Source organism: Coregonus lavaretus (assembly GCF_964263955.1).
Source record: "Coregonus lavaretus genome assembly, chromosome: 5".
NCBI lineage: Eukaryota > Metazoa > Chordata > Actinopteri > Salmoniformes > Salmonidae > Coregonus > Coregonus lavaretus.
In genome coordinates this window covers 31,478,070-31,548,156 of record NC_139992.1, presented here as the reverse complement: position 1 = coordinate 31,548,156, position 70,087 = coordinate 31,478,070, and the positions used below count along the sequence as shown (strand labels likewise).

At 42.8% G+C, this 70,087-nt stretch overlaps 1 protein-coding gene across 1 annotated transcript; it reads left to right on the top strand.

The window, feature by feature from the left end:
- The first annotated feature begins 26,213 nt into the window (after positions 1-26,213).
- Positions 26,214-61,211, top strand: LOC311129778 (bromodomain-containing protein 1-like). The gene is made up of 14 exons (XM_084162216.1): positions 26,214-26,278; positions 29,279-29,853; positions 31,111-31,934; positions 33,477-33,642; positions 33,950-34,081; positions 35,811-35,939; positions 36,653-36,965; positions 37,255-37,557; positions 48,489-49,040; positions 49,331-49,469; positions 49,790-49,923; positions 50,932-51,041; positions 59,150-59,304; positions 59,574-61,211. The coding sequence occupies exons 2-14, from the start codon at positions 29,296-29,298 to the stop codon at positions 59,755-59,757; spliced, it is 3,699 nt and encodes a 1,232-aa protein (XP_084018342.1). The 5' UTR covers positions 26,214-26,278; positions 29,279-29,295; the 3' UTR covers positions 59,758-61,211.
- Positions 61,212-70,087: the final 8,876 nt, after the last annotated feature.

Below are 70,087 nucleotides of genomic sequence, written 5' to 3'. Positions count from 1 at the left end.
ACATTCTGTCAAAAAATAAAGGTTTTTTGTCAATTAGTATATTTGAATTTAACCACAATATTTGTTGTATTATTTGTTCTGTCGTTTCTGGAGGATTAAATTGAAATTGCAACCAACTTTCTATGGCTTGTTTTAGAAATAGTGATATTTGGGAGATGATTTCCTTTTTAAATAACTGAAAATGAGTTGTTGTAATCTGAATAAAGGGAAAAGGCCTTTCTTGAACATTGGGTGAGACAATCTTACTAATTTGCTTGAGAACCAGTTCGGATTTAAGTATAACTTTTGTATGACTGAAGCTTTTAGTGATAGGTCTAATGCTTTAATATTTAATAATTTCTGTCCTCCAAATTCATATTCATTATATAAATAGGCCCTTTTAATTTTGTCTGGCTTGCCGTTCCAAATAAAATTGAATATTTTTTTCTCATATAATTTAAAAAACTGTTCGCTAGGCGTAGGCAAGACCATAAGCAAATAGGTAAACTGGGATAATACTAAAGATTTAATCAGGGTGATTTTTCCACAAATTGACAGGTATTTTCCTTTCCATGGTAGTAAGATCTTATCTATTTTTGCTGACTTTCTATTAAAATGTATTGAAGTGAGATCATTTATTTCCTTTGGGATATGTATTCCGAGTATATCCACATCACCATCAGACCATTTTATTGGTAAACTACATGGTAATGTACATTTTATTTTTTTGGTGATCCAATACGTAATATAGTACATTTGTCATAATTTGGTTGTAATCCAGAGAGGTTAGAAAATGTATCTAGATCCTCTATGAGGCTGTGGAGGGATTCTAGTTTTGGATTTAAAAGAAAACAATTTTTAAGCCCTGGATTTCTAATCCTCTGATATTATTATTGGATCTGATTTTAATAGCTAACATCTCGATGGCCACAATAAATAGATATGCCGATAGTCGTACTTTATCAAATGCCTTTTCGAAGTCTGCTATGAATAGCAGGCCTGGTTTCCCATATTTTCCATAGTGTTCTATTGTTTCCAATACTTGCCTTATATTATCTCCAATGTATCTTCCATGTAAAAAACCTGTCTGATTAGAATGAATAATATCCGACAATACCTTTTTAATTATATGCGCTATACATTTAGCTAGAATTTTTCCATCACAACACTGAAGTGTAAGGGGCCTCCAATTTTGTAAATGGACTGGATCTTTATATTTTCCACTTGTATCCTGTTTCAGTAATAATGAGATCAGACCTTCTTCTTAAGTGTCAGCTAATCTACCATTTACATAGGAGTGGTTAAAACATGCTAATAACGGTCCTCTTAGTATATCAAAAAAGGTTTGGTATACCTCGACTGGTATGCCATCCAACCCTGGAGTTTTCCCAGACTTAAAGTCTTTAATTGCATCTAGAAGTTCCTCCTCTGTAATTTCACCTTCACATGAGTCTTTCTGTATGGCCGTTAATTTGACATTATCAATAGAAAAAAAATCTCTACAATTACCTTCAGTTAGAGGAGATGGAGGCGACTGAAAAGAAAACATATGCTTAAAGTACTTTGTTTCCTCCTTCAAAATATAATTTGGTGAATCATGGGTGACTCCGTCAATTGTAACCAGTTTCATTAAGTTCTTTTTGGTAGCATTCCTATGTTGAAGATTAAAAAATAATTTTGTGCATTTTTCCCCATTTTCCATCCAGTTTGCTTTATTTTTATAATATATTACACTTGATCTTTCTTGAATAAGTTTCTCCATTTCTTTTTGTTTTTCCTCTAATTTAGTCTGATCCTCTATGTTACAGTTTTTATTGCCATCTATCTGTTCTGTTAGACTTTCTATTTCCATTGTTAGTATAAACTCTTTTGACCTAAATTGCTTTTGTTTTCGAGATGATTACTAAATTGCATGGCCTCTAAAGGCACATTTAAAGGTGTCCCATACAATAAGGGGATTTTCTGTACCTATGTTATGTTGGAAAAAGTCAGTTATAAATTCCTTTGTTCTAATTATAAATAAATTATCATCCAATAGGCTTTGATTAAATTTCCAATATCCTCGCCCACATGGAAATTCAGTAAGAGTAATGTATATGCCTATTATATGATGGTCCGACCGCATTCTGTCCCCTATCAACACTTTTTTTTACTTTTGGTGCCAATGAGAATGAGATAAGAAAGAAGTCAAGACGACTAGCTTGATTCAGTCTCCGCCATGTATATCTCACTAGATCAGTATATTTAAGCCTCCATATATCTACTAGTTCTAATGTATCCATGACATTCACAATTTCCTTAAGAGCATGTGGGTGATTGTTTGTGGTGTGATTTCCTTTACGGTCCATTGAGCTATTTAAAACAGTATTATAATCCCCCACCATAATAATATTATCTTGAATTGCTTGCAGGGTTGATCATTTATTATATATATTGTCAAAGAATTGTGGATCATCATTATTTGGTCCGTAAAGGTTAATGACGCCATATCTGTTTATGGTCCAATAACATATTTAAAATAATCCATCTACCTTGCGTTTCTATTTGGACAATTTGCACATTCGGATCGAAATTACTATTAATTAATATCATCACCCCTTTTGAATTTCTTTGCCCATGGGAGAAGTATATTCCCCCCCCCCCCCCCCCCCCCCCCCCCATTATTTTTTCCACGCAACTTCATCTCGAATTGTTGAATGAGTTTCCTGTATACAATAGATATTATATTCCTTCTCTTTGAGCCATGTAAATATTGTTCTTCTTTTGTTATTATCAGCTAAGCCATTACAATTATAACTGGCTATACTTATTTCACCATATACCATAATGAGATACAAGTTTCAAGTCTATATATCATTATATATGTTTGTAAATTTACCAATAAAAATACTGTAATGATTGAGTGTCCATATAGCTGTACCGTGATATTTGCATTGCTACGGAGTAACCCTTCAATTGTTTTCCACTAATTCCCCAGCTAAAGCCCCTCCCCATCCCAAGTTGAGCCGTCATCCCAGTGATCAGCATCCCACCCACGTCCCTCCGGATCCCTAAGGCCCCGAGAGGCCAGGACCCATCCATCGAAAACAGTACACAGTGCCACCCACAAAACAGAAGCAGATTAACCGCCAAAAGCATTTCCAATGCTGTCACCTCTCTCTCTCTCTCTCTCTCTCTCTCTCTCTCTCTCTCTCTCTCTCTCTCTCTCTCTCTCTCTCTCTCTCTCTCTCTCTCTCTCTCTCTCTCTCTCTCTCTCTCTCTCTCTCTCTCTCTCTCTCTATATATATAACTATTTTTAAAAAATTATGCATATCCTATTTTCCATCATTATCAATTAATATGCGTAATAATGTCGGCAGTTCATGCGTAGGATTTTAATATATAAGCCGGATTGCCATTGTATTACATTTAATTCATTGACAAGCAATTATTATCCTAGCAAATAATTCAAGTGGTCCATCCCATACCCGCCCCTCACCCCCAACATCCCCACCCCCCCACAACAGATGCCGGACAAACACACACGCACATACTCACATACTCCAACACACTCAACCCCCCTCCTCCACAATCCACCATAAAATCAGATACTCAACGGCTGTTATATCCCAGAGCCCAACTCAAGAAATAACCTGATTTAGAAGTGCACATACAGTTAAAGCTGATTGAGAAAGCATGCAGATTGAGCAGAAATTGACAACAATGTGAGATTTGATTAATCTACTTAATCTATGTCAAGTCCTAGGTGATGGAGATCAGATCCACCCTCTTCACCTGAGACACAAACACTCTGATCCCCTGTTGTAACCATTTTCCCAAGCATCTCCGTGCGGTCAGACCTTTGATTATTTTGTGCCACCTGGGCCACAATGATAAACCCCCTCTCTGATTGTCCGAGTGTGACCTGACCCCATGGGTTACTGCAGCCAGTGTTGCCAGCACTGCCACTACCTGGGTGGGCGTACCCCACCGGAATCCCCACCGGCTAGGTAAAAGGTCGTCAAGGTTCTCATTAGCAGCTTTGAGAATTTCCTTGTATATTATGCTCTCCCATCATGGGGCTCTGGCTTTGTAGGACCAACCCTGCCAGGCAGGCTCAGAATCTTGAGGGGGCGGTGCTGCTCAAGTAGGTCTCTGACCGCATTTATTTCTCTGTTTAGGCTGCATACTCACAGCAGGTCCATAAAAGAGATGGGAACTTCTCTTTGGTGTATGGGTCGCTCAGGTGGGTGTCCAGGTTATAGGGACCTCTTGGTAATTATTTTTATAGTCTGTAAGAAAACTATCTGGGCAGACACTCTTGAAAATCGCGTCTGCCGCTTGTAAAAAAACAAACGTCTGTGTTGCCGCCTGTGTCGGCGCCGATCTCTCAAATACTGTGCCCATCTCTCACTCTTTGAACGGTCACTGCTATCCGGATTCCTTGGGACGTCCCTACCCTGAACCCTAAACTATAACCCTTACCTAACACTAAACTTAGCCCTTACCTTAACAATTTTACATTTCTACTTGATTGAGGTAGGGAAATCCCAAGGATACTGAATAGCACAGACCCTCTGGGAAAGCCTATGAATTCCTGTATACGACTGAAAGCCACGGACACAACTCTTATTGGTTGTCTGATGTAGGCTACTGGGAACTGGTAACAACACAGTCTGTGATTGGCTAACAACATTTAGATCTGTATACAGCGAGATAAGATAACATACCATCCCATGAGGCGTTGAGGGAAAGACAGATTACTTATAGATTGGACAAAATATTTTCTAGGCAATTAGCGATAGCAGGAAATACACAAGCCGTAGGCTACACTATAGCTCAAGGTGGCTACATCGGAATGTCGGCTTGCACGGGAAAAACTGTACGTTTCTAACATTTATGAATATAAATATGAACTATGCACCTTATGACTTTCATTAACACGCAGGCGTCACGCAGACGGTAGTAAGGCATTGGGATCATGTCATGTCAGTCAGACGTTCAATGATAGGCGACAGCCACACGGTGGTACTGTTGCCTAGGCTGAATTTAGGCCTTTATCACCCCCCATAGGTGTGTTGTGCGTTGACAGAGAACTGCAGCATGCATCCAATATAGTCCTGTGAGTGAGAGGAGACAGAGCAGCACACTCACATGTGACAACTTTTTACCAGTTGTATTAACTTGTCATTATGCTCAAGTGGAAGTTTGAAATGGAAGTTATGGATCTCCCTCGTGTGCTTCTGTTATGGGGAAAAGTATGCAATGAAACTGACATTAAATGTGGAGAATGTTGGTCATCAAGGGCTCCCGAGTGGTGCAGCGGTCTAAGGCACTGCATCTCAGTGCTTGAGGCTTCACTACAGACTCCCTGGTTTGATTCCAGGCTGTATCACAACCGGCCGTGATTGGGAGTCCCATTGGGCAGCGCACAATTGGCCCAGCGTCGTCCGGGTTTTGCCGGTGTAGGCCGCCATTGTAAATAAGACTTTGATCTTAACGGACTTGCCTAGTTAAATAAAGGTAAAATAAATAAAAATAAATTTAATTTATATGCCGTTGTAGGTTACTTTAGGATACCATTTGATACAATAAATATGTTGATGTTGAAATGACTATATCACTGGAGTCATTGCAAATCAATTTGTGCCACTTGTGTAGCCTACATGGAGCTGGCAAACTGATTTAATAAATAGCCTATAACTTCAGTGTATTGTTGTTGTAGCCTTGTGTTATTATGCAATTAATAATAGCCATGTTTAGTTAATTAAATTGGAAGTTATCAAAGCTCTATGGCAATTGTCGAGCTCATTAGATTGACGGTAACAGTCGGTCAGATTAGGCTACAGATAAAACAAACTAAACACTGGCTGTTGTTGACAAGCATATTCAGTTCATATACATATTATTCATATTTAATTCAGTGATTGAAATTACGACCCCATCCTCAGTAGCCTATTCCAGCAGGCTATTGGGAAACACAAGCACTTCTTACCTTGAAATCGCCAAACTATTCATGTTGAATAAACTAGTCTGTTAATTTGAACTAAGCAAACTGTTAAATCGTTCAGTTTACATCGTACCTACATTTTGCCTAGGCTACTGTAGACTATATGTAATAAGATGTAGGCCTATCAGGGGCTATAGGCTACCTGCATCTACACTCAAGGGGTCTGAATACTTTCCGAATGCACTGTTTACAAAAGTATGTGGACACCCCCTCAAATGAGTGGGTTTGGCTATTTCAGCTGCACCCGTTGCTAACAGGTGTATAAAATCGAGCACACAGCCATGCAATCTCGAAAGACAAAGATTGGCAGTAGAATGGTCTTACAGAAGAGCTCAGTGACTTTCAACGTGGAACCGTCATAGGATGCCACCTTTCCAGTCAGTTCGTCAAATTTCTGCCCTGCTAAAGCTGTCAACTGTAAGTGCTGTTATTGTGAAGTGGAAACCTCCCCCGGTCAACTGTAAGTGCTGTTATTGTGAAGTGGAAACGTCTAGGAGCAACAACGGCTCAGCCACGAAAAGGTAGGCCACACAATCTCACAGAAATGGACCGCCGAGTGCTTAATAAAACAATTTACACATTAAAAAAGTTATCCTTTTTATATACAACTATACTGAATATATTCACGTCATCAAATAATTGATTAAAATACACTGTTTTGCAATGAAGGTCTACAGTAGCCTCAACAGCACTCTGTAGGGTAGCACCAGGGTGTAGCCAGAGGACAGCTTGTTTCTGTCCTCCTCTGGGTACATTGACTTCAATACAAAACCTAGGGGGCTCATGGTTCTCACCCCCTTCCATAGACTTACACAGTAATTATGACAATTTATGGAGGACGTCCTCCAACCTATCAGAGCTCTTGTAGCATGAACTGACATGTTGTCCACCCAATCAAACGATCAGATAATTAATCTAGTACTGAAAGCATAAACTACAGCTAGCTAGCACTGTAGTGCATAACATGTGGTGAGTAGTTGACTCAAAGAGAGAGAAAGACAATAGTTGAACAGTTTTGAACAAATAAATATATTCCAAAATGAAGGAGAAGCTAGTTTAGCCTACTCAAACACCCTGCTCAAACAGAGGGATGCTATGTTAGCTAGCTGGCTATGACTATCCAAGACAACACTGGAACTCTTCCAAGTCAAGGTAAGCTTTTGGTTTTACTCATTTATTGCCACCAGGGCCCAACGGTGTACAGTCGTGGTCAAAAGTTTTGAGAATGACACAAATACTAATTTTCACAAAGTCTGCTGCCTCAGTTTTGATGATGCCAATTTGCATATACTCCAGAATGTCATGAAGAGTGATCAGATGAATTGCAATTAATTGCAAAGTCCCTATTTGCCATGAAAATGAACTTAATCCTTTAAAAAAAAAACATTTCCACTGCATTTCAGCCCTGCCACAAAAGGACCAGCTGACATCATGTCAGTGTTCTCTCGTTAACACAGGTGAGAGTGTTGACAAGGACAAGGCTGGAGATCACTCTGTCATGCTGATTGAGTTAGAATAACAGACTGGATGCTTTAAAAGTAGGGTAGTGCTTGAAATCATTGTTCTTCCTCTGTTAACCATGGTTACCTGCAAGGAAACACGTGCCGTCATCATTGCTTTGCACAAAAAGGGCTTCATAGGCAAGGATATTGCTGCTAGTAAGATTGCACCTAAATCAACCATTTATCGGATCATCAAGAACTTCAAGGAGAGAGGTTCAATTGTTGTGAACAAGGTATCAGGGCGCCCAAGAAAGTCCAGCAAGCGCCAGGACCGTCTCCTAAAGTTGATTCAGCTGCGGGATCGGGGCACCACCAGTGCAGAGCTTGCTCAGGAATGGCAGCAGGCAGGTATAAGTGCATCTGCACGCACAGTGAGGCAAATACTTTTGGAGGATGGCCTGGTGTCAAGAAGGGCAGCAAAGAAGCCACTTCTCTCCAGGAAAAACATCAGGGACAGACTGATATTCTGCAAAAGGTACAGGGATTGGACTGCTGAGGACTGGGGTAAAGTCATTTTCTCTGATGAATCCCCTTTCCGATAGTTTGGGGCATCCGGAAAACACCTTGTCCAGAGAAGAGAAGGTGAGCGCTACCATCAGTCCTGTGTCATGCCAATAGTAAAGCATCCTGAGACCATTCATGTGTGGGGTTCCTTCTCAGCCAAGGGAGTGGGCTCACTCACAATTTTGCCTAAGAACACAGCCATGAATAAAGAATGGTACCAACACATCCATCCAAGAATAGTTTGGTGACGAACAATGCCTTTTCCAGCATGATGGAGCACCTTGCCATAAGGCAAAAGTGATAACTAAGTGGCTCGGGGAACAAAACATCGACATTTTGGGTCCATGGCCAGGAAACTACCCAGACCTTAATCCCATTGAGAACTTGTGGTCGATCCTCAAGAGGCGGGTGGGCAAACAAAAACCCACAAATTCTGACAAGCTCCAAGCATTGATTATGCAAGAATGGGCTGCCATCAGTCAGGATGTGGCCCAGAAGTTAATTGACATCATGCCAGGGCGGATTGCAGAGGTCTTGAAAAAGAAGGGTCAACACTACAAATATTGACTCTTTGCATAAACTTAATGTAATTGTCAATAAAAGCCTTTGACACTTATGGAATGCTTGTAATTATACTTCAGTATACCATAGTAACATCTGACAAAAATATCTCATAACACTGAACTAGCGAACTTTGTGAAGACCAATACTTGTGTCATTCTCAAAACTTTTGACCACGACTGTCAGTGCTAAACTGTACACTGTAACGTTACTGCATCATTGTAGCAGGTTTACTAATGCGTTAATTCTATTAGCTATGTTGACTATGACGTTACTTTAGCTAATATGGTGACAACGACGTAGGCTGTGTGTAGCGGTTTGGCTTGGAAAGTTTTTTGATATGGGGTGTATTCATTCCACCGATTCTGTTGAAAAACTTTTCTTAAACGGAAGCAAACGGAACGAAACGGTGATAAACATACTGTACATGAATTTGTCCAACATAAACTCTTGTTTGCAACTGTTGGACTAATGATTACACCCTAGATCAGATAGATGCAGGCAAGAGTGTGCAAGGCAGTATTGAATGTTTCACTGTCCGTCCATGTGTCACTGTCTGTCACCTCAAATGTTTCTCTCGACCTGTGTACACCTACAGTATGTTCTAAGCTTTCACTCATAGGCTAGGTTGTAACAACCTCATGATGGGGATAGGGAAAATGTGTGTATCATGAAGTAGCCTAAACCTATCGCTGTTACATTGAACTGGGTGAATGGAATATGAATGGCAGTCATCCAATATGCTGTAATAGAAATAAGTCCATGCTTATGAAAAACAATCTTAAACGGCACCGAGCGCCACTGGTTCCGGTGAAGGGAAATCTTAATGCTACAGCATACAATGACATTCTAGAGGATTCTGTGCTTCCAACTTTGTGGCAACCGTTTGGTGAAAGCCCTTTCCTGCTTCAGCATGACAATGCCCCCGTGCACAAAGCGAGGTCCATACAGAAATGGTTTGTCGAGATCGGTGTGGAAGAACTTAACTGGCCTGTACAGAGCCCTGACCTCAACCCCATCGAACACCTTTGGGATGAATTGGTATGTAGTCTATGCCTATTGAAATTACAAGTCAATTTCGCAAATTGGACATTTATGACTGTTTTTAGTCTTAATATCTGGCACATAATAACTGCACAATTTCCAGAAAATAGCCTAACATTCGTTTTTATAAATTTGTCCAAGTGTTTGTTTCTCAGAGCTTTCGAGATCATCTGTCCAACTTTCATCACTCAAACTCTCCTGTCAGATTTATCTATAGTTATGCACATGTGCAAAAGGGATTTATTTACAATTATAAACTGTGTTCGAGCCCTGAATGCTGATTGGCTGAAAGCCATGGTATATCAGACCGTATACAATGGGTATAACAAAAAAGTACTTTTACATTGGTAACCAGCTTATATTAGCAATAAGGCACCCTGGGGGTTTGTGGTATATGGCCAATATACCACAGCTAACAGATGTATCCAGGCACTCCACCTTGCATCATGCTTAAGAACAGCCCTTAGCACCATACCCCCTTGTCGTGCCTTATTGCTTAATCAGAGCAGTCAAACTAGTTAAATTGACATCCATTGATGGAAAATGATCTGGCGAGTTTATTAAATGCAAATTATATTTTCTTTTGTGACATATTCAAATTAGTTTATTACGTCATGTCATAGTTCGCAATAATTATTATTTTGATGAAAACCAATACGTTGCGTCTAACGTAGTTAGAATTTAGGTCGATATTCCTTCTTAATTTGCTCGATAACATTATGTAAAACATTTTTTTGTATAAATTTGGCAACTCCTCTCTTGCTGTGAAAAAAATTAATTGGGCTAGTTTTCAGGCCATTTGGTATTTTTTGTATTTTATTAGGATCCCCATTAGCTGTTGCAAAAGCAGCAGCTACTCTTCCTGGGGTCCACACAAAACATGAAACATGACATAATACAGAACAAGAACAGACAAGAACAGGTCAAGGACAGAACTACATAAAAAAACTTTAAAGGCACACATAGTACATACAGTACATACATACACACAAACTATCTAGGTCAAATAGGGGAGAGGCGTTGTGCTGTGAGGTGTTGCTTTATCTGTTTTTTTAAACCAGGTTTGCTGTTTATTTGAGCAATATGAGATGGAACGGAGTTCCATGCAATAACGGCTCTATATAATACTGTACGCTTTCTTGAATTTGTTCTGGATTTGAGGACTGTGAAAAGACCCCTGGTGGCATGTCTGGTGGGGTAAGTGCGTGTGTCAGAGCTGTGTGTAAGTTGACTATGCAAACAATTTGGGATTTCCAACACATTCATGTTTTTATAAAAAGAAGAAGTGATGCAGTCAGTCTCTCCTCAACTCTTAGCCAAGAGAGACTGGCATGCATAGTATTTATATCAGCCCTATGATTACAATGAAGAGCAAGATGTGCCGCTCTGTTTTGGGCCAGCTGCAGCTTAACTAGGTATTTCCTTGTAGCACTGGACCACACGACTGGACAATAATCAAGATTAGACAAAACTAGAGCCTGCAGAACTTGCTTTTTGGAGTGTGTTGTCAAAAAAGCAGAGCATCTCTTTATTACGGATAGACCTCTCCCCATCTTTACAACCATTGAATCTATATATTTTGACCATGATAGTTTACAATCTAAGGTAACACCAAGTAATTTAGTCTCCTCAACTTATTCAACAGCCACACCATTCATTACCAGATTCAGCTGAGGTGTAGAACTTAGGGAATGATTTGTACCAAATACAATGCTCTTAGTTTTAGAGATGTTCAGGACTAGTTTATTAGTGGCCACCCAAAACAGATTGTAACTCTTGGTTAAGGGTTTCAGTGTGTCACGATCGTTGACGAATGAGACGGACCAAAGCGCAGCGTGATATGCGTACATGTTTATTTATATAGAATAAACACCACAACGACAAAATAACAAATGAAACGAAACGTGAAGTCCAAGGTAGCATACAACCAACATACCTTACACGGAACAAGATCCCACCACTAACAGGTGCCAAAAGGCTACCTAAGTATGGTCCCCAATCAGAGACAACGAGCGACAGCTGCCTCTGATTGGGAACCACCCCGGCCAACATAGAAATAGACATACCAGATACTACACCATAGAAACAACACAACACGGAATATACACACCCTGACTCAACAAATAAACGTCCCCTGAGTCAGGGCGTGACACAGTGACTTCATTAGCTGAGGTTGCTGATGCTTAAATGGTTGAATCATCAAAATACACACATGCTTTGTTTAAAGCCAGTGGCAGGTCATTGGTAAAAATAGAAAAGAGCGGGTTGTGAGTTGTCATTGGGCTAGACATTTTAGCTAGACCTAACAACCCTGAGGCCTAATGACAATAGCAGAATGTCATTACAAACACATAGATGTTTCGTAATGTAGTATCTGAACATTCCAGAATTTGGCTCTGCTTTGCGGAGACATCTGGAAAGCATTACTATAGGGGCCCCCTAAAACAGAGGAGAGTCTGTTATGTAAAGGCCAGGGATTGGTCTATAAAAAAACACCCATATTATGTTACATATTATAAATACCATGGTTGGAACAAAGGACGGAGAGGAATAACATATTAGAGATTGGGTCAGTTGTTCTCCAGATGTCTGTAAATTGATACTGTCATCTTTGATGTAATAAACCATTATAATCAAGGACAGTATCAGCGGATTTCTTGTCATCACAGCATGTCAGCATCGTTGTCTCGACACTACATTAATGGCGACGAGGAATTTGGGACGTGTTGCGTCTGTTTCAACGTTGCATCATGGGCTCCGAGCTGACTCTCACTCCAGAGTCCGGCAGATAAGGGTGAGTTTTCTCACCACTTTGGGCGCTGGTCAGTTTGTGTGCTTGTGTGTGTGTGTGCGTTGAAGGACTGCACCGTCAAAGGACTTGTGTGTGCGCTTTGCTGTTATTTGCTGTGTGATGAGAATCCGTTCTAAATTTCTAAATTTGTTTGCGTTGGGAACAATCATTAGGATGGGCCGAAAATCCTGAAAACTCACTAGGTTGATTTTTAAGGTCAGTTCTGGGAACTGGAGTTTGTGGTAGATACATTCCATTGTAAGTTACCTCTCGACATATAGTTGACGAGGTATGTGTTCGAAGTAACCTCTCATTGAATATCTGCAACTCGAGGTAGCAGAAATTTAGGAAGGAACGATGGGAAAAAAGGAGCGACGTAAGCATGATTTAGAGTATTGTATGAATGGATGCATTCTTGTTTGAATATGTGTGTGTGTGAAAGAGAGCCTATGCGTGTGTGTACATGGGGAGGTCTCTGTTATGTTTCAGCTGTGTGTCGACTCATGTTATGATAAGATTTATGTTAGAGATATATACATATATATGTTTTGGTTGAGAACAGGGGTTTTAGTTTTTTGTAAAGAAATATGTTAGTTAAGGTTAAAATCTTATGAGTCTCTATAAAAGAGAACGTTTAATAATTGTTAAAAACTATGAGCCCCTAGGAGGAAGATTATTTGTAATGGATAAGAAAATAACTATAAATCTGCAGATTAGGATAAGTGAAGTTAAGAAACTTCGAAGTAGGATTTGTGTTCTATGTTCTGTGTTGGTTTGTGAGTTTTGTTAAGTGTTACTGTTTGTCTGTGTTGGAAATAACGGAGGGACAGCTGGTCTGTCTGCTTTCTGTTGTTTAGCTTGGAGAGAGCTGCTTGGGAGAGCTCCTTTCACTCTGAAATCGCATTGGTGAATGAGCTGCACATGCGTGGGATTTTATGAGTTTAGAGTTACGTAGAGCAAATATGCCACTCCCCTGCCTGCACTGAGCTGCTGGGAGACGCAGACTTAGAGCTGAAAAAGAAGGAGGGGGAGACTTAAACACGAATAAAGTATTCTGTTTGATAAGTGGCTGTTGCTTAACTATGAAACTATTTGATTGAGATCTATTGAATTTATAAATGAGAGATATGTTGACCGATTAAAAAATAAATAATAATAATAATAATAATTAAATAAATAAAATAAAATGTTATTGCGCTATTTATAATATTCCTGAGTTAAGCTGTTTGCTTATTTCTTAGCGCGAATGTGAACATAGGTATGTCTAAAAGGGTATTGTATGGTTGAAATAACCCAGTGAGTGCATAAAATACTAAATTCTTGTCTGTTCCTTTTGTTCTTCTGTCATGTGAGAGACGAGAAGGAGGAGACAGAGAGAGAGAGGAGGTGCTGACCAGTGCGCCACGCGACAGTGTGTGCTGACCCGGATCCAGTCCAATTGTTATGTGAATTATTTAACAAACTATTTCAGTTTCTCTGTGCGTCTCCCAAAAGGTTGTAAGTCTGCATAGTCAGAGATATTTATTCATTGAGAATTCTGCCATCACAATTTTAGAGTCCATCTTTTATACTCATACGTCATACAAAAATAAATCCCTCCCCTCTGTAGGTGGGCTGTAGTTTTCCACTCTAAAACTGCTCTACTGACCTTCAGTTCACACACACACACACATATACTCACATGCATACACACATACAGTGGGGAGAACAAGTATATGATAAAAATTACAGACCTCTACATGCTTTGTAAGTAGGAAAACCTGCAAAATCGGCAGTGTATCAAATACTTGTTCTCCCCACTGTACTTGAGAAGCTGCCTACTCTTCAAGATGGAGCATATTCTTGGATTTAAAAATTGGAAGAAATCACGGTGGGAACACAGTCTGCCACAGGAGACATTAAGATACTTTTGGCTAATCTCCTTGGGATTCCAGGTATGGAATAAATTTTTTAGAGAGCTGGACTTCATCGATATGTGGGGACTGCGGTGAATGATCCTGAATTGTTGGCTGCAAGTAGAAATTGGCTGTGGAGAGCACTGAAAGATACAGTGGGGAAAAAAAGTATTTAGTCAGCCACCAATTGTGCAAGTTCTCCCACTTAAAAAGATGAGAGAGGCCTGTAATTTTCATCATAGGTACACGTCAACTATGACAGACAAATTGAGGAAAAAAAATCCAGAAAATCACATTGTAGGATTTTTAATGAATTTATTTGCAAATTATGGTGGAAAATAAGTATTTGGTCACCTACAAACAAGCAAGATTTCTGGCTCTCACAGACCTGTAACTTCTTCTTTAAGAGGCTCCTCTGTCCTCCACTCGTTACCTGTATTAATGGCACCTGTTTGAACTTGTTATCAGTATAAAAGACACCTGTCCACAACCTCAAACAGTCACACTCCAAACTCCACTATGGCCAAGACCAAAGAGCTGTCAAAGGACACCAGAAACAAAATTGTAGACCTGCACCAGGCTGGGAAGACTGAATCTGCAATATGTAAGCAGCTTGGTTTGAAGAAATCAACTGTGGGAGCAATTATTAGGAAATGGAAGACATACAAGACCACTGATAATCTCCCTCGATCTGGGGCTCCACGCAAGATCTCACCCCGTGGGGTCAAAATGATCACAAGAACGGTGAGCAAAAATCCCAGAACCACACGGGGGGACCTAGTGAATGACCTGCAGAGAGCTGGGACCAAAGTAACAAAGCCTACAATCAGTAACACACTACGCCGCCAGGGACTCAAATCCTGCAGTGCCAGACGTGTCCCCCTGCTTAAGCCAGTACATGTCCAGGCCCATCTGAAGTTTGATAGAGTGCATTTGGATGATCCAGAAGAGGATTGGGAGAATGTCATATGGTCAGATGAAACCAAAATAGAACTTTTTGGTAAAAACTCAACTCGTCGTGTTTGGAGGACAAAGAATGCTGAGTTGCATCCAAAGAACACCATACCTACTGTGAAGCATGGGGGTGGAAACATCATGCTTTGGGGCTGTTTTTCTGCAAAGGGACCAGGACGACTGATCCGTGTAAAGGAAAGAATGAATGGGGCCATGTATCGTGAGATTTTGAGTGAAAACCTCCTTCCATCAGCAAGGGCATTGAAGATGAAACGTGGCTGGGTCTTTCAGCATGACAATGATCCCAAACACACCGCCCGGGCAATGAAGGAGTGGCTTCGTAAGAAGCATTTCAAGGTCCTGGAGTGGCCTAGCCAGTCTCCAGATCTCAACCCCATAGAAAATCTTTGGAGGGAGTTGAAAGTCCGTGTTGCCCAGCGACAGCCCCAAAACATCACTGCTCTAGAGGAGATCTGCATGGAGGAATGGGCCAAAATACCAGCAACAGTGTGTGAAAACCTTGTGAAGACTTACAGAAAACGTTTGACCTGTGTCATTGCCAACAAAGGGTATATAACAAAGTATTGAGAAACTTTTGTTATTGACCATATACTTATTTTCCACCATAATTTGCAAATAAATTCATTAAAAATCCTACAATGTGATTTTCTGGATTTTTTTTCCTCATTTTGTCTGTCATAGTTGACGTGTACCTATGATGAAAATTACAGGCCTCTCTCATCTTTTTAAGTGGGAGAACTTGCACAATTGGTGGCTGACTAAATACTTTTTTCCCCCACTGTACGTTTCCAACAAATGTGCATCCTGACAACATTCTGATTGACCCACTAGGACAACAAGAAAATCCGAGAGCCTGTGTCAAGAGTTCATCAAGTGTGGAGAAATATTACCGGAAATGATCCAGATGTGAGTCAAATTGAGCAGTCAATTTTGAGAGCTAAACTGCAGATGGGACTGCCCTCACCAGTAAGGAGCAAACTGGCAGAGGTGGTTGGACTTGGAAGCATGACAAAAGGTGTCTATACAGATCATATAGCCCATCAAGTGGATCTGTACAGGAAAAAGGAACACAACCAGAATAAACAGGACCAAGAAACTCTCAGAAAACTCAATCAAATACAACTGGTGGAGAATAAGAAGGAGAAGAAACAAGCTTTGGTTATGCAGAATCAGTGTGCACCAAATCAACAATCACTGCCACAGCTTCAACCGGACCAGTTCCAACCGCAATTGTACCAGCCACCAATAGCGGTACTAGTTGTTTCATATCCATAGACAGTTTCTGGACAGACACAGAATTGGAGAGGAAGAGGACGAGAAGGCTTAGGAAGAGGAAGAGGAGGAAGATTTAAGCCATACTTCCAGCAATCTTCAGAAGTGTGTTATAATTGTGGACAGGTTGGTAACTTTGCCCGTGAGTGTAATGGGCCAGGAGGAAACACCAGAGGGAATTTCAGAGGAAGATACAGGGGCCAGTCAAGATCATCTGGAGGACAGGTGAACCCTTATAGGGGCCCGGAGCAAGGATTCTAGAGGTGCCGAGAAGATCTGAAAGGGGGGTGTCAGCTGGTAGCATCAGGACCGGAAAAAGATCCAACAATTGAGGTGAAAGTAAACAACCGACCATTGGAAGTGATGGCAGATAGCGGAGCTGCTTTTACCTGTGTTCGGCCTGAAGATGTTACACATCTCACTATGTCCAATCAACTGATTAGGACAATCAGATTTGAGGGAGTGAAACAGCTGATTCCTCTTACGGAACCAATTGAGCTCTGCTATGAAAATCAGAAAATTACAATACCCATACTGGTATGAGAACATACATCTATTGCATTGTTGGGAAGAGATGCATTGTGTAAATTGAACTGTACCATAAAATGAACACCAGACGGCTGTCTGGTAGAAGTGCCAAAAGAAAAGGTTTACCAATTGTTGATGACGACAGAGATGGATTCGTCTTCAGTATTCTGGATTGGAAATCTCAGTGAAGATTTTTTGAAGCAGGCTAAGATATGGGACAAATTCATTGTGGCAAATATGCCAGATGAGAGGCTTCGGGAATATCCATTTCATTGTATGCTAAAGTATTTCAAGAATGCTGCCCAATCGAACTCAGAGGAATGGTTGAGTCATCAACCAAAGAAAGTTCAACTCAGCTCATGTTGCATAATTTTAGGACCACAAGGAGCAGCTATGAAGATAAACACAGACGATTATCTGGATAAAGAATTTGAGATTGAGAAGAGTGTGCCACATGTGACCTTGTTGGTTTCTGAAGGCTATGAGCAGAAGCAAATAGGAGAAATGATGACAGAAGCAGAGAAAGCTGTTTTTGTACCGATGAAAGAGAATTTGGGGATTTGGAGGAGTGAAGATCAGCGATTTCTCAAAATCATGATTTCGGCTCAAGGACAAGGAGAGCCAAAAGCTGTACAGATGACACATGAATCTATTTGCAGTGCGAAGATGGATTCAGACCCTATGAAAGAGGAGATGTTGCAACAAGTTCCAGAATGTTTGTGGTCTCAACACAGTACTGATATTGGACTTGTGAAATCAGCCCAATTGAGGTGAAAGTTGAACTTCGACCAGGAGCCAGACCTCCTTGCAAGAATCAGTATCCATTGAAAGATGAAGCAATCCAAGGGATTGAACCACAAATTGAAGGACTTTCGAAAGCAGGTGTTTTAAGGACAATAAAAAATCCTCAGAGTAACAATCCTTTGTTGTCTTTGGAGAAACCATGAGGTGTTGATAGTAGCGCCTCTAGACCTATTAGGTCTGATGATTCAGGAAGCACATGGGTTAGCTAATGTTGCAAGGGGGGAGGTTAGGAGAAAGATCACAAAGGAGTATGGTTTTTGGGAACAGTATTTGCTTTAACAGGTTGACTATGTCATAGGTAGGTGCACAATCTGTCTGAAAAATTATGTTCGCAGGGGTGTGACTGTTTTTCTTGGTTACATTCCTACACCAAGAGGTGCATAAGATGTCCAACTAAGCTAAAAGATGCTCAGTCGGTTGCAAAGTTTTTGTGTAAAGAAGTCATTAGCAGGTGGGGACTTCCCGATCGAAATGTCCTCAAATTAGTGGGAAAGAGTTTTGTGGATAAATCAGTGAAATGGTTTTTGAAAAAATTGGGGGAAAAGTCAGACAAAAAAAAGATATGAAAACTAGGGTTGAAATAACTCTAGGAAATTTTGAATATCTGATTGTGGGATAATTATATTATTGTGATATTTAGTATTTTCTTATGAATCAAAGGGGGGAAATGGAATGTGATTCATTTTATATATCATTTTATATATCATTTTTATATTATTGTTGATATTGATGTTTTAATTTGCATGTGTTGTTTTGCAAAAGATACTGGTTGGTCTTTTCTTTTCTTCCAGAAGCATATAGGGGAATGTGTAGAGGGGATTCAAATACTCAAACATGGACAATATGAATGGACTGGAGGAAGTGGAACAAGGAAGGTGTGGAAATGTTCAGATTCCATCATCGACGTTGCATTAAAGGTCGACACTGCTGAGGAGATGCAGTGTAGTGGACTGTTGTTGTTCTGTTGTTGGGTACATGTGGGGACCTCAGATGTTTTTTTTTTCGTGGATGCTTAGGGATATTGGGTCTAGGCAGGGACAGAGAGAATCTACAGGAGGGTCCGATGGGTCGACCAGCCTGAATGTGGCCATTTTTGATTGTATTTTGTTTTCTGAGGCTTTCATGTGTATTAAATTGCATCATAGTTTAAAATGCATTGATAAAGATTTATAAATTGATCTGGAGTACTTAGGTGGTCGCCTGGGGCAGAGGGGCCGTGAGAGAATTTTACTGTCTTGATTGATTGATGGATATTTGGAAAGAAAGCTGCCAGACAGGTTTTTCGCTCTTACACTCCATAATGATTTGTTTACACTTCATAAAAATTTGTTCACACTGCATACATTTTGTTTTATTGTTAAAGTTACACAAGATTTGTCATAATCCTATTCTTTTTGTTTTCGAGACTTAATTAGTCTCGAAGGGGGGAAATATGTAGTATCTGTAGTAACCTAAAAATTAAAAAAATAAACCTCCCGAGTGTCACGGTTTCGGCCGAGGCTGCTCCTCCTCCTTGTTCGGGCAGGTTTCGGTGGTCGTCGTCCCCGGAGTACTAGCTGCCACCAATCTATGTTTCATGTTCGTTTGGTTTTGTCTTGATGTTGTACACCTGTGTCTAGTTAGTCCTCATTAGTGTCCTATTTAGTTCTCGTTGTGTGTGTATGGCGTTGTGTGTGATTGCTCCTCTGTTTGGTGTTCTGAGCTACGTATCTTCCCTCCGTTGTTTGGAGAGGTTTTCGCACATGTTAGTGCGCCTTTTGTTTGACGCCTGTGTGCGCCTTTATTTCGCCTCCGGGCTTATTGTTCTCGTGTACTACGTGAATAACTCACTAAAGTCTTTTGGACTTAGCTTCTGCGTCCTGCGCTTGATTCCTGCACCACACCCACCTTCAGCACCCCTGACAGAATCACACACCTTAATGAATGGAATCAGCAGGAGCAACAGTCACGCCTGAGTCGCTAGAGGAGCATGTCCGCGGCCAGGATGACCAGATACGACAACTGGGGACCGCTCTACAGGACGTCATCAACACCCTGCACCGATGGGAGTCCAGAGGGGTACCCACACCTCCACCTACCCTGCCACCCCCATCGGCCGGTCCACCAGTCCCAGGTCCGGAACCCAGTGGGATTCGGCTCTTGCTCCCGAGGGCGTATGACGGAACAGCTGCCGGGTGTCAGGGGTTCCTCCTGCAGGTGGAACTCTACCTGGCCACTGTACACCCGGTGCCCTCGGGACACGAGAGCGTTTCCGCCCTCATCTCCTGTCTCACAGGCAAGGCGTTGGAATGGGCCAACGCCGAGTGGAGGAGGATGGACGCCACCACCATCTCCTACGCTGAGTTCTCCCGTCGCTTCAAGGCCGTGTTCGACCATCCACCTGAGGGCAAAGCGGCGGGGGAGCGTCTAGTCCACCTGAGACAGGGGAGGAGGAGCGCACAGGTGTTCGCGCTGGAGTTCCGGACTCTAGCGGCAGACGCAGGGTGGAATGAACGGGCCCTCATCGACCATTTTCGATGTAGCCTACGGGAGGACGTTCAACGTGAGTTGGCCTGCAGGGACACCAATTTAACCTTCGACCAGTTGGTCGATATGTCCATCCGTCTGGACACCCTGCTGGCCACCCGTGGACGTCCCGAGGGGGGTCCGGCCATTCCACCCTCCGGCACCTCCGAGCCGAGCCCTATGGAGCTCGGGGGTGCTGGCGCTAGAGAAAGGAGGAGGAGGAGCCCGAGGGGGCCTGTCCCCTGCACCAAGTGCGGTCGTGGAGGGCACACTGCGGCCAGGTGCTGGGGAGGGTTCCCCGAGGGAGGAGACAACAGGCCACGCACTGGGGAGCCTTCCCAGGTGAGTAGACGCCCCACTTACCCAGAGCTCTCTGTTGCGCACTTTTGTATACCTGTTTGTTTTCCACAGGTTGCACCTCGTTCCCAGCATAAGGCGCTAATAGATTCAGGCGCAGCTGGGAATTTTGTTGATCAGAAGTTTTGTTTAGATTTAGGGATCCCTCTCCTACCTGTTGACAAGCCTTTTCCCGTTCATGCTTTAGATAGCCGCCCGTTGGGGTCGGGGTTGATTAGGGAAGTCACAGCGCCACTTAGGATGTGTGCGCAGGGGGGTCATGAAGAGACTATACAGTTGTATCTGATCGACTCTCCTGCGTACCCGGTGGTGCTGGGAATTCCCTGGTTAAGCACCCATAACCCTGCTATTTCGTGGCAACAGAGGGCTCTCAATGGGTGGTCTGCTCAGTGTGAGGGGCGATGTCTGGGTGTTTCCGTAGGGGCGACTTCGGTGGAAAGTCCAAACCAAGTGCCCGCACTGCACATTCCGCCTGAATATGGGGATTTAGCTCTCGTGTTTAGTAAAGCTAGGGCGACGCAGTTGCCTCCTCATAGACAGGGGGATTGTGCGATTGATCTCCAGGAAGGAGCAGCGCTCCCACGGAGCCACGTGTATCCTTTGTCTCAAGAGGAGAGAAAAGCTATGGAAACTTACATAGCCGAATCTTTGAGACAGGGATACATACGGCCCTCCACTTCTCCCGCCTCCTCGAGCTTCTTTTTTGTGAAGAAGAAAGATGGAGGGTTGCGCCCGTGCATCGATTACCGTGGTCTCAATCAGATTACTGTGAAATACAGTTATCCACTCCCTCTGATTGCGACCATGACGGAGTCATTGCATGGAGCGCGGTTTTTCACAAAACTGGATCTCAGGAGCGCGTATAACTTGGTGCGCATTAGGGAGGGCGATGAATGGAAAACAGCGTTTAGTACCACGTCAGGTCATTTCGAGTATCTCGTCATGCCATATGGGTTGATGAATGCTCCATCAGTCTTCCAATCCTTCGTAGATGACATTTTCCGGGATATGCAGGGGCAAGGGGTGGTCGTGTACATTGATGACATTCTAGTGTACTCGTCTACCCGAGCCGAGCATATAGCCCTGGTGCGTCGTGTATTGAGGAGGCTGTTGGAGCACGACCTATATGTCAAGGCAGAGAAATGTCTGTTTTTCCAGGAGTCGGTCTCCTTTTTGGGTTATCGGTTGTCTGCGTCAGGGGTGAGAATGGAGGTGGATCGTGTGTCAGCTGTGCGTAATTGGCAAACCCCAACCACTGTCAAAGAGGTGCAGCAGTTCTTGGGCTTTGCAAATTACTACCGGAGGTTTATCCGGGGTTTTGGACAGGTGGCAGCTCCCATCACGTCCCTTCTGAAAGGGGGTCCGGTGCGCCTGCAGTGGTCAGCTGATGCGGACAGGGCCTTTAGGAGACTGAAGGACCTGTTTACGTCGGCTCTGGTGCTTGCGCATCCAGACCCCGCATTACCCTTTCAGGTCGAGGTGGACGCGTCTGAGGCCAGTATAGGGGCCGTACTCTCTCAACGGTCCGGCACACCACCTAAACTCCGCCCCTTTGTTTTTTACTCTAAAAAGCTCAGCCCGGCGGAGCGAAATTATGACGTCGGGGACAGGGAGCTGTTAGCTGTAGTTCAGGCCCTTAAGGTGTGGAGGCATTGGCTTGAGGGGGCTCAACACCCTTTCCTCATTTTGACTGACCATCGGAACCTGGAGTACATCCGGGCAGCGAGGAGACTGAACCCTCGCCAGGCTCGAAGGAGTATGTTTCTCGCCAGGTTCGTATTTAAAATCACGTACATCCCTGGGTCCCAGAATGGTAAGGCAGATGCGCTGTCCCGGCGGTATGACACGGAGGAGAGGTCCGTTGAGCCTACTCCCATACTACCGGAGTCTTGTCTTGTGGCACCGGTGGTGTGGGAGGTCGATGCCGAAATCGAGCGAGCGTTGCGCACCTACCCCAGCCCTCCACAGTGTCCTGAGGGTCGGAAGTACGTTCCGCTCGAGATTCGGGATCGACTCATTTACTGGGCTCACACGTCACCCTCCTCTGGACATCCGGGTATTGGCCGGACAGTGCATTGTCTTAGCACTAAATACTGGTGACCCACGTTAGCCAGGGACTGCTCGGTGTGCGCCCAGTGTAAGGCGCCCAGACACCTGCCCAGGGGTAAGTTACAACCCCTGCCCGTTCCACAACGACCATGGTCCCATCTCTCGGTGGATTTTGTGACAGACCTTCCCCTCTCTCAGGGGAATACCACCATCCTGGTCGTTGTGGACCGGTTCTCTAAGGCCTGTCGTCTTCTCCCTATGTCGGGTCTTCCTACTGCCCTACAAACCGCAGAGGCACTATTTACCCACGTCTTCCGGCATTACGGGGTACCCGAGGATATAGTGTCTGATCGAGGCCCCCAGTTTACCTCCCGAGTATGGAGAGCGTTCATGGAGCGTTTGGGGGTCTCGGTGAGCCTTACCTCAGGGTACCACCCGGAGAGTAACGGGCAGGTAGAACGAGTCAACCAGGATGTGGGTAGGTTTCTGAGGTCGTATTGCCAGGACCGGCCTGAGGAGTGGGCTCGGTACATTCCCTGGGCCGAGATGGCCCAGAACTCTCTCCGCCACTCCTCTACCAACCTAACCCCCTTCCAATGTGTGTTAGGTTACCAGCCGGTTCTGGCACCTTGGCAGCAGAGCCAGATCGAGGCCCCTGCGGTGGATGATTGGATGAGGCGCTCGGAGGAGACGTGGAACGCTGCACACGTCCACCTGCAGCGGGCCATCCGTCGTCACAAGGCGAGCGCCGATCTCCACCGCAGTGAGGGGCCGGTGTACGCACCCGGAGATCGAGTCTGGCTCTCTACCAGAAACCTACCCCTCCGCCTGCCCTGCCGGAAGCTGGGTCGGCGGTTTGTGGGGCCTTTTAAAGTCCTGAGAAGATTGAACGAGGTGTGTTATAGGTTACATCTGCCTGTTGAATATAAGAATATTAACCCCTCGTTCCATGTGTCTCTTCTCAGGCCGGTGGTAGCTGGTCCACTCCAGGAAGGTGAGATAGGAGAGACTCCTCAGCCCCCACTGGACATCGAGGGGGCTCCGGCGTACACCGTTCGGTCCATCTTGGACTCAAGACGCCGGATGGGGGGTCTCCAGTATCTCGTGGAGTGGGAGGGGTACGGCCCGGAGGAGCGGTGCTGGGTGCCGCGGAGGGACATCCTAGACCCATCTCTCCTGTCGGAGTTCCACCGGGACCATCCCGCGCGCCCTGCTCCGCGCCCTCCTGGTCGTCCCCGAGGCCGGGGTCGGCGCACGGCTGGGGCCGCGCGTCAAGGGGGGGGGGGTACTGTCACGGTTTCGGCCGAGGCTGTTCCTCCTCCTTGTTCGGGCAGGTTTCGGCGGTCGTCGTCCCCGGAGTACTAGCTGCCACCGATCTATGCTTCATGTTCGTTTGGTTTTGTCTTGATGTTGTACACCTGTGTCTAGTTAGTCCTCATTAGTGTCCCATTTAGTTCTCGTTGTGTGTGTATGGCGTTGTGTGTGATTGCTCCTCTGTTTGGTGTTCTGAGCTACGTATCTTCCCTCCGTTGTTTGGAGAGGTTTTCGCACATGTTAGTGAGCCTTTTGTTTGACGCCTGTGTGCGCCTTTATTTCGCCTCCGGGCTTATTGTTCTCGTGTACTACGTGAATAACTCACTAAAGTCTTTTGGACTTAGCTTCTGCGTCCTGCGCTTGATTCCTGCACCACACCCACCTTCAGCACCCCTGACACCGAGTGGCGCAGTGGTCTAAGGCACTGCAGTGCAGTGCTAGCTGTGCCACTAGAGATCCTGGTTCGAATCCAGGCTCTGTTGTAGCCGGCCGTGACTGGGAGACCCATGGGGCGGCGCACAATTGGCCCAGCGTCGTCCAGGGTAGGGGAGGGAATGGCCGGCAGGGATGTAGCTCAGTTGGTAGAGCATGGTGTTTGCAACGCCAGGGTTGTGGGTTTGATTCCCACAGGGGGACAGTATTATAAAAATAATGTATGCACTCACTAACTGTAAGTCGCTCTGGATAAGAGCGTCTGCTAAATGACTTAAATGTAAATCTGAACATTCCAGAATTTGGCTCTGCTTTGCGGCGACATCTGGAAAGCATTACTATAGGGGCCCCCTAAAACAGAGGAGAGTCTGTTATGTAAAGTCCAGGGATTGGTCTATAAAAAACCACCCATATTATGTTACATATTATAAATGCCATGGTTGGAACAAAGGACGGAGAGGAATAACATATTAGAGATTGGGTCAGTTGTTCTCCAGATATCTGCAGGAGTCTGTAAATTGATACTGTTATCTTTGATGTAATAAACCATTATAATCAAGGACAGTATCAGCGGATTTCTTGTCATCACAGCATGTCAGCATCGTTGTCTCGACACTACAGTAACTAATGCCTCATTCCATTAATCAAATTGCGGGTGCCAGTGCACTGTTGGGGTTTGGATGCTGAAATTATTTTGTGAGAGAATGCATGTTCGCAAGCGGCTTAGTTAAGTGATTGTTTGGCAATTAGATGAAAACATCATGACTGATTGTGTTTCTGCCACATTAAAAGGCATAAGCCTTCCTAAGGTACAGCTTACTCCTGTCTATAGATGAATAAATACAATCATAAAAAACAGTCTACTACACCAGAAAGCATGATTTGGCCACAGAGGATCATTAGCTTCTTTTTTTAAGCTGTGGATTGTTTTAAATCGCATAGCCTACAGTCGGAAGTGCCCGCAATTTGGGGAGCACGCGCTGCAAATACCAAATAGATGATTGAGTTGCGACTGCCAGTGAAAAGCAGAAAGACCCAGCCAGGCATATCTCAATATTTAAAAATACAATCGCGGAAAAACAGTTTGGAAAGCAAATGGCTACTGATGTAAAGACTCCAATCTGTCTTTTAGTTATCAAAATTCTTAACTTCATTGAGCGAACAGTATATCAAATTGGCACCAGCGGAGAACATCGGCCATATCCCCGGTGAGTGTGGGTCAGAGCCACTTTTGTTTGTTTTTGGACAATAAGTTCCTTCTCCAGGTTAGATGGACATCATATTGGATTTGTGTCTCTCCTTTTCGTAGACAGATTATATGGATCAGACAAAACATCGTTTTTATTGATCTGTTTGTGAGTGTCAGCAGAGTAATCGACCAATCGGATGACCAATCACACTCCCTCATTTGATTGGTCGACTACTCTTCTGGCATGGATAACAAAGATTTTTATAACTAACCCAAGATAGACCAGAGCTGGTCGTTGCGAATGGGAGCAAATTACACATAGTGGGCAGAACAAGCAAGGAGTTGGGCAGAGCCAAGCACGAGCTAGTGAAATCCTATTGGCTCGTTCTAGCATTTATTTGCATATTTCCGTTAGGGAACGCCGACTCTGTGAAGTGCGCGTGTGCAATAACTCAATTCACCCTTGCACTCCTAAACAACGCAATTTTTAAAAACTTTGGCAAAGGCTAAAGTTTACAAAACGCAGTGCTTTCAAAGGCTGTTGACGAGCTTCTATCTACAACCAGCAAAGCTGTTTCTAGTTCTGAGGTATGTGCTTTTTTTGTTTATTTTCCCCGATGCATTATATCATGGATTATGAAGAGCATAGTCGGTCAGTAACTGGTTAATTCTGCGTGTCTTGTAAGGAGCACAATACATGTTTAAAGGGCTCCGTTGCCTGATTTAGTTTGACGCCATTTGCTAACGTTAGGTTGTTAGCTAACTGTAACTAGCATTAGTAGCTACAGTAATGTATTGTTAGCTACTAGCCCACACTGGCTTCCTCTGTTTGCGCTATTCGTTGGTATAGCTGTTCTCTTTCTTCAGCCAGCTGCTAGTTTGCTAGAAGCAACCATGACATCCCCGAACGGACCAAATGGTAAATGAAATGGTGCGATTTATCATGGTGCAGTTTATAGTTTGGTGGGTGGGGGGCTCAGTTGGCTGCCACTCCTAGGCGCTACAAAGTTAACACCATTTTAAAAGGCTAAATTAAACCCTTCCCTTGCTTTACGCAGACTGTGTGTGAACAATTTGTCCTCTGGCATAGCAAACGTTATTGATTAGACATTTAGATTGTCTCTAGCAACCCAAAACATTTCCTGTGTCTGTCTTGTGTTGTAATGTTTAGGTCCTGTGTTATTTACTGAGGGATCTTGCAGTCTCATATTGAATGATCCATAAGAATAACCAGACAGATATATATATATATATATATATATATATATATATATATATATATATATATATATATATATATATATATATATATATATATTACACACACACAGTACCAGTCAAAAGTTTGGACACCTACTCATTCAAGGGTTTTTCTTGAGTTTTACTATTTTCTACATAGTAGAATAATAGTGAATACATCAAAACTATGAAATAGCACATATGGAATCATGTAGTAACCAAAAAAATATGTTTTATTTGAGATTCTTCAAAGTAGCCACCCTTTGCCTTTGACAGCTTTGCACACTCTTGGCATTCTCTCAACCAGGTTCACCTGGAATGCTTTTCCAACAGTCTAGAAAGAGTTCCCACATATGCTGAGCACTTGATGGCTGCTTTTCCTTCACTCTGTGGTCCAACTCATCCCAAACCATTTCAATTGGGTTGAGGTCGGGTGATTGTGGAGGCCAGGTCATCTGATGCAGCACTCCATCACTCTCCTTCTTGGTCAAATATCCCTTACACAGTGTGTGTTGGGTCATTGTCCTGTTGAAAAACAAATTATAGTCCCACTAAGCACAAACCAGATGGGATGGCGTATTGCTGCAGAATGCTGTGGTAGCCATGCTGGTTAAGTGTGCCTTGAATTCTAAATACATCACTGACAGTGTCACCAGCAAAGCAGCCCCTCACCATCATACCTCCTCCTCCATGCTTCACGGTGGGAACCACACATACAGAGATCATCCGTTCACCTACTCTGCGTCTCACAAAGACACAGCGGTTGGAACCAAAAATCTCAAATTTGGACTCATTAGACATAAGGACAGATTTCCACCGGTTTAATGTCCGTTGCTCGTGTTTCTTGGCCCAAGCAAGTCTCTTCTTCTTATTGGTGTCCTTTAGTAGTGGTTTCTTTGCAGCAATTCGACCATGAAGGCCTGATTCACGCAGTCTCCTCTGAACAGTTGATGTTGAGATGTGTCTCTTACTTGAACTCTGTGAAGCAATTTTTGAGGCTGGTAACTCTAATGAACTTATCCTCTGCAGCAGAGGTAAGTCTGGGTCTTCCATTCCTGTGGCGGTCCTCATGAGAGCCGGTTTCATCATAGCGCTTGAGGGTTTTTGCGACTGCACTTGAAGAAACGTTCAAATTTCTTAATGTTCCGTATCGACTGACCTTCACGTCTTAAAGTAATGATCGACCTTTGTTTCTCTTTGCTTATTTGAGCTGTTCTTGCCATAATATGGACTTGGTCTTTTACCAAATAGGGCTATCTTCTGTATACCCCCCCCCCCCACACACACACACACACACACACACACCTTGTCACAACACAACTGATTGGCTCAAACGCATTAAGAAGGAAAGATAATCCACAAATTAACTTTTAAGAAGGCACACCTGTTAATTGAAATGGATTCCAGGTGACTACCTCATGAAGCTGGTTGAGAGAATGCCAAGAGTGTGCAAAGCTGTCATCAAGGCATATGGTGGCTATTTTGAAGAATCTCAAATGTAAAATATGTTCTGATTTGTTTAACACTTTTTTGGTTACCACATGATTCCATATGTGTTTTTTCATAGTTTTGATGTCTTCACTATTATTCAACAATGTAAAAAAAATAGTAAAAATAAAGAAAAACCCTTGAATGAGTAGGTGTGTACAAACTTTGGACTGGTAGTGTATATGTGTGTATATATGTATCCATCCAACCAACCACTCTAAAGCGGAACACATTCTCCATACATACCCATGCAGAGATGTTTCTTGTTCACACTTTTAATTCAACTCTTATCTTGTCAGCAGCTGCCTGCACTGCAGCGGTGGTGATAACGTTAGCAGTTATCTCATACTTTTGCTGTCATGGGAAACCTGAATTTCTTTTGAACACAAGCCATGCCTTTTCCCTCTAATATCCCCTTGTCCCTCATGCTTTTTAGTGACACACTTTTATATTCATATGTCTTAGCAGATGCACCACTCTCCCAGTCCACATTTCCACTCATGATTATACATTATAGTTCCAAATGTAAACAAATTAAAATTCAACAATGCTATTGAAATGTAAATCCTCAAACTGATATCACACATTGTCGATCAACAGATAGGCCAACTTCCAGCTATCTATTCAAATACCTAAACCAGTTGATGCTTGTTTACATTGTCCTGGTGTTTGTCTCCGCTACCACACTCTTAGGAGGTAAAACCAGTCAAAAAGAAACTATTTGTTTACACAGTTTTTTTTACTTAATGACATTGTGTTGTGATGGTAATCTGTCTGCTTCTGTTGTCTTCCCCATGCTTGTTTACTTTATCGTGTTGTGATATAGACTCATCTATGTACCTGCTTCTCTTCTCCTTGCAGCTGTTCAGGTGTTGAGGATGAGGAAGAAGACTCGGCACCACAGGGTCCCCGTGCCCCAGCGGCCGCCCTCCCCCATCCGGCCGTCCCCCAACAAACAGACTCTGACCTACGCCCAGGCCCAGCGCATGGTGGACATGGAGATTGACGGCCGGGTGCACCGGATCAGCATCTACGACAAGCTGGATGTGATCTCGGATGATGACCCTACGGCCCAGGAGATTATGGAGTGCACCAGCAATAAGGAGAACATGGAGAAGCCTCAGCAGACGCTGATGCGCTCCGTCCGGTTAAAAAACAGCCAGGAGAAGAGGAGTGCAGCTGCGGTCGCACAGAACCACACAACACATGGATCTACAGCAGCACAGGCAGCACCAGCACAGACACTTCCAGAGGCCAAGATCCGGACTGTGGAGTATAACCTTCCAGCTGTCCCCGGGAGGCCCCCAGTGTATTTTAAGTATGTGGAGAAGACGTCGGAGGAGCTGGATGAGGAAGTGGAGTATGATATGGATGAGGAGGACTACGCTTGGCTGGAAGTAGTTAACGATAAGAGGAGAAGTGAAGGTGTCAGTCAGGTAGGCCGTTTCTTTATAAATTACGCCTTTTCAGAATTACAAAACTTCATGGTGAGGCTGCTCCCCCGTAGCCTGGGTGCCAGTCAATTCTTTTTGACATGGGGTTTTGTACTGTGTATTTAAATACTGTATTCTCGACGGCTTATTCTAATATTTCTACTACTGTGCATTGCATTTTAGTTACACTCTTTATACGCCACATATTTATTTATAAACTGGATTCTTGACATAGCTCGCTCTGATACACTCCGTGTACAAAACATTAGGAACACCTGTTCTTTCCATGACTGACCATGTGAATCCAGGTGAAAGCTATGATCCCTAATTGATGTCTCCTGTTAATTCCACTTCAAATCAGTGCAGATGAAGGGGAGGAGACAGGTTAAAGAAGGATTTTTAAGCCTTGAGACAATTGAGACATGGGTTGTGTATGTGTGCCATTCAGAGGGTGAATGGGCAAGACAAAAGATTTAAGTGCCTTTGAACAGGGTATTGAAGTAGGTGCCAGGCGCACCGGTTTGAGTGTGACAAGAACTGCAATGCTGCTGGGTTTTTCACGATCAACAGTTTCCCGTGTGTATCAAGAATGGTCCACCATCGAAAGGACATCCAGCCAATTTGACACAACTGTGGGAAACATCCCTGTGGAACGCTTTCGACACCTTGTAGAGTCCATGCCCCAACGAATTGAGGCTGTTCTGAGGGCAAAAGGGGGTGCAACTCAATATTAGAAAGGGGTTCCTAATGTTTTGTACAAACAGCGTATAGCTACTGCTAAGTATACATTTACTAAGAATTATATCTTGTGTAAATTTCATCTGGTGTATATACGCATAGAGTGCATTTGGATTACTGTTACAGTGGTATTTGGGTTGTTAATTGGATTAATTCTGGCATTTCTTGATTTCTTGTTTTTTATTTTATTTATTTATACATTTTTGATTATTTGTGAACTTTTACATTATACTGCATTGTTAGAAGCTAGTTACATAAGCTTTTTGCTGCACCCGCTATAACATCTGATAAACTGTGTACGCGACTAATAAACATGGATTTGATTTCAGTCTGTTTCGACTCTTTTGCCAACTAGACAAGAGAGCAGAAACAGACTGACACTCAGGCTAGCTCCCCCCTCCCCCAAAGAAACAAACAAATGGGGATCACAGGTTAAGAAAACAATACAACACAACAATGGTCAACAATGTATAATACTACAATAAATGTGCAAATGTTTACTGTTCTCCCTCCCTCCACCAGGTGTCCCACAACGTGTTTGAGTTCCTGGTGGACCGCTTTGAGAAGGAGACCCAGATGGAGAAGGAGAGCCAGGGCCAGGACAAGCTCACCATAGACGAGGACGCTGTCTGCTGCATTTGCATGGATGGAGACGGCCAGGACAGCAACGTCATCCTCTTCTGTGACATGTGCAACCTGGCCGTGCACCAAGAGTGTTACGGTGTCCCTTACATCCCAGAGGGACAGTGGCTGTGCCGGCACTGCCTCCAGTCACCCACCCAGCCCGCAGGCTGCATACTGTGTCCTAACAAAGGCGGAGCAGTGAAAAAGACTGACGATGACCGCTGGGGTCATGTGGTGTGCGCTCTGTGGGTGCCGGAGGTAGGGTTTTCCAACACGGTCTTCATCGAGCCCATCGACGGAGTCAGCAACATTCCGTCCGCCCGCTGGAAGCTCACCTGCTACCTCTGTAAGGAGAAGGGGGTGGGGGCCTGTATCCAGTGTCACAAGGCTAACTGCTACACCGCCTTCCACGTCAGCTGTGCTCAGAAAGCCGGACTCTTTATGAAGATGGAACCCATCAAGGAGGTAACAGAGACGGGCGAACCAACGTTTTCGGTGAAGAAGACTGCTTACTGCGGGGCTCACACCCCCAACAGCTCGGTCAAGAGACCCCTCACCATCTACGAGGACGCCAAACCCCAAAATGGATTGTGTTCCCCTCTGAAAGGGGAGAACACGAGGGGCGCCAATGCACTTGCGAAAGGGAGGAAGAGGAAGAGCAAGAAGGTGGAGCCAGAGGAAGAATTCTCACCCGTGTCTGTGCCTAGCTTTCCTCCCCAAAGGTAGATTCACTCACCTATTCATCTAAGCATAATTTTCATAATTTGCAGATGACCAGACGTATCAGTAAATGTACAATACACCATACAGTGCTGTGAAAAAGTATTAGCCCCCTTTCTGATTTTCTCTATTTTCATATTATGGACACTGAATGCTATTAGATTTTCAACCAAAACCTAATATTATATTTAACAAATAACACAAAATGTTGATAATTATTAAATTGATTTAAATAACAAAATTATGCAACACCCAATGGCCCTGTGTGAAAAAATAATTGCCCTCTTACACTCAATAACTGTTTGTGCCACCTTTAGCTGCAATGACTGCAATCAAACACTTCCTGTAGCTGTTGATATTAATATTAGATTTTGGTTGAAGATCTGATAAAATTCAGTGTAAAAAATATGCAAAAACAGAGAATCAGAAAGGGGGGCAAACTCGCTATTGGCAGGGCTCCCCGCTTGTACCATCAAACCCCTGCAATTTATCCAGAACGCAGCAGCCCGCCTGGTTTTCAACCTTCCTAAGTTCTCTCATGTCACCCCGCTCCTCCGCACACTCCACTGGCTTCTAGTTGAAGCTCACTGCAAGACATTGGTGCTTACCTACGGAACAGCAAGAGGAACTGCCCCTCCCTACCTTCAGGCTATGCTCCAACCCTAGACCCTAACCCGAGCACTCTGTCCTGCCAACTCAGGTCTCTTGGCCCTCCCCCCCCAATGGGAGGGCAGCTCCCGCTCAGCCCAGTCCAAGCTCTTCTCTGTCCTGGCACACCAATGGTGGAACCAGCTTCCCCCTGAAGCTAGGACAGCAGAGTCCGTGCCCATCTTCTGAAAACATCTGAAACCCTACCTCTTCAAACAGTATCTTATATAATCCCCACCCCCCCCCCCCAAAAAAAAAAAAATGGTAAGGGCTCCACAAATGGTAAGCATTTCACTCGTATTCGTGAATAAAAATAGAGTTAGAAGTAAAGTATGAACACATTTATAGAAAAATAAATGCTGCAGTAGCTGTTTTAAAAGTGTTTCTGTTGTTGTTTCATAGCTGGTAGCTAATCACACAAAGAACTGCTAGCGAAGACACATTGGCTACTAGTCAGATTCTCTATCTCACAGGCACACTGGACTCAAGCGGTGTCCTCATTGCCATGGTAACCTCCCACCCTTGAAGGGACAGCTGAACATTGTCTCATCTGTGATATTTTGGTTAAAAGTCTCCGGTCACAAATAATGAAATAACATTGAGCAATATACCACATCACTTCTTACTAGTAATACATTTATTGTTTTAGAAACATTACAAAGCATGCTCATCCGTCTTTTGGTGTAATTATGCAAAATAAATCTGGTAAGAAAAACCCTTGAGTGGCTGGTGGACCAAAAAATTTGTTTCAGGCCCTGTTCACGGCACTGTATAGAAAAAGAGAAGGTCAGGACTTAAAGTGAAAAAACATGTGTTATTCAATTTGACATGGACATTTTCCTTACTTCAATAAGCAACATTTAAAAATCTTTACTATCTTCTCCATCTGTTCCCAGGTTAAACACCATCCTCAACCGGGTGTCTATGCAGAAGAAGAAAGCGTTTGTGGAGCTGGCTCTAAACTACTGGACTCTAAAGAGACAGGCGAGGAACGGACTACCCCTCATCAGACGACTACAGTCCAGCCAACAGTCCCACCAGAAGACCCATGCAGCACAGTCGGTCAGTCAGACGGTCATGCACTCTTGTCCCCCTGTTTCTGACACAATTCTCGACCCCTGGCTTGTACACTCCATTCTCTCTCACACTCCTATCATTATAACATACCACTCTCCTTATTACCGTAGCAATGTCAACAGGCCAAAACTGCCCAGAGGCATGCCATTGTTTGTATAAATGAGAGCTCCACTGCTCTCCTTGTTGGATTACAATTCCATTGTTTTCTAACCCTAATGTTGGTGATATTGTTTTTTAACTGTACATGTCTGCGACGTTTTCTAAATCCTGATGTGTGTTATTCCCACCACAGAAGGAGAGTGAGGAGGAGAGCCGGGCTCTGAAGGAGCAGCTCAAGGAGTGGCATCGTCTAAGACATGACCTGGAGAGAGCCAGGCTATTGCTGGAGCTCATACGCAAGAGGGAGAAACTCAAGAGAGAAGAGGTAGGTTAGATAACTGTAGCTGTCCCTGTAAGCCAACAATACATTCATATACAGTACCAGTCAAAAGTTTGGACACCTACTCATTCAAGGGTTTGTCTTTATTTGTACTATTTTCTACATTGTAGAATAATAGTGAAGACATCAAAACTATGAAATAACACATATGGAATCATGTAGTAACCAAAACAGTGTTAAACCAATCAAAATATATTTTAGATTCTTCAAAGTAGCCACCCTTTGCCTTGATGACAACTTTGCACACTCTTGGAATTCTCTCAACCAGCTTCATGAGGAATGCTTTTCCAACAGTCTTGAAGGAGTTCCCACATATGCTGAGCACTTGTGGCTGCTTTTCCTTCACTCTGCGGTCCAACTCATCCCAAACCATCTCAATTGGGTTGAGGTCGGGTGAATGTGGAGGCCAGGTCATCTGCTGCATCACTCTCCTTCGTCAAATAGCCCTTACACAGCCTAGAGGAGTGTTTTGGGTCATTGTCCTGTTGAAAAACAAATTATAGGCCCACTATGCGCAAACCAGATGGGATGGCGTATCGCTGCAGAATGCTGTGGTAGCCATGCTGGTTAAGTGTGCCTTGAATTCTAAATAAATCACTGACAGTGTCACCAGCAAAGCACGCCCACACCATCACACCTCCTCCTCCATGCTTCATGGTGGGAACCACACATGCGGAGATCATCCGTTCACCTACTCTGCGTCTCACAAAGACACGGCGGTTGGAACCAAAAATCAAAAATGTGGCTCATTGGACCAAAGGAGATTTCCACCAATCTAATGTCCATTGCTCGTGTTTCTTGGCCCAAGCAAGTCTCTTCTTCTTATTGGTGTCCTTTGGTAGTGGTTTCTTTGCAGAAATTCGACCATGAAGGCCAGATTCACGCAGTCTCCTCTGAACAGTTGATGTTGAGATGTGTCTGTTACTTGAACTCTGTGAAGCATTTATTTGGGCTGCAATCTGAGGTGCAGTTAACTCTAATGAACATATCCTCTGCAGCAGAGGTAACTCTGGGTCTTCCTTTCCTGTGGCGGTCCTCATGAGAGCCAGTTTCATCATAGCGATTGATGGTTTTTGCGACTGCACTTGAAGAAACTTTAAAAGTTATTGAAATGTTCCGTATTGACTGACCTTCATGTCTTAAAGTAATGATGGACTGTCGTTTCTCTTTGCTTATTTGAGCTGTTCTTGCCATAATATGGACTTGGTATTTTACCAAATAGGGCAATCTTCTGTACACCACCCCTACCTTGTCACAACTGACTGGCTCAAAGAAATTCCACAAATTAACTTTTAAGAAGGCACACCTGTTAATTGAAATGCATTCCAGGTGACTACCTCATGAAGCTGGTGGAGAGAATGCCAAGAGTGTGCAAAGCTGTCATCAAGGCAAAGGGTGGCTACTTTGAAGAATCTCAAATATAAAATTTGTTTGGTTACTACATGATTCCATATGTGTTATTTCATAGTTCCGATGTCTTCACTATTATCCTACAATATAGAAAATAGTAAAAATAAAGAAAAACCCTTAAATGAGTAGGACTGTCCAAACTTTTGACTGGTACTGTAGCTCACAAGCCAACTATAAGACAATTAGTAGCATAGTATAAATTGGAGCTGCAGCCCCCCCCTCTCTGTCTCTGTCTCTCTCCCTCCATGGTTCAGCAGCCATATACAGTACATGATGATGCTAATGGTCCCCTGTGTGTCCTCAGATGAAGCTGCAGCAGAGCCTGTTGGAGGTCCAGTTGACTCCCTTTAGTATCCTGCTCAGGTCTGTGCTGGAACAGCTACAGGAGAGAGACCAGGCAAAGATCTTTGCCCAGCCTGTCGACATCAAAGAGGTAAGGCTTACTTACCTTACCATGGCTAGGAGAGCAGCTCTAACAATAACATGTACATACGGCCTGAGATGATGGAGAGTTGATATATCCTTGCTGACGTGACTTGTGTGGTGCACAGCGAGGGAGAGGCGCTGGTCTGGACAAGAGTCCGTTTGAAAATGTAATATTCGGCCAGAAATGGATCAAGCTTTTATTGGTTCTCATGTTTATTTCCTCCCTGGAGAGTTTAAACCTCTTGTTGTTTTGAATTTAAAAATCCAACAGTTACAATGGAAGAGGGCGGCGCTCGGGGGGGGCTGTGTGTGGCAGTACATGTGGGTGTTTGAGGAAGAAAGACAGAGGTGAACCAAGCAGTAAAAAGCACAGTCGCCTTCATTATCAACTTCATTAACCTGAACATCAAACAGCCTCTCCAGACTCTGAAGTCAGAAGTCTAGTGTCAGCAAGACTAGAGTTGAGATGCTGCTTATACCCTTTCACGTTATTCTTTTTTTAACTTTCATGATTTAATTTTGTTTTCTATACTAGATTTATATCTAAATTCTTCATTCTCCTCCTAGCATAGCATCTGGCCTATCTCATTTGGGCTGATTTTAAAATCTTCAAAATTAATTTCCAGAAATATCAGACTGGGGATTTTACATCTACATCTCAATGCCCTGTAGGCGCCGACTATCAGATGTTTTTATCTCTGTCTATCATTAAACCTGTAGGTGCCTGACTACCTTGACCACATCAAGAACCCCATGGACTTCTCCACTATGAGGAAACGCATTGACGACCAGGCCTACAGCAACCTGGACGACTTTGAGTCCGACTTCAACCTCATCATCTTCAACTGTATGAAGTACAACAGTAAGGATACCTTCTTCCACCGGGCGGCCGCCCGTCTCCGAGACCAGGGTGGGGCTTTGATCAGGAAGACGCGGAGGGATGTGGAGCGAATTGGCTTCGAGAAGGACAGCGGGATGCACCTGCCCGAACCGCCCAAGATTGAAGCACCTCCGCCGTTTTCCTGGGAGGATGGTAAAGAGAGACGGAGAGGGCCGTAGAAGTGTTTGTAGAAATATAATGGATAAATGAGTCAATATAGAATACTGGAACGGACAGCAGTGTTTGCACAGATCCAAATTAATAAAACATATTCCTGGTCTAAGAAGCACTTTCAATTGACTCGCTCCTTTGAGCATTTTTGTCTAGGAGTTTGCTTAATCTGGATCCTCAATATAATTATACTTACCTAGGCTACTTATTGTTTAGTTAACATCAAGCAAATGTCTCCCAATGACAGTGTTATCTTGTTGTCCTTTCCCAGTGGACCGGGTATTGGTCCCATCCAACCGGCAACACATGCCTCTGGAGGAGCAGCTGAAAGAGCTGCTGGAGAAACTGGACCTGACGTTCTCCATGAAGTCCAGCCCGTCACGTTCCAAACGCCTCAAACTGCTCAAGAAGAGCATCAACGACGTCCGCTGCGAGATGAGCCTGAGCCTGAGGAGGGCCTCCCACCACTCCCATTCTCACTCCTCTTCCTCCCACTGGTCCTCCCATCCAGAAAGGAGTAAAGTTGGGGAGGCAGAGGGGGTGAAGACCGATGGACAGAGCCCTGATAACGAGGGTAGGTTTTTTCAAGTTGTTACTTTATCTGCATTGGAGAACCCAATATTATTATTATTATTATTATTATTATTATTATTATTATAATAATAATAATAATAATAATAATAATAATAATAATAATAAATTTAATTTGTATAGCGCTTTTCATTACGTAGTTATATCAAAGCTCTATGGAGGAAAAAAAATTAGATTATATACAATAAAAATGTACAACATATATTTAGAATCAAGGCAGGTAAAATAGCAATAGTGGGCTAGGTGCTAAATACATTTTAGATTGGCACTAGGACTGTTAAAAAGAAAGTCTGTAGAAGTGGGTCAGTATCATGAGAATTTCTATCTCTAATTCAACCTAAGCTTGAATCATTACCAGGGGTTGTAAGGCTCTGGTTTTAATCATAAATGATTCAAGGTCCACAACCAGCAAGATTGATCTGTATTTTTAATCATGGAGAGCTCTGGCGCCAAAAAATACATACACAGCCTTTATACCCCCTGACACACAAAGGCACTTTGCTCCGCCCACCTTTAAACAGCTCCTCAGTCCCCTTCACCCTGGAATGCTTTCTCAGCAGTTTCTAACTCCTCCCCCTCTGTTAGTGGGTTGACCCTACATTATAACTCTAACACCGTTCACACATTTATACTGTATTTGGGGTGAAATACTTTAGTCATTATTCTTAAAATACAAATTAATCTATCAATCCACCCCTTTGACTAAATGTTTTCACATTCAGGATAAATGTATTTTACAAGCATGATTAATCTCAGAGATTACGTCAGAACTAATAAACATTTCATCCAATGGCGGTCTTTCAGGGTCAAAATCCTCGTCATCCTCCAAGCCTGGAGGATCGTTTTTCACATTCCCCTGGTCAGAGTCCGGAGTCGGTCCATCTCTCATCATTGTTGAGATACTGCATTTCACCAACGCCTTACTCACCAATCCTCGGACACAGGGAACAAGACAACAACCACATAATACAAGAATACCCATACAAACACTGACTGCCCCTAAGATGGTGGCTGCTATGGTTTTCCATTTACCAAACATTTCATCAAACCACCCTATCCACGATGTACTAACTTCTGAGTTCTCAGTTCGTTCTTCACTTAGTGCAGTTAATTCTGCAAGAGCTCGGGTGACTGTCCCATCCAGTGTGGTGTTGTTAGGGATAAATGTGCAACAATGGCTTATCATTCTATAGACATTGGCCCTTTCTGCCTGATCTAGAGCCAACCTCTTTTACTAAGTCATGAGTGGGATGGCGGATAATTACTCGGAGATCCCCTTTACTGCATCTCTAGTCAGGTCTAATACACAGGTAAACATTTCCTTTGGCACTGGGGCGGTCAACATTGTCGGTCGCCCAATGGAGCATGCATAATAATTGGTCTCCCCAAGGCCCTACCAGTGTACTTCATCCACTTTAACCAGAGATTTTCATCCGGGACTCCCTCTACTTCCCCTTGGTTCCATTCTTGGAGGAGAAAATATTTTATCGTGGACGGGTTAGTTGAATTGACTCCGTCATCCTTTGACTGATTTACTCGGTCAATCGCTATTAATGGATTAATGACAGGACCTGGGCCCTCCATCTCTTTCGACTCCACCAAATGTAATCGTAGACAGGTATCGCGTCTGTATTTGTCCGTGCAAGCCCAGTAAGTTCTTTTCATGTCCTCTTTAGTGACCTTTACTATTGTTACTACCATCTCCGTGGGGATGTCGTTATACCTTCTTATCCTCCATCGGGACGTCCAGCCCCCCCCTGTCTCATATCTCCATCCCCCAGTATGTCTAAACATCTGAGCCCAGGAACAATCCGCAGAGGGAGCTGAACATAAATACAATGGGATTCTATAATCCCACGTTGCTACGTCTCTAACCCTTATTCTGAATCCGACAGTCTGCCCTTCTCTGACTCCCATTTTGTAGGCCACTCGTCCTTGACGGTCAGGATGTCGGGTCACTTCTCTTCTCTTTTACTTCTTAACAATGGTAAGGGCATAGCGTAATTGGTGGTGGATCTTGACATATCAAGACCATTGCCGAGACTATGATGCAGCTCAAGTTAGCCCTATTCCCAAAAACCGCCAACCCTCTCCTGTCCTCAGTCTTTCTGCTTGGTATCACCCCATACTCACACCCTGAGAACACACTACAGTGATGATAGGTCGGGGTAGGAGATCTTCATTAACAGAGGTGATTCCCCAGACCCTATTGGTCCAGTTCTTCTCTCTAACTCTGCGTGTGTTCAGTGGTGCTTGTATGTGTTCTTACCTTTTTGCAGTGGGTAACGTGGACCCAGGTTGCTCTTTTTGCTATTCTAATGGCAAAGGCAGTGACCAATATCACCTGATAGGGCCCTTCCCAACAGGCCTGCTTCCAGTCTTTCTTCTTTAGGGACTGGATGCTCACCAGTCACCTGGTTAGATAGAGTGGGACACCTTCTCCTTTAGTTCACCTGTGGGGCACAAAACCTCTGACATACCGCTCACATCAGTATTCTCTTTCTAGACTGTATCTAAAAAAAAATTTTAAAAGTATTTTGTCCTCTCCTTCGTATATTATTTAATCCTACCATTAGCCTCTTCCCCCCTCTTGACACACAGTTCTGCTCATGTGTCAATATTACCACCTACCTAAACAATCACTTAGGTAATATTGGTAATTTATCATCCAATTGCCATCCCTTATTTATTTTTGAGACTGTCCCTTGCTTCTTTATTGCTCCTCCCACTTCCTTTGTCTTTTATGGTGGCTAAATTCGACTTTCATCCAGTTCAGAATCAATAGTAATCCAATCAATCAATCTCTTATCTTGTAAAAACACTCATGTTTAGTTCAAACTCTTTTCTACCCCGGCTCTCCCGGGCTTGACCTGAAGACTGATGGTTGGACATGACAGGTCCATACTTAAATATTTAAAACCTAACACAAACCCCCCTTCATGCTGTAATCAATCAAGAAGATAGCAAAGGAGAGACCGGTATTAGCCTGAACTCTGCTCAACCCTGGTGCCGCTCCCTTCACAATGTTTGAAGGGAGACAAAAGACAGCCATGGATTGAAGGAAGAGCAAGCACTTCGACCCTAGGTCACCTAAGTCTTCTGCCTAGCAACAAAGAATAAAAACTCTATGTTCGTGATTAACCCAGTTATATCTAATAGCCCACCAAAAAAACTCCCTTATCACCATCTTTAAATCACGACCAATGTCATATATCCCTCTTTACTCTCTACCATTTGGGTAAAATCCCTGTTATATGTAGGAAAAGCTAAGACTGTTTGGGAAGTGAGCAACTTTTTCCTCTTCATAAATTGTTCTTCCTCCTCAGAGTTCCAAATGATTTTACCATGGGCTGCCATTGCCTTCCCATAGATAAGATCACTTAATTTACCAGTATGCAGTACATAAGGAGTACCCAAGCTTTACGGCAGTCTATCATTCCCAAAAAGCTCATCATTCTTCATCTATTTCTGGACAGCTAGTCCCTATCTTAAATTATCCTATCCAGCTTCCTATTACTACTATCTTCCTGATCTTATTACTAAATCAATGAACTAGGCAATAGCTGTTTCGCATTACATTGTGCCTTCCTCTGATTACTGCAGCTCATTGCATTAATTTAGTTTCAAATACCAACTTGTTGTTTATTAAAGCATAATAAAAATGAAATGTAAATGACAACATTTGATAATATCTCAACTTATTTCTATCCCGTAAAAGTAATCCAAGATTAGTACAATTGACTAGCAACAGGTATCTTTCATTCAGGGAAAGCTCTCTCCGTCTTCTGTTATTTTAATGTTTCAAATCCTATTATTACCAAATTATAATCTTCTTCACACTTTTCACAGCACTATAAATTACCCTCAATTTGATAAAATAAACCATCCCAAAGTCCTCCTCTCATGCCCCCAGAACCACCAGTGTGGATGACCAATCAACACCAGAAAGTCAAAACAGAGCCCAGAGGCCATTGAAATCACCCAACAAACCGTTCTATCCCACAGCATAGTAAACACCACCTATGAACTGTTGAAAATCCCCTAATCCCCCTTTATAACCAACATACTAGGTGTGTTGTTTTTTATTTGAAAAACCCAATTTGAAAAACAACAACCACAAATAGCCAGGCCCCACTTAATTTGGTAGCTCACTTTTATGACCTAAATACTGCCTAACTTCATTACTGCTCCCCCTAGCCCTGGGCAACATTCCAATGAGATAAGCTAATCTCTTTCTCCTGGTTATACATTTTGTTAACCTTCAATTACCATCAGTAATCTAAAAATGGTAGTACACACAAAACATGATACAGATATCCCCAGTCCTAACCCATCAATAATTGTTTGTATCAATCTATTTCCTCATAACTAATCCATAAAACCACTCAAAATTCCTCGAGTATACAATGATTATTTAATTGATTACCCTAAATCTGCTACATGTGATCTCATCTCAAATGATCCATTATCAATTATTTGATCAACCCCCTAGGAAAATCTGTTTCCCCTTCTATTGTTCCTTTCGCCCCTGTAAATGTCAGATTTCATTCATTAGCCAATACAATCACATACTCCGTATAAATAAGACATTATATTTTATCCCAGGCATTCCCTTAACATAATGCTATAGGAGACTTCCATCAATCCTGGAAGCCGCTATATAATACCACATTTCATTAAGTTCACTACACCTTCTAATATAAACCTATAACCCCTTTCTATTAATTTAATCCTCTCAACCTGTTGCATTGATGTTTTTAAAATATTAAACCTATTGTTTAATAACTTCATACTTATAACCAATGTTTATCCAATCCATCATCCTAATAGTAAAAACGATATCCCATTGTTGTCACGTTGCTGTGTATAGGTGTGGTGTAGAATCAGGCGCAGGCAGCAGAGGATAAGTCCAACAAGACTTTACTTGAGCACACAAAAATAAATCCAAACCGCCCGGAGGCAAAAGGACGCACACAGGCGTAATAGCGAGCGCACACACAGGTGCGTAATACTCTCCTAACACACAAGGAGGAAGCTATGAAAATAGCGTACCGACACGGGTAGCGCAAACATGACACAAACAATTACACACAACACTAAACTAACAACAAGGAAACTAAATAGGGTGCTAAATGAGACATAACACAAAACAGGTGTGACTAACAGACAAAACCAAACAAACAAGAAACATAGAGCGGTGGCAGCTAGAACTCCGGAGACGACGACCGGCGAAACCTGCCCGAACAAGGAGGAGGAGCCGCCTCGGCCGAAACCGTGACAATTGTTCACGTAACGAAACCCAATTATCGTTTTAGAATTCACCAATTATTTTCATACACCACTGGTGTTACCCAACCTATACAATAAAGTAATAACCATTAGACTTCGTCAAAGAAATGCTTTTCATTCAACTATTAAAACTTCTGCTCGATCTAGTCAAGCAAGTACAACCCTTTTACCCGGGAACTAGAATCATAAATTATTTTCCTTTGTCCTCAACTTAAATAATTTTCACAGCTATATCGCCATTTCAGTTCGCTATTCAATTTCTTTAACTGTTCTCTCTGATTAGGCCCTAATTATTAAAACAAATACTTGCTATCGTTGATAAGCATACATTTAATTATATTCCTATCATTTAAACTATGTACTGTCTCTCACCCCTACTTCCCCCCCTTCTCCTTCCTACACAACGGGGGAGGCGCGGGGGCCTGTAACATATTTACATAGCTTTAGAAGTATTCTAGAAAAGTCTATCTAATTCAACTTCTCACATTTCTCAATCCACGTAGTAATCTAGGTCCATAGCCCCAATGCGAAAGCTTTACCCACTGTCCCTACCTGGGTTCGAACCAGGGACCCTCCACATACATTGCCAGTCACTCCACACAATCTGCGATTCTCTTAAAGCAACTACTTCCAGTTCATAGAGCAAGTGACGTCACCAATTGAAAACCGCACTAGCTCTCACCTCATTCAGCAACACACCTAACCAAATACTCAGTAGTATCCGGTTACCACCCATACCAGCCGTTGAATTCACTCATACACACAGATTTCACCTCATGCCATTGAAATGCCCAACAAAACATAATAGTTCAATGGAACCCTCTATTTGCTCTCTACTATTTATACATTACTTCTATAACCACATTAGTTATGGTCCGATTACCCATTAAACCTTATCACATGATCAAACAACGGCACAACCTTAAACTCATATGGGGCGGCAGGCAGCTTAGTGACTAAGAGCGCCACGCCAGTAACCGAGAGGTCGCCGGTTCCAATCCCCGAGCCGACCAGGCGAAGAATCTGTCGATGTGCCCCTGAGCAAGGCACTCAACCCCAATCGCTCCCATAAGTCGCTCTGGACCAGAGCGTCCGCCAAATGACTGTAAATGTAAATATTCTCTACTTTCTCACCCATGACGTACGTCTACGTTTGGGTGAGAAAGTTCATACGTATATATCGTTAGAAATGTATAGGTACCTCTCAAATAATCGCTTCGTGGTGTTTTTAGCCAATTCTTAATCGACACAAATCATTTCTTCAAACATTTTATCTGTGGAACCAAAAAATACACTGCCCTTTCCTTTATCCCTGCAGTCGCGATGGTTATGACCTGTTCTGTTACAGTATTTACACGGGGCCTTACACTCCCTGGCCAAATGTCCCTCTTTGTTACAGTTAAAGCACTTCCTCTTATCTCCTCCCCTATTCTGCCTCCCTAATTTATTACAGCTCTCTAATCTCTTCAACTCTCTGTTTTTAAATTCTGTAGCTTTTTTCAACTCTTTCTCTCTATCCAGTTCTTCTCTTAGCCTGCCTATCGATGTGCCCTTGAGCAAGGCACCCAACCCTAATTGCTCCTGTAAGTTCTTTCTGTAAAACTTCCCGCTCTTTCTTACCTTTATTAGCCTTCCCCTCTTTCAACATTCCGGCTTGGCCGTCATATGGTGGGGGAGGGGCGGGGACCAGTCCTAATTTTCTCCTACACATGACAACGTTATCATCTGGGCTTTCTTTCCAAGCCTGCTCTACTAAAACTGGATATAACCTTTCTGCCCTCTGCTCTGGGGGAGGCACTGAAACCTCAATTTTTACTTCATTTTCTCTCTGCATAACTATTTTTTTTATTTTCTGTCCTTCCTCTCTTCTTCGAGCTTCCAAAAGCCATACTCTCGCTGTCTCTAGCCCCTCCCCTCGCTGTTTCTTAAAATCCGTTCCACAGTTTACATGCATCTGCCTAATCATAACCTCTAACTTCTCCACATCGAGATGCCCAATAAATCCATACCTCTTCTCCCAAATGGATCCATAAAACATATTTCTTCGATCCCTCCCTAACATATATCTTTCATCCCCCGTTAATTCTCGGACCTCTTTAGAATATTTATTCCCCATGGTAGCAAAATAAGAAATCCCCCCCCCTTTAGTAATAATTCAATCAATAATTATTTCCTTTGGGACTTATTAATAGTGGGACTTTTGAAAAATGTTATGATCTGCTTTTGTAATCAACCATTTAAATTATTCAATCCGTAACCCAGAGTTTTTTAAGACCCCAGTTTTAAACGGATGGGACAACCATTTTTTTCTCACGCGACTTATTTTAGTCCCTTCCTTGAAACAATTATGACGTATTTCGATGGATCATTAGGTCTCACATTTATACAACCTTATACGATTTTTTGCTAACACTATCCGTAACCTAGAGGTCGTAACTGCTCCAGTTTTATGAAATAGACAGAGTTAGAGCAAATCCCCAGCTGTTTATGACTCTCGACTTGTTTAATGTATCTATCTCACACGACGATAATTAGCCCCCTTCCTGTTTATATTGTAAAGACTGTATCTCGTACAATCTCAATATTAACTAGTTTATTTTGGTAATAGCTATTCACCTAGGGTCAATTTCGGACCCCCCTTCCTTCCTTTATAATTCTCTTATGAGATTTTGGTAACTATTCTCTGCCCTTCACAATAATTATTATTCTCATACAAGTTCAAATAATCTCACCTAAATCCATGAATAAAAATTACTGACCTTCTCCTTGCAGCAGTTGGGATTTAAATGCTTTTCAGATCTCGTTAACGTCTTTATCGTTCATAAGATTCATCACCGGCCTGTTTATAACCTTAACGTCGAAGGCCAGGTCTATTCTATACGGATGCTATCATCCGCCCGTGCACGGTTTCGGTGTCCTTAGAACGACAAAGACGTATTTTGAGCTCCGCTCGAAGGACCACTTGTCATGAGAATTTCTATCTCTAATTCAACCTAAGCTTGAATCATTACCAGGGGTTGTAAGGCTCTGGTTTTAATCATAAATGATTCAAGGTCCACAACTAGCAAGAATGATCTGTATTTTTAATCATGGAGAGCTCTGGCGCCAAAAAATTCATACACAGCCTTTATACCCGCTGACACACAAAGGCACTTTGCTCCGCCCACCTTTAAACAGCTCCTCAGTCCCCTTCACCCTGGAATGCTTTCTCAGCAGTTTCTAACTCCTCCCCCTCTGTTAGTGGGTTGACACTACATTATAACTCTAACACCGTTCACACATTTATACTGTATTTGGGGTGAAATCCTTTAGTCATTATTCTTAAAATACAAATTAATCTATCAGTCAGGGAGAGCATTCCATAGAGGCAAGGGAGCAGAAGGCTCGGTCCCCCATAGTTCGGAGACGTTTCTTGGGGACTTTTAAGTTGTAGGGAGTGGCTTGAGCGGAGAGTCCGAGGTGGCTTGCTGATGGAGATGAGGTCGTTGATGTAGGTGGGACTCAATCCATTCAAGGCTTTAAATACAAGCATGACGATTTTGAAGTTGATCCTGTAGTTAACCGGCAGCCAGTGGAGTTGGGCCAGAATCGGGGTGATTTGGTCTGACTTCTTGGTCCTGGTCAGGACCCTGGCAGCACTGCTCTGGATTACTTGGAGCCTCTGTAGTGATATCTATGGCTTCCGGCAGGGTGGCTCTCTCTTCAGCATGACCAAGTCAGACAGTAGCTAGGTTTCCATCCAATTTGTGACAGATTTTCAATGCGAATATTCAAAAATCTGCAGAAAGAAAATATTCAAATTTTCCACCAGTGTGTTTCCATCAAACTGACTTGTTGTGGGGGGAAATAAATGTGTGTGCTGATGTAGTGCACATAACAGGCACTTTTCATGTACCGAATAGAAATCGAAAGTTCAATGTGTTTCTATCGCATTTTAAAATCGACTGATGGTTTTGGTGCATGCTCTCTAAACAACAGTTCACTGATAGTGTACAGGTTAGGTTATATAATGAGCTATGGATAAGAGCAATATCATTTTTATTTGATAATTGGTAGCCAAACATCGATCATCATGTCACCAGCATTCAAATAAAACCCTCAATATTTGTTGGAAATTTGCATCAAGCTCATCAGCATCCAGCATCTGCCTATGCTTTTCCACATCGTAGTGGTAGGACAACGTAGCATATCATCGCGTGACTCCAAGTTTACTTAGACATAATGGTTTATTATAGAAATATTTGCCATAAAGGAGAGGGGTAGGCCCTGTCAAAGAGGTGGGGCTTTAGCAGGGACTGAGAGATGGTGATGGACTCAGAGTCACGGATGGCTGGAGGGAGTTCCAGAGCCTAGGAGCAACCCTGGAGCAGGCTTTGTCGCTGAAGCTCTGGAGTTTTCACCTGGGATGGCAAGGTGGCCTGCTGTGGTGTAACGGATTGCGCGTGTGGTTTGGTAGGGGAGAAGAAGGTCTGAGAGGTAAGAGGGGGCTGAGTGGTGAAGGGCTTTGTAGGTCAGAAGAAGGGTCTTGTAATTCATTTGTTGGGAGACAGGGAGCCAGTGGAGTTCATGGAGGACATGGGTGATGTGCTGCCAGGGCTTAGTGTGGGTGAGAAGTCGTGCTGTGTTTTGAACCATTTGGAGTTTATGGAAGGAGCTTGCGTTGATGCCGGAGAGTAGTTGAGTTGCAGTAGTCAACACTGGAGGAGATTTAATGTATGTATTTATGAGGGTTTCAGCGTCAGGACGGGAGAGGGAGGACCTGACTTTGGCCAAGCACTCAGATATCCCCAGTGACCTGGTGTCAGGCTGTCATGTGCTTCTTAGTCCTTTGTTTTATTGGTGGAAACTAGATTTAAACTCAAGCTAGATCAGGATTTAACTGTAACCTCTAACCCCAAGTAAGTCACGCCATCATACCATATAGTGTGCTTAGCCATGCTAACCTGCTACCACATAGTCTGGTGTTAATGCTAGGTCACATGATATGATATGTGTCCCGTGTAGCTCAGTTGGTAGAGCATCGCGTTTGCAATGCCAGGGTTTTGGGTTCGTTTCCCACAGGGGACCAGTATGAAAAAATAAATTTAAAAAAGTATGAACTCAATAACTGTAAGTCGCTCTGGATAAGAGCGTCTGCTAAATGACTAAAATGTAAATGTCAATGATATCCCTTGCCTCTGGACATCCCTTTGCCTGGTTAATGAGTGTGCCTGCTGAAGTGGGATACTATTGTAGTGATACAGTATATCTGCATGGTAGCATGGCTTTCTCTTTAACATGGTCATGGTACAGTGGAGTTGATATGCTAAGAGCCTGAATTGATTCACAGTAAACCTACACTGACCTACACTTCTAGAATGCAAAATACTTTGCGTGCTGTGATTTAAATATTTTGCTGTCTCATTGGTTATTTAGCTATGCATTCTAGAAGGCAAGATAATTTGTATTGAAGTCTTGTAATTCTGCAAGGAATAAGTCTTCACCCTGAGGATGATGTGCTTTAGGAATGGTTCTGGTCATCTTTATTCAAGATGTACAATACTTATTTTCATATTACATTGTGATCTATATAATGTTATGCTTTCTATGTGTTTTCTCACTGTATTCTCTCCTATTCTTCAACAGGGGACAAATCATTACCTCCCAAATTGGAACCCTCTGACTCCCTACCTCCTCTCCTGCACTTTGAGAGCAACTCAGAACCCCCTACCCTCAAACCCATCCACCCCAACCCCACCCTGGACAGCAAGACCCACGGACAGGTCAAATTTGACCAGGAGAAACCCAACAGTGCTTCCTCCACCACCCCCAAGACCCTTCTCAATGGCCACTCCGACTCCCAGAACCCCCTGCTTCTCTCAGAGGGGAACGTGAGTGTGGTGGCCACCTCCACCCTGGCCCAACCCTCGGGGATGACTGTCAACCGCCGCACTGCTGTGCTCTTCAGGAAGTCCAAGAACTCTAGCCCTGGGAAGAACCAGGGGTGCAGAGGAGGCGGCGAGGCCCAGACAGGGTGCCCTCAGCTGGGCACCAAGGCCTTCCTGTCGGTGATGATCCCCAGACTGGAGACCCTCCTCCACCCCAGGACCAGGAAGAGGAGCCACAGTCCCAGCGGGGGGGACAGCGAGGGGGGCGGAGACGGGGAAGACGAGTCCCCTGTCAAACGCATTGACACAGGTAAATAGGGTTCTTTTCACTTGTCAGAAAATAAAGTACTTATCTTAATGGGACTCTTTAATAGAGCATGAATAAGTAGAACATGATCTTCACAGACTTGTGAATTAAGAGATCAGGTTCCCCTTGTCCATGTAATCTTATTAATTATAATCTAAATTGCTAAACTGATCCTAGATCAGCACCCCTACTCTGAGACGCTTTAAGAAAAAAGGTCAAAATGTTGTAGGTCTATGCTATAGTTGGTTTATGTATAGTATACTTACTGTACTGCTCTGTGTTTCTGGCCTCAGGCCTGTCTAATGGTTTTGTGATGGAGGAGGTAATTGATGAAGAGAAGGAGCTAGGTGCCAGCAGGCCTCTAGAAACCAGGAGACGGTGTGCCTCAGAGTCCAGCATCTCATCTAGTGGTAGTCTGCTGGGCAGCACCAGGTAGGTACATGCATATACCTCACAGCAGACCTGGGTTCAAATATAATTAGTTGTCTTTCAATTACTTAAACTGAGCTTGATTGAGCCCGCCTGGCACAATGGAACCACTAGAGTAGTCCCAATTGTGGAAACACAGGCAGGCTCAATCAAACGCTCAAAGCAACATAGGCTTGGCGTCTCTAGCTGCTGCACTTTTCACTGCTGAACATGGTTGGTGGTACTTGGTAGTTCAACTATGTAGTCTGGTAATTTATCTGTAGTGTGTCATGTAGAAGGCAGTCTGACTCACATACAGTGTGGATGTCTTTTCCTGATTTCAGCAGCACCCTCAGTCTTCCAACATGTGGTAAGGGCAAACCGGCCCTGGTCCGAAGAAACACTGTGGATGATAAGAACGAGCTCATTGCCTCTATAGAAACCGGGAACTTTGCCAGAGCTGCTAGGATTGCTGCCGGTAAGTTGTCTGTCTTGATTTTAATCATACAGGAAAGTGGAGATTGCGGAGGGAAATGTGTTTGTATCTATTGTATCAGATGAGGTCGGCTGAGAGTCAGAGGAGTAGATGTATTGCTATAGGGCCAGGAGTTTTGGGGCAGCTTTTGAGGCACTGTTCCTTTACCGGTATTTCCAGCATGATCCACTAGGTTTGCTGCAGGTAGAAAATCCTAGGAAATGTTATTTAATTGACACAAACTGTCTCCAATCAATCAATGTCTTGTTGTGCGTGTGTGTTTGGTGGGGGATCACCAAAGCCACGGGAAGCCATTGACAGTCGCTGGATCCAGGTTTGAGTCCCGGACGGGGCTACCCCCCGAATTTTCTACAATATACTTGGTTGGTTTCAATGACTCTCCCCTTTTACTGCCCCTAATTGACAAATTTTTTGCTACAACTTCCAAGTCTGTTGGAGAGGATCAGCTTGAGCAAAGTGAGGTGTAAAATCACTGATCTACAAATAGTATTCACTGCAAATAATAATAGGTTTTGTGCGATTTTAAGTTTCGCAGAGCTATTCCTCCCCTGGCTTAGGCAATCCCCCCTGCCAAACACACGCACAACCAGACATTGATTGATTGGAGACAGCTTGTGTCAATTACAGAACATTTCCTAGGATTTCCTACCTGCAGCAACACTAGTGGACAATGCTGGAAGTACCGGGAAAAAGCACAGTACCTCAAAATGTGCCCCAAAACTCCTGGCCCTAGCTTTAGGATTTAACCAGAGCCCAGAGTTTTCCTGAGTAGTATACTACGATGCACGCTAGATAAACATCAATTAAAGCAATTATATTCATTTACAGTCCAAATTGTATTATTTTTATAATATCACGTTTTTAGGTGAGTTGTGATGTATATAACCTGTGTGTGTTGATGCTGTCACTATTAGCATGGCTCTGGAAGTGTTTTGCTCTATTTACAGTGAACCCCTCCTAACTTGATTGTTGTTATTCCTGCTTCCATAGAAGTTGGCAACAGCAATATTTGGATGCCTGCTAGTGCTGCAACAGTTGTTCTGGAACCTCTAAAGCTAGTTTGGGCAAAATGTAGCGGATACCCTTCCTATCCTGCCTTGGTGAGTGACAGTGAGCGTATATGTATGACACCTGACTATCTCATTGTCACTTCTCAGTGCTTGCTACCAGGGCCTACAACTAACTTTTTTGTCTACCAGTCACTGTGGCAGGTAGATAAAAACGATCTACCAGCCACTCAGATTGTTTAGCCACCATTCTTTTGTTGTTGCATTAATTACACCAAAAAACACAAATCAAAATGGATGAGCATGCGTAGCAATGTTTCAAAATCAAGGAATGTATTAGTAATAAGAAGTAATGTGATATATTGCTCAATTTAATATTTTGTGACCTGAGTCTTTTAACCAAAATATCACAGATGAGATAATTGTTCAGCTGCCCCTTTTTAAGCTTACCGTGGTAACGGGGCCACTCAAGTCGTCACGTGTGCACTAAGGCATCAGCATGCTCGGCTAGGCGAACCGAACGAGTGTGCTCGCATACTCCCTTAAAAGACCTTCACTTGAAAAACTAGAAAAAAGCAGCAATAGTACTGTTTGTCCATTTTGAGACGCCGTAGCCAGTATACGCTTCCTCAAAATAGTCAGAATTAATCTAAGATTAGTCAATAAATCTGTCATTAATTTTGAAGTTTGGCAGAGATCTTAGTCGTGCAATTTTGCATCTGACTAGGATGTTTGGTGCAGTATTTTTCAAGTGAAAAAATGTGCATGAGGACAAGTCGTCTCTTGTTGAATGACAACAGGCACTTTATTGAAGAATCCCTACTGTTGACCAATCACAGACGAGGGGGCGTAGACTTCGGCTACTGACTTCGGCTTGCCTTGTGAAAATGTTTTGTGTGCTCGAACAGCCGAAAAAACCCTTGCCGAAGTCCAAAATGAACAAAAGTAACAAAATGTCGTCATAATATATGCACAAGCTATTTCGGCTGGGAAGCATGCGGATGCCTTTAGTGGTACACGACTCCAGGATTTTAGGAGTCGACTCTGACCTCTGTGGTTGGAGTTGAAGGAGTCGACTCTTGCTGGACTCCCAAACAGATGCACACACACGTACACACCACCTCATTATTGCAGCGTCCTACTAGGAAGACTACATTTGCGTTCTAGAGGACTGACATGAACATGATGCTGCCCATTTGTTCGTTAACTTAGCCTATAAAAGTGCTATTTTGTTTGAATATAGAAGGTGATGTGTAGGAACTAGAATATTTCAGTGATATTTCTGCTGTGCGCAGCCTTGACGGATCCCATGTGATGATGCTGCGCATCCTACGCTGATAAGCCCATTCTTTGCCATGTTATAGCCCTATTCAGATGGGTATTACTAGAGACCTTGGTTATGTAATTATTATCCAAGCATGTGCGTTATTACAGAGGACGATTCACACAGGATTACGTTTCCCAGCTGCCCCCTGTAATTCTTAATTTTTTCCAAATGTAATTGACTCATGACGGAGGCCTGGAGGTTTTTATTCTAGGTGAGAAGATATTTCAACGTCATGTCTAGACTATAATAGGCTACACTGATAACTCATGATTGGCTGCCAAATGTATACAGTGACTTCAGAAAATATTCACACCCCTTGACTTTTTCCACATTTTGTTGTTACAGCCTGAATTTAAAATTAGTGTAAAGAAGTATTATTTTTTTTTTGAGATGGTGCCGGAGGGGATGGCTGCCGTTTTTATAGGCCCTTAACCAACCGTGCTATATATATTTTTTTTCGCATTGTTTGTAACTTATGTTGTACATAATGTTGCTGAAAAGAGCTTCTGGACATCAGAAAAGCGATTTCTCACCTTGAACTGGACGAATAATCTTTCTTTAATGAGTCGGACGAGAGGGATTTGCTCCAGACGAGAGGGATTTGCTCCCGTCATTCGCAGTAGAAAGAGACAGAGATATATTGCGGAAGGAGATCGGGGTGCCTGGTAAGGAGCCGGCGACGAGTGGCTCATCTGCCTTTGCCATCGGTACTATTGGCCAAAGTACAATGACTTGATAATAAAGTGGACGAACTACAAGCACATATATCCTACCAACGGGACATTAAAAACTGTAATATCTTATGTTTCACCGAGTCGTGGTTGAACGACGACATGAATAACAAACAGCTGGCGGGTTATACACTATCGGCAGGATAGAACAGCAGCCTCTGGTAAGACAAGGGGTGGCGGTCTATGTATATTTGTAAAAAACAGTTGGTGCAAGATATCTAAGGAAGTCTTGAGGTTTTGCTCACCTGAGGTAGAGTATCTCATGATGAGCTGTAGACCACACTATCTACCAAGAGAGTTTTCATCTATATTCTTCGTAGCTATTTACCACCACAAACCGATGCTGGCACTAAGACCGCACTCAATGAGCTGTATACAGCCATAAGCAAACAAGAAAATGCTCATCCAGAAGCGGCGCTCCTAGTGGCCGGGGACTTTAATGCAGGGAAACTTAAATCCGTTTTACCTCATTTCTACCAGCATGTTACATGTGCAACCAGAGTGAAAAAACACTCTAGACCACCTTTACTCTACACACAGAGACACATACAAAGCTCTCCCTCGCCCTCCATTTGGCAAATCTGACCATAATTATATCCTCCTGATTCCTGCTTACAAACAAAAACTAAAGCAGGAAGCACCAGTGACTCACTCAATACAAAAGTGGTCAGATGAAGCAGATGCTAAACTACAGGACTGTTTTGCTAGCACAGACTGGAATATGTTCCGGGATTCTTCCGATGGCATTGGAGTACACCACATCAGTCACTGGCTTCATCAATAAGTGCATTGATGACGTCATCCCCAAAGTGACCGTACGGTCATGGTCAAAAGTTTTGAGAATGACACAAGTATTGTTTTTTTCACAAGTTTGCTGTTTCAGTGTTTTTAGATATTTTTGTCAGATGTTACTATGGTATACTGAAGTATAATTACAAGCATTCCATAAGTGTCAAAGGCTTTTATTGACAATTACATTAAGTTTATGCAAAGAGTCAATATTTGCAGTGTTGACCCTTCTTTTTCAAGACCTCTGCAATCCGCCCTGGCATGCTGTCAATTAACTTCTGGGCCACATCCTGACTGATGGTAGCCCATTCTTGCATAATCAATGCTTGGAGTTTATCAGAATTTGTGGGTTTTTGTTTGTCCACCAGCCTCTTGAGGATTGACCACAAGTTCACAATGGGATTAAGGTCTGGGGAGTTTCCTGGCCATGGACCCAAAATGTAGATGTTTTGTTCCCCGGGCCACTTAGTTATCACTTTTGCCTTCTGTCAAGGTGCTCCATCATGCTGGAAAAGGCATTGTTTGTCACCAAACTGTTCTTGGATAGTTGGGAGAAGTTGCTCTTGGAGGAAGTATTGGTACCATTCTTTATTCTTGGCTGTGTTCTTAGGCAAAATTGTGAGTGAGCCCACTCCCTTGGCTGAGAAGCAACCCCACACATGAATGGACTCAGGATGCTTTACTGTTGGCATGACACATGACTGATGGTAGCGCTCACCTTGTCTTCTCCGGACAAGCTTTTTTCCGGATGCCCCAAACAATCGGAAAGGGGATTCATCAGAGAAAATGACTTTACCCCAGTCCTCAGCAGTCCAATCCCTTTACCTTTTACAGAATATCAGTCTGTCCCTGATGTTTTTCCTGGAGAGAAGTGGCTTCCTTGCTGCCCTTCTTGACACCAGGCCATCCTCCAAAAGTCTTTGCCTCACTGTGCGTGCAGATGCACTCACACCTGCCTGCTGCCATTCCTGAGCAAGTTCTGCACTGGTGGTGCCCCGATCCCGCAGCTGAAGCAACTTTAGGAGACGGTTCTGGCGCTTGCTGGACTTTCTTGGGCGCCCTGAAGCCTTCTTTACAACAATTTAACCTCTCTCCTTGATGATCTTGATGATCTGATAAATGGTTGATTTAGGTGCAATCTTACTAGCAGCAATATCCTTGCCTGTGAAGCCCTTTTTGTGCAAAGCAATGATGACGGCACGTGTTTACTTGCAGGTAACCATGGTTAACAGAGGAAGAACAATGATTTCAAGCACCACCCTCCTTTTAAAGCTTCCAGTCTGTTATTCTAACTCAATCAGCATGACAGAGTGATCTCCAGCCTTGTCCTCGTCAACACTCTCACCCGTGTTAACGAGAGAATCACTGACATGATGTCAGCTGGTCCTTTTGTGGCAGGGCTGAAATGCAGTGGAAATGTTTTTTGGGGGGATTAAGTTCATTTTCATGGCAAAGAGGGACTTTGCAATTAATCTGATCACTCTTCATAACATTCTGGAGTATATGCTAATTGCTATCATAAAAAGTGAGGCAGCAGACTTTGTGAAAATTAATATTTGTGTCATTCTCAACTTTTGACCACGACTGTACGTACATACCCCAACCAGAAGCCATGGATTACAGGCAACATCTGCACTGAGCTAAAGGGTAGAGCTGCTGCTTTCAAGGAGCGGGACTCTAACCCGAAAGCTTATAAGAAATCCTGCTATGCCTCCAACGATCCATTAAACAGGCAAAGCGTTAATACTAAGATCGAATCATACTACACCGGCTCCGACGCTCGCTTGCAAACTATTACAGACTACAAAGGGAAGCACAGCTGCGAGCCTACCAGACAACCTAAATTACTTCTATGCTCGCTTCGAGGCAAGTAAGTAAGCATTTCAGTGTAAAGTCTTCACCTGTTGTATTCGGCACATGTGACAAATAAAATTTGATGTAGAGATTTTTTTGTCACTGGCCTACACACAATACCGCATAATGTCAAAGTGGAATTATGTTTTTCAAAATGTTTACTAATTAATAAAAATGAAAAGCTCTAAGTATTCAACCCTTTTGTTATGGCAAGCCTAAATAAGATCAGTAGTAAACATTTGCTGAACAACTCACATAATAAGTTGCATGGACTCTTGTGTGCAATAAGAGTGTTTAACATGATTTTTTAATGACTACCTCATCTCTGTACCCCACACATACAATTATCTGTAAGGGCCCGCAGTCGTGCAGTGAATTGTAAACACAGATTCAACCACAAAGACCAGGGAGGTGTTCCAATGCCTCGCAAAAAAGGGCACTTATTGGTAGATGGGTACAAATAAAAAAGCAGACATTGAATATCCCTTTGAGCATGGTGAAATTATTCATTACACTTTGGATGGTGTATCAATACACCCAGTCACTACAAAGATACAAGCGTCCTTCCTAACTCATTTGCCGAAGAGGAAGGAAACCGCTCAGGGATTTCAACATTACATTTACATTTTAGTAATTTAGCAGACGCTCTTATCCAGAGCGACTTACAGTTAGTGAGTGCATACATTTTTTCATACTGGCCCCCCATGGGAAACGAACCCACAACCCTGGCGTTGCAAGCGCCATGCTTTACCAACTGAGCTACATGAGGCCAATGGTGACTTTAAAACAGTTGAAGTATGAAAAATGTATGCACTCACTAACTGTAAGTCGCTCTGGATAAGAGCGTCTGCTAAATGACTAAAATGTAAATGTTGAAGAGTTTAATGGCTGTGATAGGAGAAAACGGAGGATGGATTAACATTGTAGTTACTCCACAATATTGACTTAATGACAGAGTGATGGGAGGAAGCCTGTACAGAATAAAACTATTCTAAAACATTCTGTTGGCAACAAGGCACTAAAGTAATACTGCAAAGAATGTGGCAAAGAAATTAACTTTTTGTCCTGAATACAAAGTGTTATGTTTGGGCCAAAATCTAATAGAACACATTACTGAGTACCACTCTCCATATTTTCAAGCATAGTGGTGGCTGCATCATGTTATGAGTATGCTTGTAATCGTTAAGGACTGGGGAGTCTTTCAGTATAAAAAATTAATGGAATGGAGCTAAGCACAGGTAAAATCCTAGAGGAAAACCTGGTTCAGTCTGCTTTCCACCAGACACTGGGAGATGAATTCACCTTTCAGCTGGACAATAGCCTAAAACACAAGGCCAAATCTACACAGGAGCTTCTTACCAAGAAGACCGTGAATGTTCCAGAGTGGCCGAGTTACAGTTTTGACTTAAATCTACTTGAAAATCTATGGAAAGACCTGAAAATGGTTGTCTAGCAATGATCAGCAACCAATTTGACAGAGCTTGAAGAATGTTTTTAAAATAATGGGCAAATGTTGTACAATCCAGGTGTGGAAAGCTCTTCGAGACTTACCCAGAAAGACTCAGCTGTAATCGCTGCCAAAGGTGCTTCTACGAAGTATTGACTAAATGAGATTAATGTATTTCATTTTCAATACATTTGCAAACATTTCTAAAAACATTTTCACTTTGTCAGAATGTTTTTTAAATCCATTTTGAATTCAGGCTGTAACACAACAATGTGGAATAAGTCAAGGGGTATGAATACTTTCTGAAGGCACTGTAGGTGTCCTCATGATATTTAAATTGATTTAAGTGTGATCATAATCATTATTTTAGTGATCCTTTGTACGCGGCCTTCCTAATAACAATGCCCCCATCATGTTGATTTGAGCTGCTGAATCGTATTTGCACTTGAGATGCATTTATGGATGAGAAAGTGAATTTGCCTTTTCCAGGTTTAGTGGGGATGCCTTGCTTTGCGATCTATTGCCTAGGACAGGGCTCTCCAACCCTGTTCCTGGAGAGGTACTGTCCTGTAGGTGTTCACTCCAACCCTAATCTATCGCATCTGATTCGATAATTAGCTGGTTGATAAACTGAATCAGGTTAGTTACAACTGGGGTTGGAGCGAAAACCTACAGGAAGTTAGCTCTCAAGGAACAGCCAGCCACGGTTTCATTAAATAAGCTATAGGCACAATACTTTTTATTGCACATTTAGGCCTAATTAAATTGATGCATTTGGTAATGTTCAACTTCAATTCACAGGCACTATGAAGAATAGCTTAGTCATAGTCAATGATAGCCTAATTATATACTTTAATGTACTTTTTGGTGAATTTACAAGGCATTGCAAGACAAGACATTGCGATATACAGATTACCAAGATATAGCATATGCGCATGGTTCCGACTGTCTGCCTACACCGGCCACTCTCTCCCTCGCTAGCTCGCCTGCTCTTTCTCTTCACTATGAAAAACGTTAGCGTGTGTTTGATCTTCAGTCTGTTTCGTGTAGAATAACTCCGTCTTGCAAGCCAAGAAATTGTAAGACACAGCATTGCGATAGCCTATACATCTTTTGATTACCGATGCACGGTTCTGCCTGCTGGCCGACATGCCTGGCTGTGCCCCTCCCCTCTCTCTCTCCCTCCTTCGTTAGCTCGCTCTTTCTTTGCTGTGATAGATGCGAGAGTTTGTTCTCGGAAGTACACTACTGCAAAATACTGAATCTTAGGAGTCGATTCCGTCGAGGAATCTATTCTAGTGTGCCTGTGAGAATCTGACTAGTAGAGGCTGACTACGTCCCTTTTGTTAGCAGTGGAAGCAAACTCACACATTGAAAAACAGCCTAATTTGTGAACAAAACAATGTAAATGTCATTTTTCAGCTCTTCACTCGCAGTGCACACAGTTCTTCAGCCAGGCAGTGTTGCTTCGTGAGATAGCTAAAACGTTAGGATTCCTATTTCTTTGTGCATTACCAGATATGATACAAAACGGCAGAAATACTTTGAAAACAGCTACTGCAGCATTTATTTTGCTATAAATCACTACTCGCACATGTGCCCATATTTGACTTTTGACCAATGTGGTTGGTGAATTAGAAATTCTTACACGCCAATGCCAAAATCTACCCGAATTTGGTGGGTGTTAATTTTAGGCCCTGCTTGCTATCCCTTTCATCGTATATTGATTGAGTGACGTTCACACACACACACTAGCTGTTTGAGCGGTAACACACCCACAAACCCTACAATGTTGTTTTGTCTTTGCTTTTCATTTAAAACCTAGGTCCATATCTTCCAAGTCCTCTAGATGGCACCATTGTCAAATACAGGTCTGGTTTGATCTTTAGTTTGAGAGGACTAAGTGGATGCACCTCTTTTCATCACAAGCACCAGCTGTGTGTGTTTGCGCATGTGTGTGCAGTGCACGTCTGTGTGTATGCAAGTATACTGTGTCATAACACCACAGACACCACCCCCTAGTAACCCTGGTACACCTCTCCCACCACGTTAGATCGTCGACCCCCACATGCCCCGGGTGGGGTGCCAGCACAATGGGGTGTCTATCCCCATGCCCCCCCTCGACGTCCTCCGGGTCGGAGAACGGATGCAGTACAAGAACGAAGAAAAACTCTTCCTCGTCCTATTCTTCGACAACAAACGCAGCTGGTGAGACATATCTTCTCTGTTCTTCTCCATTACTAAATGCTATGAAAGGGACTTTTTGATGTTCTTGCTAGCAACATACATGGATACACCATTTTACTATCCACATTTGCAATATTAAAAGTGTTATTTCAATACATGCTGTGAATTTTCATAGACAACCAACAGACAACACAGAGAACTCAAATTTGTATTAGAAGTTTTAAATGTTTGCAGATTTGTATCAGAAGAAATGTAACTGTGAATTTGATTTAATTCTTCTCTCTTCTCAGGCAATGGCTTCCTAAGTCTAAGATGGTCCCTCTGGGGATAGAGAAGACCATCGACAAGATCAAGATGATGGAGGGCAGAACGTCCAGCATCCGTAAGGCTGTTCAGACGGCCTTCAAACGTGCCATGAACCACCTTAGCATCGTCCAGGACGAACCTGTCAGTGACATGAGCGATGTGGACTAACACACACACACACACACACACACACACACGCACTTACTCTCCATTACTTACACACACACATACACACACACACACACAACCCTGAATTACTGCTAATGGCCTTGTCCCGGACCTGAGCCTGGCCTACGCTCCTTCCTTCTCCTCTTCGTCAGTCTTTCCAGAGGTCTATGCTGGCTGTGTTTACCAGGTGCCTGGCTACCCCCCTGGCTTGGTATGGTACCCCCTTCCTCGTCAGCCCCCGCCCGCTGGTCTGACGGCTGCTGCTTTAATGAATGTGCCCGAGTTAACCTCCTATCTACCTTTCTCCATGGTCGTGTTCATGAGTCACCAAATGGAAGAACACGAATTGAAACCGGGAGGGTTACATGGACTTGCCCAATAAGAAACGCTCATTTCCGTTTTCTGTTCCAAAACATTTTGATATGTTTCCTGTTGTGTTCCATAATGAACATGAACCCATGCCTGTGCTGCAAGACTGCTGCCATGATCCTCCTTCCCTATGCCCTATGACCATGCCACTGCCAAGATGGCTGCTTCTTTCTCACCTCACTCATCTCACCATACGCCATTTATTTCCACCTAAAACTACCTACTATGTATTTAAATTAACTCTGTAAATAACGGCAATATTTGTCTGACACACTAAGTTATTTTGTAGATTGAAAGAAATTGGTACTGTACCATGGATTTTCTTATTGGTATTTATAATATTTGGTGAATTATGTAAGCACTACGGTGTGGTATTTCCAAGTGCTGTGAAAATAAGACCAGTGTAAAAAGCCTTAGCAGTGTAAAATAATGGGGCTAAAACAAACTTTTTTTTCCGAAAGTATTTCCTTTAAAAAATATTTAATTTTTTAAGTTATTGGAGTTTATAAAATATAAGCTTCTCTTTGGCATTAGTCCTTTTGTAATCGCATTTTTTTAAACGATAGTTTTACTATATTTTTGTTCGTACATATTTATATGATTGAATATATATATATCTCTATACTTCAGATGCTCACATGTTGGGAAGTATTTTGTTGTTATGGAAACCGAAAGTGCGGCGTTCTCAAGAAACCAAAAAACTTGCTGCCCAGATTATTTTATACTTTGATTTGTTACAAATGTATTTTTTACATCATGGATTTGACTGTTACTTACGTCTAGGACCTTTATTGTAGACATAGGAAGATGTGCCTGTTGTTATTTATTGTAAAATATTTGCATTACTTTATATTTGGAGAATCGTGTAAGAGTATATAGTGGTTATTGGCTCATTTTGTGGTGAATCCTTGGGTTGCGTTTTTTCTTAGTTACTTCTGGGTAATTTTGACGGTTTAGACTTCACAACATTCTTTTTTATGTTATTTTTCTGGGTAGCATTTGGTCGTTTTGGATACTTCCTTTTATACTTAGTAGATTTCTTTTTTTTATCAGGTCTATTGCTGGGACTGTTTCCTTCCTTTTTATCAAGACACAGATAATAAAAAGACAATGATATAAAATCAATATGAGCAATGTCATAATTTATTATGATACAATCTATCTTTCAACAGTACTGTACACGTTACTGATGACATGCCTCTTTCATTTTACAGTGGGGAAAAAAAGTATTTAGTCAGCCACCAATTGTGCAAGTTCTCCCACTTAAAAAGATGAGAGAGGACTGTAATTTTCATCATAGGTACACGTCAACTATGACAGACAAAATGAGGAAAAAAAATCCAGAAAATCACATTGTAGGATTTTTAATGAATTTATTTGCAAATTATGGTGGAAAATAAGTATTTGGTCAATAACAAAAGTTTCTCAATACTTTGTTATATACCCTTTGTTGGCAATGACACAGGTCAAACGTTTTCTGTAAGTCTTCACAAGGTTTTCACACACTGTTGCTGGTATTTTGGCCCATTCCTCCATGCAGATCTCCTCTAGAGCAGTGATGTTTTGGGGCTGTCGCTGGGCAACACGGACTTTCAAATCCCTCCAAAGATTTTCTATGGGGTTGAGATCTGTAGACTGGCTAGGCCACTCCAGGACCTTGAAATGCTTCTTACGAAGCCACTCCTTCGTTGCCCGGGCGGTGTGTTTGGGATCATTGTCATGCTGAAAGACCCAGCCACGTTTCATCTTCAATGCCCTTGCTGATGGAAGGAGGTTTTCACTCAAAATCTCACGATACATGGCCCCATTCATTCTTTCCTTTACACGGATCAGTCGTCCTGGTCCCTTTGCAGAAAAACAGCCCCAAAGCATGATGTTTCCACCCCCATGCTTCACAGTAGGTATGGTGTTCTATGGATGCAACTCAGCATTCTTTGTCCTCCAAATACGACGAGTTGAGTTTTTACCAAAAAGTTCTATTTTGGTTTCATCTGACCATATGACATTCTCCCAATCCTCTTCTGGATCATCCAAATGCACTCTAGCAAACTTCAGACGGGCCTGGACATGTACTGGCTTAAGCAGGGGGACACGTCTGGCACTGCAGGATTTGAGTCCCTGGCGGCGTAGTGTGTTACTGATGGTAGGCTTTGTTACTTTGGTCCCAGCTCTCTGCAGGTCATTCACTAGGTCCCCCCGTGTGGTTCTGGGATTTTTGCTCACCGTTCTTGTGATCATTTTGACCCCATGGGGTGAGATCTTGCGTGGAGCCCCAGATCGAGGGAGATTATCAGTGGTCTTGTATGTCTTCCATTTCCTAATAATTGCTCCCACAGTTGATTTCTTCAAACCAAGCTGCTTACCTATTGCAGATGCAGTCTTCCCAGCCTGGTGCAGGTCTACAATTTTGTTTCTGGTGTCCTTTGACAGCTCTTTGGTCTTGGCCATAGTGGAGTTTGGAGTGTGACTGTTTGAGGTTGTGGACAGGTGTCTTTTATACTGATAACAAGTTCAAACAGGTGCCATTAATACAGGTAACGAGTGGAGGACAGAGGAGCCTCTTAAAGAAGAAGTTACAGGTCTGTGAGAGCCAGAAATCTTGCTTGTTTGTAGGTGACCAAATACTTATTTTCCAGCATAATTTGCAAATAAATTCATTAAAAATCCTACAATGTGATTTTCTGGATTTATTTTTCTAATTTTGTCTGTCATAGTTGACGTGTACCTATGATGAAAATTACAGGCCTCTCTCATCTTTTTAAGTGGGAGAACTTACACAATTGGTGGCTGACTAAATACTTTTTTTCCCCATTTGTCATTTTTTAAAACATTTTAGTCACTTTCAGCAGTATTGACGGCCAGAGATCACATATGGACCAGCTCAGGAGCGACACCAGACTGAAGAAGGATGATATTGCGTCTGCAATGGAGGACAGGCAGCTTTGGAAGACCCACTTTCTGTCCTGTCAACCCCAGATGACCAGACGATGCTTGCTTACCTGACTATTATGCAAGGTTAGAATCGGACAGTAATGCCTTGTTTGAATACTGTTAAAATTCCCTCCTTTTTAAATTCATTGAGGGAATAACGGATCCTGCACAATCTAATACAGTAGGTGGAGTAAAAGGAATGAGCGGCCCGCATGCGGAATAGTACCGCTCCCCAGCGCTTTATTCCTGCACCCAAATCAACATTGTTTCGACTTCAAAGAAGTCTTTGTCAGGTGAGTGCATGCAGGTGAGTACATATAGGAGGTGCAGGCAATGGCTATACTAGCTTTCACAGATCCAATTATTTTGAGATCAGCGATAACTTCAAGGAAGAAGGGAGGCAGGATGCTCATTCAAACAGACGGTTCATCTCAATAATATTTCCTTTCTCCTCAAATGTGCACTCGTTCACTACTTACCACAAATCTAAAAGCATTGGATTTGTGGAGGCATGTGATATTGTGCATTTCCAAGGGTCTCTCGCTTGATTCATATAGGATGTCATTCTAAGACTGTTCACATAGGGGCGCTGTGGCTCCATAAAAAATGAGAAGGCATGATCCCTGGCAAAAGACAGATCCCTCAATCAACTATGTTAGGTGTGCTGGAGAATCGGCTTGTTTAACGTGCAGCTTGTACAAATAGCAGACAGTCAACAGATGGTATACCCACCCATTGGAAATATTTTATTATTAATGATAGAATATTTTTTTTATCACTTGTTTTCTTTGGTGCAAATAAATAAATAAAAATACCACTATAACTGAGGTTTCGTCCCAGATGGCACCCTATTCCCTACATCAAATCAAAGTTTATTTGTCACTTGTACATGATACAACAGGACGACGTAGGGTATAGGGTGCCATTTAGAATGCAGACTGAGGCTTACTCTACTCTCAGATCATACTACACAGATGAATCCAGGTGTAGTCATAGGGTATATAATAGAAACCATAATATAGCTTTATGATATGTATATTTTAATTAAGACACTGCAATAGTGTGCATGGATTTCACATAATATAATATGCCATTTAGCAGATGCTTTTATCCAAAGCGACATATAGTCATGCGTGCATACATTTTACTTATGGGTGGTCCCGGGAATCGAACCCACTACTCTGGCGTTACAAGCGCCATGCTCTACCAACTGAGGACAACATGTTCAGAGAAAATATAGATTTTTTACCACAGAGTGAAAGAGCACAGTATTAACCTATAGTTTTATGGCGGGTTTTATGGTATTTTTATGCAATATGAAATATAAGTTGCCGGAGACATTGAGGACAGAGGCATATTCCTCCAACCTCCTAATCATCAGGTTGCACAGTGAGACCTCTTCACTCAGTCCCCAACCATCAACAATCAGATGCTAATTGTGTAGGGAAGTAAACAACACAACAGCAAGCACTCAGGTGGAGAGAGAGAAGACGGGTGAGTCAAGCGTGAATATCAATCTCCCACATCAGTGTCATCAAATGACTTTGACAGAGTTAAGAGCCCTCTAATTAGCCTAGTGGCATGTGGCGCAGCATGCATGCACACACACACAAAGAGAAGCACTCTCTCTCTCTCACACACACACACCTTACCGCATGCTGCCGAGCATGGCAGGGCCTGGGGCTCGGCGTGCGTGACATCACCCTGCCTGATACGTTGATAGGATGGCATGGAGGCAGCCAGCAGGTGAGACCATAGTGACAACTAGAGAAGAAGAGGATGGGAGGGGATGAATGCATAATCTCACCAACACACAGATTTGTCACCAACCTGGGTTAGGGAGGAATAGGAAATGTCGGTGGTGTTATGCACGCATATGAAGCACACACACACACACTTTTTGATTTATGTCAAAATTCTGCAGCCGAACAACACTCAAATTGATGAGAGGAATCTCTCCTCAGGAACATTTGTGACAAGAAGAAAACGGTATGAGGTGGGGGGCATTGTAGCACATTTAAATGAATGTATATTTAAAAACCGCATCTCTTGCATAAACATTAACACACAAACAGTCCTGAGAAACTCTGGCAAATATTCAACATTATCCCCCCAATATATTCCTCCTTCTCCACCCAATAGGCCCGTTCTCCAGTGGCTATGGTGAAAACACTAGCTAGGCCACATAGGGGCCCTAGGTAGATTAATATAAATATTTATGCACCGTGCTTAAACATACCACAGAGGGGAAATATAATTTGAGTGTTTCCAAGGTAAGCCAAACAAACAACTTCAAAAGAATATAAATGCAAGTTTTATAATTTAATTCGGTCATACATTACATTTCTATGCGGCCATGCATGTTGGAACTGACTGCTGCTAGTAGCTAGCTAATAAATATTTAATAACTTTACTTGATGACCTGATTACTATAGTCTGTCTCTGATTGTGTTCCAAATGGAACCCTATTCCTTTTATAGTGCGCTACTTTTGACCGGGCCCATAGAGTAGTAGTGCACTATATAGGGAATAGGGTGCCATTTGGAATGCTACCTCTTTCTCTGAATGTCAGAGAACAGCTGAGAATTATTGGCAGGTAAGTAAATAAATTCAACTGTGATTAATATTATTCTACAAATGTCATGGGATGAAAGGAGTAAACTGGCTTGAATAATAACAGATCATGGTGCCTCCATTGATCCAATGGGGGCATTATTCCATGACTCTCTCTTTTTGTCATATTGTAGCGAGCCATAGTATGTATCTGAACAGTAGATACCTCATTGAGAGGTTTGGGCCTCTGGTGTAACGGCTTGGATGTTGCTCTGGCAAACTTCATGTTGTTCAGAAAAAACGTTAATGTCCTCGAGTCAGTTCATTTTGCAGCAGTCAAAGTACATATAGACAAGATCACATATTAAAATGTAAAACACAACAACAGCAAAAATAAACAAATATTACAGAATATTTACAAATAAGTCGGCAGGATAGTGCAAAGGTCTAAAAATGTCTGAGTAAGCTGGGCCTATATTTGCATGTCAAAGTGCTTACTGCTTAAAGTGTATATTAGTCCAACATCTTGTACATCTGAGGTATTGCACTTGGAATGAAACAATTTCTGCCTCTGTTGGTTTTTACTTTTGGCTGCCTGTACCTGCGGCCAGAGAGGATGGAATTCGGGGTGAACTGGATGGGAAGAGTCTGATGCGATTTTACTCGCTTTCTGCAGGGCTCTGCCCAGATAGACATATATAGGTCTATAGCACCTTTATTAACAGTCATTCAGTGGTCCAAGGTGTTAATGCCTATGTGTAGCATCCCCCTTATCTCTCAAATTACAAGCGTGCGGAAGTGGGTGTGTGTGTGTGTGTGTGAGAGTGTGTGCATTTCCGTGTGTGTGTGATAGTGTTAATGCTTATGTGCAAGTGTGTGTTTAGTACCCAACCTGTAGGGGCTCTTCTCACATGTCCTTTCATCAAACACAGCAGCAGCATGGTGATCAGCCAATTACCTGTGAATGTCGTGCTTCATTCTGCACAGGAAGCTGTGGGACCTGGCTTCATGGAGAGAGAGAGAGAGGGAGAGAGGCTGTGTCCCAAATGGCACCCTATTCCTTATATAGTGCACTATGTAAGGGATAGAGTGCTATTTGGGACACAGACGGAGCCTTTGAAGTGAAGGATAATTACTTGTGTAGTTATTAAGATAATTAGCTAAAGTCCAGCTCTAAAGTAAATAGACTTGTTAATGCTTTTTGACTGTGTTTCGATTTGAAAGGTAAAAACCTAATCAAACATTGACTCGTCGTTGCTTTTGGGTGGGTGTGTGTCATGTATCTGTGTGTTTGTAATGTGTGTCCACATATGTGTTGGATTTGGCACACAGTAGTGTTCTCAGTGCGGCGTAATCTTGTTCCCAATGTTTGATTGGCTGCGGTACAGTGCCTGGTGCGGGGACGTGGATGATGGGTCGGAGATGTGTGTCTACTTGCATTTATGCATGCTTCATCCCTTGCCTGTGTATGCGTGTGCGCACATTTGTTTTCGTGTGTGTACGTGTTTGTCCATACATGCGAACGTGAGTTTGCACTCTTCATCTCTTGCTCCTAAAATAGAAACTCCCCCTCCACCACCACCAGTAGTCTCATCAACATTCCTCTCTCTGTTCCAAGGGCAGCCAGTGTAGTGCTGCTACTGAGTGACGGGGCTTAATGTGCAACTAGCCACAATTGGATTTGCCAGAGGCCCTGTTCTGTAAGAATTATTAGAGTTACACTCTTTTCTTTTCCATCCCCCCTCTTCTTCTCTTTCTATCAAACAGAAACAGAATTACCTCTCTGAGAGCATGAATAGTGTAGGATTTCTGTCTCTAGATCTGTGTCACAGTGTGAGGTGTCTTTGTGGAGAGCTGCATATGTCTTTGCAGGGGTGGACAGACAGGGAGTGTAGGGGCAAGTTGGGGATTATGTGTAAGTATAAGTAAAGGAGTATGTGTGTGTGTGTGTGTGTGTGTGTATGTATTCATGCGCTTGTGTGTGTGCATGCACATTCCTGTGTGAAAATAATATATCATATATGCCATGTGTGTGTTTTGTGTGCACTACCAGTTGGCGTGTGTCTATACCTGCGTTTATACATATGTGTGGCACTGCGTGCCTGTTTATACCCGTGCAGAGGCGATTATAGACAGTGACGCACCTGCAGTCACTGAGGCATCATCATTTTCATCATCCCTGCTTGGTTTTTCCAGAGTAATCTGGCTTCTCCACTCATGTTTCTTGCTTCAAAGGAGTGAACAAATGAAATGAAATGTTGAAATGTGTCAGGCTTGTCACAGAACCCAATCACAGCATGAGTTTATTCAAAATGCTTTTAAGAGCTCAATTCTATCTATTCAATCATACTCTGAAGTGCAGGGTGAAGTTTGTAAACAAAGACACTGCATAAACATTGCTATGGTGGGTTTGATTGAAGTCCAATATGAAGGCAACAAACCTCTCTACAATCACCTTTAAATGGGATCATGTCAATATACAGCGCATTTGGAAAGTATTTAGACCCCTTGACTTTTTCCACATTTTGTTACGTTACAGCCGTACTCCAACCTGACAGTGCTTGAGAGGATCTGCAGAGAAGAATGGGAGAAACTCCCCAAATACAGGTGTGCCAAGCTTGTAGCGTCATACCCAAAAGACTCAAGTCTGTAATCGCTGCCAAAGGTACTTTGTCATTATGGGGTATTGTGTGTAGATTGATGGGGGGGGGGGGGAACAATTTAATCAATTTTAGAATAAGGATGTAACGTAGCAAAATGTGGAAAACGTCAAGGGGTCTGAATACTTTCCGAATGCAATGTATATCCACTGAGCCTCTTTCCAAATGTATCATGCATGGCTGGTGGGATCTGTCACTATTGCCTCCCTGTGCCTGCTTATCCCCATCACTCATTGCTGCAGTGGCACTAAAACACACACTGCTTCCAATTTTAACAGAGAGAGGGGGGAAGGAGGGAGGGGGAGGGAGGGCAGGAGAAAGGGAATGAGGGAGATAGAGAGAGTTTAGTTTAGTTTAATAGGATCCCCATTAGCTACTGCACATGAAAAGAAAAGAAGGAAGCCTGTACAGAATAATATTCCAAAACATGCATCCTGTTTGCAACAAGGCACTAAAGTAATACTGCAAAAAATGTGGCAAAACAATTAACTTTCTGTCCTGAATACAAAGTGTTATGTTTGGGGCAAATCCAATTCAACACATGACTGAGTACCACTCTCCATATTTTCAAGAATAGTGGTGGCTGTATCATGTTATGGGTATGCTTGTAATCGTCAAGGACTGGAGAATTTTTCAGTATAAAAAATAAACGGACAGGCAAAATCCTAGAGGAAAACCTGGTTCAGTCTGCTTTCCACCAGACACTGGGAGATGAATTCACCTTTCAGCAGGACAATAACTTAAAACACAAGGCCAAATCTACACTGGAGTTGCTTACCAAGAAGACAGGGATTGTTCCTGAGTGGAAATGATCAACAACCTATTTGACAGAGCTTGAAGAATTTTGAAAAGAATAATGGGCAAATATTGTACAATCCAGGTGTGCAAAGCTCTTCGACACTTACCCAGAAAGACTCATAGCTGTAATTGCTGCCAAATGTTATTCTTTTAAAAGCTTCTCTAAAAATCATATAAATCAGAATTAAACAGCAGTTGGACTGATCCTACAGCCTTCTTACACTCAACAACCCTGAAGCAATTGTCAGCAGACAAAAAATAATCACTAAAAACAGAGATCACCCAAAAAGAAAATGTAGACACTGTTAAAACATTCGCGTGGAGAAAAGCACCAGGAATGGTTTTACATCTTCCTAAGTCTGAGGGTGGTTTTAACCTTCCAGACATGGAATTGTATCAACTCGCCACCCAAGGCTTTTACTTGCACTAAAGAGGAACAATGAGTACATATTGAAGATGCACATGCTCATCCCTTAATCTTTTCACATGTCGATTTTCAAATGATAAAGCTAAGAACATTAACAACTTCATAGTTAAGAACACTATAACGATATGGAACAAAATGAAACAAGAACCAATATCACTCCTTAAAAACACAGCCCTATGGAACAAATCTTTGGATAGCTTTTCAGAATTCAGCGATAAATTGGCCCACATGGAAAACTAAAGGCATAGAAACTGTAAATTACTTGGTAATAGGAAATACATTTATTTATTTTGGACTGACCAATGTAGATATTTTCAAATACATGCAACTTAAAAGTTTCATATCACGAAATTTCGATTTGAAATCTTCTGGACATCAGAGAAATCTTGAGGGAATCCTCTTTTCTGTCAGAAGTATTACAATGTAAATGAACTTTTAATCCGCCTGTCTGCATATTTCAAGACATGGCATATGAGGGTGCAGTTAGATAGCCGATGGGTTGGACGATACTTTTCTTGTCAATTATCTTGAAAAAACGCATACTTAAAAACTGGAAATCAACCAATCCTCCATCGTTAACACAATGGAAACC

Bases quoted from the DNA above. Each gene is read 5' to 3' on its own strand.
- LOC311129778 (XM_084162216.1), top strand. From the start codon at position 29,296: ATGAGGAAGAAGACTCGGCACCACAGGGTCCCCGTGCCCCAGCGGCCG. The intron at 31,935-33,476 runs GTAGATTCACTC...ATCTGTTCCCAG, and splicing joins CCTAGCTTTCCTCCCCAAAG to GTTAAACACCATCCTCAACC. The intron at 36,966-37,254 runs GTAAAGAGAGAC...GTCCTTTCCCAG, and splicing joins GCCGTTTTCCTGGGAGGATG to TGGACCGGGTATTGGTCCCA.